General features: G+C 35.0%; 1 protein-coding gene across 1 annotated transcript; it reads left to right on the top strand.

Moving 5' to 3' along the window:
* The first annotated feature begins 27,399 nt into the window (after window positions 1-27,399).
* Window positions 27,400-50,709, top strand: RGS21 (regulator of G protein signaling 21). The gene is made up of 4 exons (XM_007072829.1): window positions 27,400-27,410; window positions 31,822-31,898; window positions 36,121-36,287; window positions 50,506-50,709. Exons 1-4 carry the CDS (start codon window positions 27,400-27,402, stop codon window positions 50,707-50,709), a joined length of 459 nt encoding a protein of 152 aa, XP_007072891.1.
* Window positions 50,710-72,089: the final 21,380 nt, after the last annotated feature.

Below are 72,089 nucleotides of genomic sequence, written 5' to 3'. Positions count from 1 at the left end.
CAGAATCTCACCCCATCAGCCTGCCTCTAACTCTCCCCCTTCCTGGGGCTAGACTCTAACCTTCCCAGAACAGCAAAATTTGTCAGAGCTTTTGTGCTGAGCTCGTCTCTCCTCTGGCCCTTCTGCAACATTGTCCTCTCCCAAAATTCATCTTCTAGCAGAAATAAGGGGAGAAAAGTATTTCTAAAAGAAGAGACACTCCTGTGCCAAACATAATTTACTTCCTAGTTTTGGCTAAGTTAGTTCTGTCTATATTGGTGGGTTTTATCATTCAGGAGACATCCTAGAACCAAACTAATAGTGATTCATTACTATCTTAGCTGCTCAAGCTTCAAAGAAAAAATATATATTGAAAGAATAAGAATTTTTTTGTTCAACAATTTTTTTGAAAAAGGAATTTTGAAAATGTTCCTTCCAAGAGCTAACATAGACCCTTAAATAATTCTTTGTCATAATCACCATAAAGACATGCAGGTCATTTTCACTTAAAGGTAAATGGAAGACAGAAACAATGTTTGAACGTAGTCATGGTGTCCATTGGTACACAAATAGACAAAGGGGAGGGCAGAGTTCAAACTATCTTAAGAATACAACAAACTTTTTAACATGAAAACTCATTTCCAATATTTTTTATCAATTTAGTTTCAAAATGTTTGTTTTCTAAGAAAATTAATCTCAATTTCATATATAAAACATATATTTTCTATTTTTGCTGCCTCCTATAGATTATTTAAAAACAAGAAAATACAGGGATGCTTGGGTGGCTCAGTCAGTTGAGTGTCCGACTTTGGCTCAGGTCATGATCCCACGATTCGTGGGTTCGGCCCCATGTCGGGCTCTGGGCTGAGAGCTCAGAGCCTGGAGCCTGCTTCGGATTCTGTGTCTCCTTCCCTCTGCTCCTGCCCTGCTCGCACTCTTTCTCTCTCTCTCTCCCAAAAATAAATAAACATTAAAAAAAATTTTTTTAAACAAGAAAATACAAGTATAAGAATTTGGTATCCGGGAAGAATTTTACATGAACCTTTGCTAAGGCTGATGCATACAATTTTCCAAAATGAGATGAACACCTGGGTATTTAGCAAATTTGCCTCAATCTTTTTATCTTTATTTTTATTTAAGAATGGAACCATTAAAATGAGACATTGTGTTTTGGTAAGAAAAGCAAGAGATTTGGTGGCTGATCAATATTGAATAAACTTCTCACTCTGCTAATGATCGCTTATAAGAATTGAGGCTGTTTTTCTGATTTGTTGGAAAGGAGTCATTTTAGTTTCAGAGGGCACTTGTGTGGATAAAGCTGATTACTGAACATAAAATTTCTGCTACAATGCCTGACACATAGTAGACATTTAACAATTGGCAGTTACCTTTCCATTTCAATTTTTGCTAGAGCTTTATAAAGTAGTATTTTTAACTCTTCATTACAAACCATATGTCTTATAATGCTAATAGAGTTTATATTCTTGTATCAGTCGCTGAATTATCCTGCTTAAGCTATGTACTGAGGTCAAAGTTGAGGCCAGTATGGCTAGTATGAAGACCGCCATCCTGATTATACTGTACAAGAGTAGTCCATTGTTCTGATGACTACTAAATCAAAGCAGTGCTAAGCGTGCTAGGGAATCGGATAGCAGGCTTTGAGAGTTCTAATCCCTGCTATGCAATCCTGGTAAGATTATTCAACTCTCCATGTCTCAGTTTCCTTACCTAAAAAAAAAAAAAATGGTGGTAAGGGGAAACTGTTGGAGGATATTCAACCTGCGGTTGCTGGGAGGCGGAAGCATTTGAGTAGAGAGAAGGTAGGGTGGACAAACGCAAGAAAGCGCATCACAGCAGTTAGAAGCAAAAGACACATAGCAACATGGATGTATCTTTTTAATTGTTTTTTTTTTTTTACTGGTTATTTATTCTTGAGATAGAGAGAGAGGGAGCACGAGTGGGGGAAGGGCAAAGAGAGAGGGAGACAAAATCCAAAGCATGCTCCAGGCGTCAGCACAGAGCCGGATGTGGGGTTCAAACTCACAAACCCTTGAGATCATGACCTGAGCCAAAGTCATATGCTTAACGGACTGAACCACCCAGGTGCCCCGGATGTATCTTTCTAAAAAGTACAGTGCTGGATGAATGGCATTGAGAAACAGATTAATTATTCAAATTAAAATATTTGCATGCAAAATAGCAATCTACATTTTGCAAGAATATATGCACGTGAAATGTTTCACATTACAATGGTTGTATGGGATGTTGAGCATCACAGGACAGTGTAGCAGAAACTCACTAAGCGCTAACTTTCCAGCCCAAATCATAAAAAAATGTAAAGAAAAGCATGTGTGTAAGAGAGTGTGTTGTAATAAAGGCTCTTTCTGGTAAGAAAAACATTTGCAATCTAAAACAAGAGCTACAAGGAGAGGACTAAAAACTTCATCAGAACATATTTATGATTTACTATATTGTTAATTTAATTTCCTATTGCCACATTAGCAGTTTCAGGAAAAAAAATGAGAACAGGAAATAGCAGGAGAAGAAACAAAGCAAATTTAGAATTAGCTAATTGACTAAAATGATTGAAAAAATCTTTTTCAGCTTGGCTGATTTTAAATTAATTATTTGTATGCTTTTAAATCTGGCTAGCAAAAAAAATCATAAAGGCTAATTACAACGCTCAAGGATTTGCAAAGATTTTAATCTCTATGTCATTTATAAAGCCTGCAATTAGCATATTTTCAAAGAATAGACTGCATAGAAGGTAATATTATCATGACTCTCTGTCTTTAATTCATTTGATTAAATATCTAGTTTTAAATTGAAGTCTCACATAATGAAAAATCCTAATATTTAAGTTTTAAGCTAAGGATTCATAGCTTTAAAATAAGTATACTAAAGTTGATTAATAAAATCAAGTCAATATTCATAACAAAATTATTGTATTCTGTTAGATTTAGATTTCTATTGAACTCCTTTTTCTACTAAGCACTTATTCAGAAGAAAGAACAATACACCTTGATTTTCCAAAAGAAACTCTTGAAAAATGTCTGTTTTGAAGAATGAGAAACCACCAACTTAATTACTTTTCTCCTCCTCAAGAATATAAAATGATCTAATTTATAATTAGCGTTGTTATGACAAGTACCTAATAAACTTATAATGATTTGACATAAGGGCTGAATTTTCATTGGAACTAGTGGAAAGTTTTATGAGTTGGGGCTTTTCTAATCCCCAAGCATATTGATGAAATCAACTCTAATAAAAAATCATCCTGATCTTTGCAGTTTTCTAATTATAACTTTAGTGCTAAACACTAAAAGTATAAATAAATAATGAAATTATTGACTTTTTATCAAAAGGAGCAAATTCTTATTGATTTTATTTTTATGCCGTATTACCACTTTTTTATGATTTATTTACATATTCATGTATAATATCAACATAATGATAAATGGAAAGATTTACTATATGGCTGTACAATTAGTATAAATCAAACTGTTTTCTCATTAACCTCACCTACACATGCTGATCTAATAACAGGAACCCCAATCTGTGGATACTAATATGCTTTTTAATGTAAATTCCTCATTTTTAATGCTTGAAACATATCCTTCATTTTGAGTAGCGCATTATATTACCCTAGGATGGAAAATTTGATCCCAAAAAGCAACCAAAACACAAACCCACACCCACACTTACAGATTATAGCAAGCAAATCTTTTGCAATGTCTCATTTTTAAAAAGGAATTCAAAGCCGATTTTTCTTACAATGTCCTTGTAATTGCACAGTATGTTCCCAGGAAATTAAAAGTGGAACAGCTAATCCAATATCCTGCCCCTTGCAGGGGTCTACAGCTGACACTTCCAGGGAAGTTGACAATCACAAAGACATTCCCCTCTGATTCCTATGTAGGAAACTTAGCCAGAAAGTTCTATTTGCTTCTTTTGGAACTTGAGGTGATTCATTTGAATATAGAAACATGACATTCAAATACCTAAAATCAATCATCAATTTTTTATCAACTGAAGAAAACCATCTCATGGCAAAAGAGTAATCAAATTAGCTCCTCCAAACTTTAGAATATCTTTTCCCATCCCTAAACCAACAGTTTCTTCAAATGACACACAGAAGAACTCTTAAAAAGAAATTGATAAATTTGCATTTCTAGTCAATAGTACATATGGTTTTAATTCATTTCTCCAAATATTTTCCTATCCTGGGTTTGAATTCATAATGATTCAACCACTGTTTAGATAAACAATAAATACTATTTTCAAACTTGCAATTGAAATGTTTGTAATGATTTTTTTCGGCTCCTTTATTCATTGTCCCTTGCATTTTACATCTCCTAAAAGCTTTTTTTTTTAAATGCTTATTTATTTTTGAGAGAAAGAGAGACAGAGCGCAAGTGGGGGAGGGGCAGAGAGAGAGGGAGACACAGAATCCAAAGCAAGCTCCGGGTTCTGAGCTGTCAGCACAAAGCCTGGGGCTTTGTGGGGCTCAAACTCTGGGGCTCAAACTCAGGACTTGTGAGATCATGACCTGAATCAAAGTCAGATACTTAATTTAGTGAGCCAGGCACCCGTTTTGCATCTCCTAAATCAAGTGTCCTCAGGGTGCCCCCTGGTGTCCCAGGGTCTCCCACCAGTGCCATACTGTTCCCATCCCAGGCTCCCACACCAGAGCACAGCACTCAAATACCCAGCACGCTCTCCAAATTTTGCTGCCTACTGTGCTACTTGTCTTCTTTTCTAGACCTACTGTCCCTCCATTTCTTTAGAGCATAAAGAGTGATTGGCTAAGTAATAAGTTGTCTTAAACTAAGTTTGCAATAGCTGCAATTAATTTTCTTTTTTTTTTTTTTATTTTTTTTTCAACGTTTTTTATTTATTTTTGGGACAGAGAGAGACAGAGCATGAACGGGGGAGGGGCAGAGAGAGAGGGAGACACAGAATCGGAAACAGGCTCCAGGCTCCGAGCCATCAGCCCAGAGCCTGACGCGGGGCTCGAACTCACCGACCGCGAGATCGTGACCTGGCTGAAGTCAGACGCTTAACCGACTGCGCCACCCAGGCGCCCCAATTTTCTTTATCAAAATAAGTGTTGTCTAAATGCACTGTGACATTGTGGATTGTATCCTGGATCAGAAAAAGGCAAGCAGCGGGAAACCAGATGAAGTCTAAATACATTTTGGAGTAGTTAGCAGTAACATACTAATGTTGCTTCTTTAGTTTTGATAAACATACCATGATAATTTAGTATGTTAAAGGAGAAAGAACAGAATGGTTGAGGAGTCTCTATGAACTCTATTATCTTTGCAACTTCTCTGTAAAACTAAAATTAGTCCAAAATAAATAGTTTCTTTAAAAAACAAATGTTGCTTTTTAAAATAAGGCTTCAGTTTATGAACGAACATAAAGAATAAAGAAGATGGAAATTTCAGGTATAATGACGGTGCTGCAAACAGAAATGAAGAAAGTCACTCCCTGCTCACTTCACCTCACACAGGCAGCTGCCTCTTTTTGACTTTGCATAAGGGTTGGCTGTGGAGGAAATTGCCTTCATTTGCATGACATCTGGTCAAGCCATGGCTTAATCTCAGATTTACTTTTCAGAGAGATGAATCTTGTTGCATATAGAATGTAGCCTTTAGGAAAGCAAAAGAGGGCACAGGTAAACAGTTAAGGAGTTGTTGCAGAAATGTCAGGCAAAAACTCTCCTAGACTAGAGCAAGAATAGAAATGGTGAATCAGCAGATACTAAGAAACTATACTGGATGTGGTGAGAGAGAGGAAAGAGGCAAAAATGATTCCTAGGTTTTTTTGGGTTTTGTTTTTTGTGTTGTTTTTTTTTTTTCCTCAGGTCACTGAACAGATGACAAAAAATAACTGACTGAAAAAGAAATTACAGGAGAAGGAGCCATTTTCATAGAAGGAAACAAAGACAATGTGCACATATTATAAATTTGTGGACACTGTAACTAGAGATGACAGGATAAGCTCAGGAGAAGAGTCTGAGATGAGATGAACATTTGGAAATCATCAGCCTTAAGGTGATATGCATGAATTTATTGAAGATTACCCAAATAGTTATGAGATAACCCAAATAGGATATATATTTAGAAGAGAAAAAAGTCAAATGCCATGTGATGGAAATACATAGCCCAGAGATTATTAACCAAGAGATTCACAACCTTATGCTAAGGAGTTTATACCAAAAAAAAAATAACTTGTAAGGAAAACACTGACTTTTAAAAACTGATTTTGCCTCATGTATTTATACCATGTTTCATTATTTATGCCTAAGAAACACCATAACTCATAAAAATATTCAAATAAAGATATAAATACAGATACAAATGATACACATGTAATACTTATTAACCGTTTCTACAGATACACATATATTTCTGTTTAGTCATAATGTTAAAAAATCAGCATTGAGGTTTTCTTTAATATTAAAAGATCAATAAGTCTTATGACCAACAATATACATAGTTACATTTGATTAAAATCAAATTGGCAAAAGCTAGGATGATGACAAATTCTACAAGAATATTCTATAATTATTCTACTTAAATAATATTCTTATGAGGAAAGTTATCACTGCAGTGTAATTATTTGGCTACATTTGGTATTATTCCCTCCTTGTTTAGGTTTCTCTGTAAAAGAGATCTATTTCACTGAAGGATAAGACATTGGTAGTTGCACTTAACAGAGATTTCATGTTACCCTGGTTGCGAAATTGAACTAAAAGTAAGAAACATGATTTGCTGTTCCCTTTGGAATAGCATTTCATTTTAATGCGAATTTCACATTGGGAAAATGGAACTAATGATTACCTGGCATGTGGAAATCTGCACATAAAAAACACAAACTTATTCACAGATTGTATACATATATATATATATATATATATATGTATATATATATATATATATATATGTATATTAGACCTCCACTTACAGAAAAAAATATATTGGCTTTATCATATTTAATAAACACTGCTTATCTCTTCTAATTTCAATGTTGAAAAATAAGTTATATTGAATCTCACCAAAAGTAGGCTACAAAGTTTATCCTATACCAACAAATGTATTAGTCACAATGTAATCATTTAGAAGCTGAAGTGAAATAACAGAAAACTGATGTTTCCAAGAGTAGACTGGAAAAGTGAGACTTCTTAAGCTGTGAAAAACCATTTCTTAAGAGAAGAAAAAAATAAGTCACAAAGTGGGAGAAAATACTTGCAAAAGACACATCTGGTAAAGGATTGTTATCCAAAATATATAAGGAACTCTTAAATGTTAATAAGTAGTGCCTGGGTGGGTCAGTCAGTTAAGTATCTGACTCATGATTTCAGCTCAGATCATGATCTCATGGTTCATGAGATTGAGCCCCACATTGGACTCTGCACTGACAGAGAAGAGCCTCCCTGGGATTTTCTCTCCTCTCTCTTTCTGCCCCTCCCCTGCTCATGCTCTCTCTCTTAAAAAAGAAAAAAAAAAGTCAATAATAAGAAAACGAACTAATATATAAGTCAAAGGTCTTGACAGATATTTCACCAAAGAAGATATAAACATGGCAAATGAGCATATGAAAAGATTCCTCACATCATACGTCACCAGGGAAATACAAATTCAAACAATGACATATTACTACACACCTCTTAGAATGGCCAAAACCCAGAATGCTGACAATATCAAATGCTGAGAAGGATGCGGAACAGAAGGAACTCTCTTTCATTGCTGGTAGGAATGCAAAGTGGTACAGCTACTTTGGAAGACAGTTTGGTAGTTTCTTACAAAACTGAACATATGCTAACCATATAATCCAAAAGTTGAACTCTTTGATATTTACCCAAAGGAGTTTAAAACTTATCTGCACACAAAAATCTGCACCAAATATTTATATTAGCTTTCTTCAAAATTACCAATACTTGGACACAACCATGAAATCCTTCAGTAGGTAAATGGATAAACTGTGGTAAATGGATATTGTCAGCGCTGGAAAAGAACCAAGCTATTAAGTCATGAAAAGAAATATAGGAAACTTAAATACATATTAACTAAGTGGAAGAAGCCAATTTGAAAAGTCTACCTACTATATGATTCCAAATATGTACATTCTGGAAAAGACAAAACTGTGGAAATAATGAAAAAATTAGTGGCTGCCAGGGGTTGAGGAGGTTGATGGTGAGGAATGAATAGTCAGAGTGCAGATTTTCAGGGCACTGAAAATACTGTTTGCTACTATAATGATGGATACATGTCATTCATTATACATTTGTCCAAACCCATGGAATACACAGAGTACACCACCAGGAGTGAACCCCAAGATAAACTGCGAACTTTGAATGAGTATGATGTGTCAGTGTAGATTCCTCAATTATCATTTGTAACTAATGTAGTACTATGCTGAATATGTTAATAAAGGGGGAGGCTATGCATATGTGGGGACAGGAAGAATATGGGAAAATCTCTTCCTTCTCAATTTTACTGGAAATCTATAACAGCTCTTAAAAAAATGAAGTTTAAAAAAAGTTTGTGATAATAAGGACACATTTTGCCTCTTCTCTCTTTCTTTAACTTGCTCTGTCCCTGAGAATGAACGTATTCTGGCTTGAATATCTTGCTATTTTAGTTTTAAATTGCCTTATAATACCAAGAGGAATTCTGCTTTGATTAACTGAAGACAGATCTTGCAGGAAGAATATTGATCTTTTTAGGTTATTTTGTGAAAAAGAAGTAATGTGTCATATGGAAGATTGTAATGAAATTATTGTGTCATAGAGATAAAATATGGTTCTTCCATGGCTAATAATTAATACTCAAAGATAGGAACCCTGTAACTATTGCAATTTAAGTACAGTGAATATGCAAAGGCTGTTGTCTACATGGACTGACAAATTTGGATAGGACTTTAGGGGACTGGATTTAGAAAAATGCTAGGCATGACTTGAAAATAATGATATTCCTCTTTATATTATACCATCTGATAGAACAAAAGCTATTTTAAAATCCACTAACACAGTTATGAGATAAACAGTGGTGTTGTACCCAGGACAACTGAACTGGATATGGAAAGGAAGAGGCCATATTAGATTTCCCAAAAGTGTTTAGGTGAACTTGAAGGATTTTAACTCTATAGCTTCCAATTTCAACTCTATAGCTTACTAGTTTTATGACCTAAGTGAGTCAATTTCCATACCTAAAAATGCATAAATAACATTTACCTAAAGTTATTGTTAATAACATTGAAATTATATGAGAGAAAGAATTCTATAAATACTGTGTGTGTGCTTATTAGTTTTAAGTTGTGTTGCCTAATCAAACATAATCAACCAGAAATGTCATCTTTACATTAATGAGTAAAATCCAGTAATTGGCAATGTGAACTATATCCCATGTGCAAAATGAAATACAACTTTCCCAACTTTAGAAAGTAAAGGTAGGGGCGCCTGGGTGGCTCAGTCGGTTGAGCGTCTGACTTCGGCTCAGGTCATGATCTCACGGTTCGTGAGTTCGAGCCCCACGTCAGACTCTGTGCTGACAGCTCAGAGCCTGGAGCCTCCTTCGGATTCTGTGTTTCCTTCTCTCTCTGCCCCCACCCCTCTACTCTCTGTCTCTGTCTCTGTTTCTCTCTCAAAAATAAATAAGCATTAAAAAAAAAGAAAATGAAAGTATACACAATGATATACCCCTGTTGAAATTAGCTCTAATATCATATGCAAGTTATATTTATACTATACATAACAGCTGCATTTTCAAATACAGTTTCCTCCTAAGGCTTAGGAGTGGCATCTGGATATGCCTATGCATCATTTAAGTCAAGAAGAACATCAAATGTGCTAACCACTTGTTCATGGCAGATGAATGATGCCAATAAATTGATATACATATCTGCATAATGATAGGCTGTGATACAAAGACAGTATGAGCTCTCCAAAAAGTTCTAGCAGACACAACTCTAGTGCCCTTTGGTTCTGTTTAGAGTATTGTCAAGGATGGGAGAAGAACCAAAACTTGGTTTGTCTTCTGAGGAAATTGTTTTTACAATAACTCTTTCCAGAAATGTTTTACAATGACTCTTTTCAACAATGATTCTTTCAACCATTTCCTACAAAAATAATAAGGGAATCTCTGGAAACATAAACTGCCCTTTTTCAATCTTCATCAAATCATAGAGGTGTTAACATTTTTAAATAACTGGTCTAAGAAGCTGTTAAGAGTCAGCCAAAAGGCCGGCAGCCTTCATAAGGAGGTGGGTGGACATTACCAAATGGTAAAGGGCAGTGTGTAAAAAGAAACTAAGTGCAATCTAAAATAAGCCAAGCTCTGGAAAATGACAGCAGTATCACACAAAAGGTTAGGAGAATAACACTCTAGCAATAAGCAGATCATATAAATTCTATAAAGCAGGAAATTTTAAAATAAATAAAAATCCTGAGTCCCAAAAATGTATGAAATGAGGAATATTGTATTTTTTTAAGGGTAAGTGAAAGCATCTTAAAAGGATTTGCTATCTGGAAAACCAAGTCCTATAAAAGTTTTCTGGTGGGTTTGTTTTGTTTTATTTTTCATTTTGAGAGAGATAGTGAGAGCAGGGGAGGGGCAGAGAGAGGAGGGGAGAGAGAAAGAATTCCAAGTAGACTCCACACTGTCAGTGAGGAGCCCAATGCAGGGCTCGAACTCACAAACAAACCATGAGATCATGACCTAGGCTGAAATCAAGAGTCAGAGGCTTAACCTACTGAGCCACCAAGACACCTCAGCAAAGTCCTATTATATAATTAACTAAGAATTTGTTGAATATAGAAAATCAGTGATATCCTTAAGATGATTACATGAAGAAAAATTATCATGGCAAAAAAATTGAGATTGGCTTCAGCATCTGTAGCAACAGAGTATTTACAATTTCTTATAAAATGCCTATGATTTTTAAGTCATATTGCCCAATCAAATGAAAACTATGAAGATTGTCTTTAATTAGCAAAATCCAAGTAATTGTAATTTGTGACTATATCTCACTTGCAGAATAAAAATGCAATATTTTCAATTTTTTTAATGTTTATTTTTGACAGAGAGAGAGACAGAGCATGAGTGGGTTAGGGGCAGAGAGAGAGGGAGACACAGAATCCAAAGCAGGCTCCAGGCTCTGAGCTGTCAGCACAGAACCTGACACGGGTCTCGAACTCACTGACAGTGAGATCATGACCTGAGCCGAAGTCAGACGCTCAACCGACTGAACCACCCAGGCACCCCACAATATTCTCAATTTTCTTTTTTTTTTATTTTTTAAATGTTTATTTATTTATTTTTGAGAGAGACAGAGACAGAATGCAAGTGGGTTGGGACAGAGAGAAAGGGAGACAAATCTGAAACAGGCTCCAGGCTCTGAGCTGTCAGCACAGAGCCCGACGCGGGGCTCAAACTCACGAGCTGCGAGATGGTGACCTGAGCTGAAGTCGGACGCTCAACCGACTGAGCCACCCAGGCACCCCTCAATTTTCAAAAATAAAGGTGTACACAATGATACAGACCTGCTAAAATTAACACTGATTGTATTATATTAACACTAATGTATTATCTACATGTTATATAATTTTATATTATTTATTAACTTAATTTATCAGATTGGAGATATAGAAATTAAAGATAAAAATTAAACATGGATAGTTAACCTTTACCTGAAATCAGTTGGTTTTATTGTTAGTAATGTGCTTAGTAAATTCCATTAATAATTTTTCTCTTTTTTTTTCTAAATCAAATATATTTACAAGTTCCAAATAAGAGTTTCAACAGTTTCATTACCTATGCTATGGCATTTTATCACTTTCTTCCATCAAAAATAGCAAATACTTTTTTAAAAATAAGAAAAACTCATTGTTGAAACGTGTGTGTAAATGCAACTGTTAAAAAGCTTCTTATGGGTAGTTTGACAGTAAGTATCAAAATATAAATTGCACATAAAATTTGACCTAGCAATCTTATTTCTAGGAATTTACACTGAAATAACTACATGGTAAAACATGTAACCACAGAATGTCCACCACAGTATTATTTACAATAGGGAAACAACCCAAACTTTAGTAGAGGATTGACTAAATACATCATGACATAATTCGTAGACACTAGTCATTATGCTCAGGATGTATATTTACTGACACAGAAAGATTAAAGGTTGATACTAATGGGATCTCATACTTATACATTATAAATATGATTAAATTTAATTATTTGTAAAGCATTATATAATTTAGAATGATTTCAAACAGATCAAGTCTCGAAACAATTCCATGAGTCATTTTTTTTCCTTTTAAATGACAAAAAGAGGTTCAGAGACATTAATCTGAATCAGAGTGACATAGGTAATAAGTTATTTGATCCAATAAGCCACAAATTTAATATTAACAAGTTTTGGATGTGAATTTAGTGGTTTAGTACTGTTAGGTTTAAATGGAAACAAATTTACAGTACTGCACTAAATTCAGTGGAAAAAATTCAGTGAAAAAATACTTATTCTTTTTTCTTCCTTTGAATATATGTTAGCATCATGATGAGCATCAACTGTACATCCCATCATTAATTTTGTTTCTCAAAGCCATTACCCTAAGATTAACCAGATCTCCTGCTTATCATAGTAACATTTTAAATGTTTCTGACTCTGTGCACCTATTTTTGAAAAGAGTGGAATGTGGAAAGGTTTTTTAATTTATCTGCTTGTTTTTATTAAAGGAAACAAGGTATCTATGCAAACTGCAGCTTACATAGGGAAAACAGAATGATATGACCACCTGTTACTCTTACTTAAATATTTGTAACTGAGGAATTAAAGTATTAAGCCAATTTCATAGACTATAAAGGAGAGAGATGTTTCTCAAATGAGGTGTGTCATGCAATTAATGTAAAACTGTAGCCAAATCTTTGTGCCATAATCTTGCTGCCTGAGGCAATAATACAAATGAGGATTGGAGGTCAGCATAGACAGGAAAGAGTAAAAAATTGAGTCATGATCCAAACCCAAAATATCAACATGTACAGAATAGACATTCGTTGCCTTTCCCACATTATGAATAAGATTAGGTATGGGAATTTATTTATTTATACAGCAATATTCTAACTCAAAGATAAATTCCATCTTGCAGATATGCTCATGGCAAGTTACAGCCATGTTGCCATGAAAAGCTCCCTAGCTATTGAAGGAGGATATAAAATATTCAAGTCATTTTAATTGATATTTAATTATTTTTATACCTAATGCTATTAATATTATATGCCAGTCAATTTTGTTGTTACATATGAAGTAATGTGCTAAGTATTGATAAGGAATTCAAAGCTTAATAAAAACATTTCTTCATGGAAAATAAATCTATAAGGGGAAAGAAGACAAGATCATACACCAGCAGTACACAAGTTAGAAAGTGATGAAGCATCCAATAGATGTTATGGAAGTTCAGGGGAATACAAAATCATTCCCAGTTCTGTGAATCAGAAATGTGAAAACACACAAGCCAAATTTTAATTTATGGGCAGAATTTAGAAAATTTAACATAGTGAGGTTAAAGGAATTCCAGAGGAGCTTTGGAGTATGGACAACAATACAGAGTCAATCAATTAAAGTTAAGTGTGAGCAAAAATAGTTTTCCTAGATTACAACCTATTTTGAGACAATAACTTTGGGAGAAAAATCTAGAAAACTGGGTTGGAACCAGATTATGGAAGATGTTGAAAACCACCTTAAGAGGTTCACACATAATTTAGCAAGTAACACAGGGATACATAAGGTCGTAGGACAGAAAATAATAAGATCATATGTTTTCAGTAAAACTCTTCTATGATATATAGGATGAATTGGAGAGAGAACAATCTGGAGACAGCACAATCAGTTAAAACAACTATGGACTAGGGTAATCTTGGCAGACCCGAGGAACTATAGATAAATGTGAGAACTAGCTAAATGAGACATGGCAATGTATTATCTTTGCCTGAGGTAATATTAATGATAACTGTGAGGTTTACATCCCAGTGGCTGAGAGTATAGTTTAGTAATAAGTGAAATATGACCAATGAATGATAGAGGATGGAAAATGAGGAAATCAGTTTTGACACACTGAATATGATTAGCTGAAGGATGACCAGTTTGAGGTGTTTAACAACTGGTAAAGTGGCACTGAGGCTTATAGGGTAATTACCATACAGTAGATGGTGGTGTTAATGCCGATGTATGTATCATAATAGCCCATACTTATGGTTGATGTATATTGTTTGGCCGTGCTATCTAGATTGCTTTAAGAAAGATTCAGTGATAAAGCACATGCAGCTCTGGGTAAATAAGAGCTCTGCATTATTGTTTAGATCTAGTTCCATACGGCAGTGCAAATTTTGCACAACTTACTTCTTTCTTCCTTTTTACTGGATCAAAAGCTATAGGTGACCTGATGTAAACAACAACAAAAAAGAATATATATATGTATATGTAATGTGGATGTGTATAGTTTAAGCTGATTTTCAGCTTTCTTGAGTTATAATTGACAAATAGGAATTATATACATTTAAGATATATAATTGATGTTTTGATATATGTATATATTGTGAAATAATCACTATAATCAAGCTCATTAGCATAACCACCACCTCACATAATTACCATTTTCTTTCTTAGTGGGTGTGTGCAGTAGGAATCTTTAAGTTCCACCCTCTTTGTAAATTTCAAATACAAAATACAGACTATAGTCACCATGCTGTACATTAGATCTCCAAACTAATTCATCTTGCATAACTGAAACTTTGTATCTCTTACCTAACAACTCTCCATTTCCCCCTTGCGTCCATCCCTGGTGGAGTAACCATCTAACCATGATGAGCAACCACCATTCTACTCTGTTTTTATAAATTTCACTATTTTAGATTCCACATATAAATTAGATCATGCAGTATTTGTCTGTGTCTGCCTTATTTCACTTAGCATAATGCCTTCGAGGTTCACTCATGTTATCATAAACGGTAGGATTTTCTTGTTTTTTAAGACTAAATAGTGTTCCAAGGATGGATATATATATACACACACACACCCACACACACACCTATACATACATATATATGTACGTATATACATACATACATACACGTATATATGTGTATATATATATGTATATATGCGTGCGTGTGTGTGTGTGCATGTGGCGCATGTGTGTGTATATTTTCTTTCTCCATTCATCCACCAGTGGACACTTAGGGTGTTTCTACATCTTGACTATTATGAATAATGCTGCAATTACATGAGAGTGCAGATATCTCTTCAAGATCAAAATTTCATGCCCTTTGCACATATATCCAGTTACATAATAGTTCTATTTTTTGATATTTTGAGAAACTTCCATACTGTTTCCCATTATGGCTGTACCAGTGTACATTCCTGTCAACAGTGCACAAGTGTTCCCTTTCCTCCACATTCTCATTAACACTTATTATTTTTCCTTCTTTTTTTGTTTATAAGAGTCATCCTAACAGGTATAAGTTGATAGCTCACTGTGGTTTTGATTTGCATTCTCTGATGATTTGTATTTCTGAGCACCATTTCATGTACCTGTTGGCCCAAATATGTAAAACAATTGATAACAAACATAAATGAATAATAATAAAATAATAGCAGGTGACCTTAATACCCCTCTTATTATCAATTGACAGATGATCTAAACAGAAAATAAACACAGAAACAGCAGAATACACATTCTTTTCAAGTGCACATGGAACATTCTCCAGAATGGATCACATATTAAGTCACAAAACAATCCTCAACTAAAACAAAAAAAATAGACTGAAATCTTACTATGCACCGTTTCTGACCACAATGCTATGAAAGTTGAAGTCAACCACAAGAAAAAATTTAGAAAGACATGAAGGTTAAACAACATGCTACCAAACAATGAATGGGTCAACTAGGAAATAATATTAAAAGAATAAATATTGCATATATCACAACAGCAAAGATATTTGGATAAGGGTCTTGAGTTAAAAAGAATTTTTTTTTAATTTGGAAAACTTCTTTGATGCAAAAAAATTATTAGATGAAACAGAATCTTAGACTAAAGCTTCACAATGAAGAAAAAAACCCCAAATATAAAAGTGAAATTCAGGATGTTCATACTCTAATTGATAAATTGAAGGTCCAGAAAAAGAAGGCAGAATTGAAAAGAAAATATTAAAAAAATAAAGAAAAAATGTATGAAGAATACAAACCTCCATATTGAAAGGATAAGTTGTGTGTCTAGTTCAGTGAGTTTAAATACACAGACACACATTATGGAACAGCATCAAACTACTTAATAATGCCAGCAACAAAAAATATAAAGAATTGTGAATTACATAGGATCACTCATCAGCATCATTGGATGAAATCAGACATTGGAGCAAAACTATCAAAATTATAGGAGAAAATAGTTTTCAACCTAAAGTTCTATCTCAGACAACTATCAATTGTATATCCATAGGCAAAAATAAATAAAACTAGATCTAAACTTCACACTTCATATAAAAATTAACTGTAAATGGATCATATTTTTTAATGTAAAGTATAAAACTCAACTTTTAGAATATAAAGGAGAGAATGAGGATTTGAGAGAGTTCTTAGAAATAATGTAAAAGGTACTCCATAAAACAACAAAAAAACCAGCAATACATTGAACTTTATCAAAATTAAAAACTTTTGCTCTGTGAAAGACCCTTGCAAGATAACAAAATATTATTAGGAAATAATATTTATAAGCTGCATATCTGACAAAACACTCATATCTACTATATAGAAAGAATTCTCAAAACTCAACAGTTTAAAAAAATAAATAATGGTCCAGTTAGAAAATGAGCAAAACTTATGAAAAGGCACTTCACCAAGAGGATATATATGACAAAATAAACACATGAAAACATGTTTCCCATCACTAGCCTTAAGGGAATTAAAATAAGACCATGATGAGTTATCACTATATACCTATTAGAACATATAGAATAAAATTTAAAAAAAAAACAGTGACAAAACTAAAAGCTGTTGAGAATGTACAAATTAATACTGGATCTCTCATACACTGCAAGTGGGAATATAACATGGTAGACTCTCTGGAAATATTTCATCAGTTTCTTAAAATATATATATATATATCTGTGTATGTATATACATATATATACTTGAACATATATATGCACTTACCAAATGACCCAGAAATTACAATCCTCACTATATATTCTAGATAAATGAAAACATGTCGACATAAATAATCTGCACACAGTTGTACATGGCAGCTCCTTTTGTAATAGACCAGCAACTCTAAACAACCAAAATGTTCCTCAATAGGTGAACAGTTGAACAAACAGTGGTACATCCATACTATGGAATACTACTCAGCATCAAGAAGGAACAGGCTATTGAAACACACAACCTGGGTAGATCTCAAAGACATCACGCTACGTGAAAATAGCCCATCTCTAAAGGTCACATACTGCATGACTTCATTTACATGACACTATCAAAAGACAAAAAATAGAGATCTGAGAACAGGTTAGTAGTTTCCAGGGGTTAGAGGTGATGCAGAGGGGTAGACCATAAAGAAGATGGATCACTGGACATGATGGAATAGTCCTGCATCTTGGTTGAAATGGTGGTTACATCAATCTGCACATGAGGTAAAATAACAGAACTATGTATGATGTGTAAAAATGTCAATTTTCTCATTTTCATATTTTGCTATAATTTTTTAAGATGCAACCACTGAGAAAGACTTTGTGATCTTTTGTTATAAAGATATGATGGAGAGGTACTATATATTTATAATTTCCTGTGAATCTATATGTCAAAATAGAAAGCTTTAAAAGGTAAATAAAATATGTTATGTGACTTAAAATATAAGTCAAAATTATATCATTAATCCTGTGATAAAAATGAACTACTTTAACATAAGGCTCTTTAAAAAAACATTTTGGTTATAAAAAGATGGACTTCCTGTATATATTACATTGTTTTTGGGTCTGCATGTCCTTTGCTAAGCTAGGCTATATTTTAAGACTCATCAGAAGTGTAGTACAAAGTATATTTGGATTTAGAGAGATCTCAGCTTCAGTCCAAGGTCTCCAAGTTGTTAATTTAAGAAGTTTACTAGCTATGTAATCATAAGGAAAAATCTTAATGCATTTTCTGAGCTTCAGTTTATCATCTTTAAAGTGAAGATAATAAATAGTGATTGTATAGTTTTGTGGCCAAGATAAAATATAATTTATAAAGTGATTTCTACCAACATTCTCCCATTTTAGTTTTAGAATTGAATTTGTCTATGTTGGAAAGAACTTACATCCCTTCATAGAAAATGAGTGTAACCTACTTTTATAGTTATATCATGACAGGCCACCCAACATATGTTTACCTTTAATTTAGAAACTTTATAAAATAAAGAGAACAAGTGGTGCCTAAATTCTGCTAAAATATATGTAGGAAACTGAGGACTCCCCCCAAAAAATTAGGGAAAAACATGCTGAAGAGGAGATGGAATAAAAACTGAGATGCAAACAGACACTAGGGAATGATATGTGGTCACTATGTGTGTGTATTTTGCTTACTAAGAGATCCCATGCAATAAGGAGCATAATGTATGTGAAGTCATACTGTAAAAATTGCAAAAGAAAAACAATTGCAAAAGAATATGTGTTCTATATCTACCCACCCCCCTTCACTTCCTTTCCTTTCTCCCACCAAGTTTGGGTTGATGCTATGGTAGCCCTTCTTTTATAAAAAGTCATATGCCTATTCCACTTATGTCATTACAAAGCTTGGAAGCCTGCCTAATGAGCTTGCACAAAACTTATTTTTAAGTTGCATTTCATATACTCTTACGAATAAATATTTAAGACCATATTAGGACCTATAAATAACAATATTAAGATAGGATCCTGGGCCACCTGGGTGGCTCAGATGATTAAGCCTAAACTCTTGATTTTGGCTCAGGTTATGATCTTACAGTTCATGAGTTTGAGCCCCGTGTCAGGCTCTGTGCTTATAGCCGGATCCTACTTGGGATTTCTCTTTCCTTCTCTATAAGCCTCACTGGCTTGCACGTGAGTATGCTCTCTCTCTCTCTCACTCTCTCTCTTTCTCTCTCAAAATAAATAAATAAACATTTTTCAAAGAATCTATTACTTAGATCCTGAATAATTCTATTTATTATATTATTCTCACAGACATGTCTGCTTTAAAAAACTAATTCCATAGGTCATCAGAATAATGCTTGATGCATTTGTTTTTTTAAAATTATAGCAAATAAGGATGCTGGGGTGGCTCAGTTGGTTAAGCATCTAACTCTTGATTTCAGTTCATGACATGGTCTCAAGGTTCATGAGTTCAAGTCCCACACTAGGTTCTACACTGATAGTGTGGAGCCTGCTTGGGATTCCCTCTCCCTCTCTGCCCCTCCTGCACTCTTGCTCTCTCTCTCTCTCAAAATACATAAATGATAAAATAAACTTAAAAAAAAAGAAAGCATCAGTTTCAAAAACTAAATTAATTAATTAAATAAATTATAGCAAACACAGTAAAACCTTGATTTGTGAGCATAATTTATTCTGGAAACAGACTTGTAATCCAAATCACTTGTATATCAAAGTGAATTTCAAGAACCATTGGCTTACTTGTGATCATGTGATGTTTGGTGCCATGTACTACCCATATTGTGAGACATCACTCATTTATCAAGTTAAAATTTATTAGAAATGCTTGCTCGTCTTGCAGAACACTTGCAGAACAAGTTACTCACAATCCACTTACCTTCACACTTACCTTCACACTGAAGGATGTACATAATTTAAAATTTTAAATTATATGTAAGGAAAGAACATAGGTTTCGGAATCAGTTAAGCCTATATTTGAGTCCTTGCTTTATCACTTAAACCAAGTGACTTTGGGGAAGAAGGAACCTGATTTTTTCAACTGTTTTCCTCACATGTATAAAAAGAACCTTAGAATTTGTAGAAGAATGAGTTCAAATACTGTATGTAAGCTATATAAAATGTATGGCATACAATAGAGGCTTGCTAATGGTAATCACTTTCATTCATCACTTTACCTATTAGCTTCCTCTCCAAGTTTTTTTTTTAATACTTCCAGTATGTCTCTTACTTTTACCTATGTTTGTTTGTTTTTTTACCATACCCATCTTATTTTAACTGTTCTGCAAATATTAACTGGTAATTCTTATAGTGCAAGGTACTATGCCATGTGCTGTGAGATGTACAAGACTCTACCTCTGTCCTAGACAAGAAAATAAGACCGGGAAACAGTACTGCAGTAGGAAACAAGTGATTAGTAGCACTGCAGTGCTACCCACTAAAGGTTATTGGTAAGATGGTCCTTTGGAGAATACCAAAGACTCCTAAGGAGAAGCAACTTTTAAGCTATGCTTTGGAGGTATTTCAGGAGAAAAAAAACCCAGCAAAATACAGGTAGAAAAGAAAACCAATGAACAAGAGAGTTAGAATAGTTTATACACTGTCATGCTAATGATTTTGGACTCACCAAGTAAACAATGGGAAAGCAGTGAAGATTTTTGTTGTTCAAGGAAAGTATACTCATTGCAATAGTATCTAGATTAATAATTCCGTATAATATCCTTCTGTGTAAAGCATACTGTCTAAAAATCAATTGATTGAAAATTAATGTATATGTGACATTTCTGAATTTCCTGTAGCCAGTCTATAAGTCAAGCCTAAGCACCACTGAGCAGAAGATTAAAGGCTCATGGAGTCAAAGAATGATAAATTCAATGGAAGACATCGCTTCTGTCTGATTCCCGGCAGTACACATATTTGATGACTTCCTGCCTTCTTTTTAATGTTGAAAAGAGTTCTTACAGCAATAATCTACAAATTAAGAGAAACTCATTCAGCCTGTCAAAAAATTAAATGGTTGAGTATCCCTAAGTATCTAGCCAGATATTTTACTAATACTTGCTATAAAGAGTGAACAGTTTTTCATCACCTTTTTTCCTTCTTCATTCTAGAAAAATAACTTCACAAGTTTAAAAGATACATATGTATATTCATATATGTATATATGTATATGCATGTATATGAAAACAAAATTATTATGCAAGGGTATATGCCTTGTTATGAATAAAAGAAATGAAAATAATCTTGTCATGTGTTGAGGGAGAAAGGTAATTGGCTTAGTGGGAATTTTATTTGACTTTTTCCTTTTCCATTCTGAATAACTAGTAAGTAGGGAGGGCCAAGTTTTTCCTAGTTGGAACCTGGATCTGGTTGAAATAATATAATTAAATATATTTTAATTTATATCATGGCTTAGATCATTGGTTTTAGTAATACCTAATAAAATAAATAGAGCCATTGCTTTATAAAATAGTAAAGAATACTGTATGCTATTCTTAAAATGTATTTGGCTATAACAGATAATTTCAACTTAGATACATATAGTGTGAATTGTGTTTCATCCTTTCTTTTTAGGGATTAGTGTTCTCAAATACCAGGAGCAATTTAGCATCTTCTCTTTATTGTATGTTTTAAAAAGCTACAATGTACAGAGAGCTAACCAACTCAATATTTCAAAATTCCACTACTCAGACTGTAGTATTTATTCCTTATCAAAATGTGTTGAATATTCTCTTGGGCCACAAAAAGTGAACAAAATATTTTGAGCCAAAGATGTACATAGATTCCAGTTCAAATTGTGTTTTATAAATTATATCACTTAGCTTTATTAATATCTCTCATGACAAGCTACCTTTCCTTAAATATTTTTGCATTGAATGGTGAGCTCTACCAGACAGGTGAGAAAGAAATTTAGCTCAGGAGAAAAGTGAAATAGCTGCTGTGTGTATAAGATGGGAACACAGAAATTTGAAAGTTGGGGGAGAAAAGTGAGTTAAATGGTTATTTATCTCTATGTTGTCAAAAATCTCAATTAAAGGAAAGAAAAACTTCAAAGAATCAATTAACAAGATATTATGAAGACTATGAGATTATAATGTGGTGTTAAATATTCTTCACTGAAAAAGAAAAAGAGAGAGCAAAGCTGATCTTTTGATTTGGATACTTTTAGCTTTACTCATTTCTATCAAACTGTCCAAACTTAATTCTTTTTTTATTTACAATTTTTTAAGGTTTATTCATGTTTTAGAAACAGAGAGAGATAGAGCCTGAGGGAGGGAGGGACAGAGAGAGAGGGAGACACAGAATCCAAAGCAGACTCCAGGCTCTGAGCTGTCAGCACAGAGCCCTACACGGGGCTTGAACTCACAGACTGTGAGATAATGACCTGAGCTGAAATCAGCCGTTCAACCGACTGAGTCACTCAGGAGCCCCTGTCCAAATTTAATTCTAATTAATTAATTTAAGTATATGAAACCATTAAAATGTAGAATGGTATTTAACTTTTAAAACATTTTAAGGCATTTTTGCTTGCATCAGAAAGCTTGTTAAACTTCTAAACTATTTCACTTTACTGAAGCAGATGTTTCTTTGACTATCAGTGCCTTCGTATTCTAAGATAACACAAAGAAAGTACATTCAGGACATACAACATGAGATGTGACTAGCAAGTAATGTGACTGATTTGCCAACAAGCATACTAAGGACTAAACATCCAAATGAACATTATATTTCTAAGCAGCCACTTTGGGAGATCAGACACATTTCAGTGGGGTTGCCATTGCTCAAAACATTTCAAACTTCTCCTTTAGAATGCTCTCAGAAATAATTTATGAACCATACAAAACTCAGGCTCATTGATTTATAAATTGCACCTCATATAGCAGTAACTTGAAGCAGAGCAGAATTGAAAACTATAATTTTTTCTTCTCCTTTGTTTATAAAAAGAAACTTACATTTTAAATTAGTCCCCAAAGAAAGTGTTTTTATACAAATCTAGAAAAACAATCAGAAAAGTAATAATAATAGTAATAATTCTTCCTTTTTCCTTATAATTTGAATAAGAAGCATAATATGCACTAAGAATCAGTGGAACTTTGTTGGGAAGTGTCATCCACTTAATCTCAACATTGTTGGTCCTGTTTATTTTTTCAATGACCACCTTGGCAAATTTGCTCTCTTCCTCCTCCTTAACCCCTCTTAGACATCTGACATTCCTGATCATCCTTTCTGTTTCCAAAAATGCTATGAACAGTGTTCTTAAAAAACTTAAAGGAACCACTCTGTATCCTTAGCCTTTCCTGAACTTACTGTGCTATGTTCTTCCCACATCCATGGAAGCATTACTCTACATATAGAAGTTACTAAAGTATTTAAATATTTATTGAATAAATAAATAGACGAGCCTTTGGTTCTTGGCTCTATTTCCTGTGCTATTTCTCTTGTTAAAATAAATCTCATAGGTGTTAACTATCACCACTGCTAAAATAACAAGTCCCACCACACAGCCCCCCTGTATCCCTACCACTCTCAACTGTGCCAACTTCAGCAAGTTACTTAACTTCTCTGAGTCTTAATTTCCTCCTTTGTAAAATGGGGATAAAAATATAGTCGATCTCATAACATAATGCCCAGCTAGATAATGCTTAAGAAGTTTCTGATACTTTTTAAGTGTTCAATTATTGTTATTTTATTATTATTTTTTATTTATTGAGGGAGAGACAGGGAGAGAGAGAGAGAGAGAGAGAGAGAGAGAGAGAGAGAGAGCACAGGTGGGGAAGGGGCAGGGGGAGAGAGAGAATCCCAAGCAGGCTCCACACTGTCAGAGCAGAGCCCAATGTGGGGCATGACCCCATGAACCATGAGATCATGACCTTAGCTGAAATCAAGAGTCAGCTGCTTAACCAACTGAGCCACCCAGGTGCCCCTCAATTATTATTTTTTTTAAGTAAGCTCTACACCCAACATGGGACTTGAACTCACAACTCCAAGATCAAGAATTGAGTGCTCTACCAACTGAGCCAGCCAGGCACATCTAAATGTTGAATTATTTTAACTATTATTGTTTTACCCTAAAATCCTTCACAACATCCTCACAATCAATTCAACATCTTTTTTAAAATATGAATGTTGTCTGAAACTTGCACCAAGATAAAATGGTATGTTTTCACCTAGATTAAATTATGCAACTACCATAATTAAATTCCTATTTAATTATCTTTCTCCAACCTTTAGTAGTGTAGATAGCAATGGCTTTCATAGGCTAAAAAAGAACCTCCATATAGATTCTTTTATTGTCTTTGAGTAGGCTGTCAAAATGCTATGACCTCTGTCTGACAGGAAAAGTTAATCAAACTATATCTAATAATCATTCTGCATGTCTCTAAACTTTCATTTACCTATCAACTTCCCCAAACCTGCTTTTCTTTTGTTATTACTGTGATCACTTGTGGGAAATCCATTCTTTCAGGCTATGAGGTTTGAAATCTGTTCCTCTCACCCTCCCTATTCTATCCATTCTAGCCAGGCCCCACAGCCCTGATGTTCACTTTTCCATCCCTCTCCAATTGCCCTTGACATCTCACGCACGGACCCCCACACTATACTTCTACTCTCCTGCCTGTCTTTATTCTCACATTCTTCCAATTCATTGCACACACAACCTTATCATTCTAATGTTCCAAAATTATCAACTTTATACTGTCTGATTGAAATTTTGCAGGAGCACCTGGGTGACTCAGTTGGTTGGGCGTCCAACTTCAGCTCAGGTCGTGATCTCGCGGTTCGTGAGTTCCAGCCCCACATTGGCTCTGTGCTGACAGCTCAGAGCCTGGAGACTGCTTTGGATTCTGTTTCCTTCTCTCTCTGCCCCTCCCCCACTCACACTCCATCTCTCTCTCAAAAATAAATAAATGGTATTTTATATATATATACATATATATGTATATATATGTGTATATATATATATATATTTAATAATGAAATTTTGCATCCTTATACCACTTACCATAATTTTTTTACAGAATGTAAAAACAAAAAATTTGTGAATAAATTTCATATCCCTATGATATGATATGGTATGATATCATACCTTGTATGATGGTAGTATTGTCCATAGAGTCACATGTTATATCTTAATAATGGTTCTGTGAATGTCAAATGAGATGAGAAGAAAATCTTAAAACATATATAAATAGCACTATGTAAGATGTTTTGGCTTAGTATATTACCATTTAGTCTCACACTAAATGTGAGTTCATACTACATATGAACTCACCGCTCAAGTGTCAGCATGTATGCTCATTTTATTTCATTCTACCTTCTTTTAAGCAGGGTTTTAAGACTGGAGTTCCTTGGATGTATTAGTTTTCTTTTGCTGCTGTAACAAAATATTACAAACTTAGTGGTTTAGGATAATACAAATTTGTTATCTTAGAGTCTAGGAGCTCCAAAGTCCAAAATCAGTCTCACTGGGTTAAAATGAAGATATTGGCAGGGCTGGTTGCTTCTGGAAGCTCTGAGGGGAGAATGTGCTTCCTGGCCTTTTCCCCTCCTAGATGACACCTGCACTGCTTGGTTCTTGCACCTTTTTCATACATCACTCCAACCCTTTGCTTCTGGCTTCCCATATCCTACTACAGGCTTCACCCCTCCTACCCCCTCTTGTAAGGATCTTGTAATTATACAAGACCCATCTGGATAATCTAGGCTAACAAACAAACCCTTGCCATGAAGGGTAATATATTCACAGGTTCCAGGCACTAAGACATGGACATCTTTGGGGCCATTTTTTTGCCTGCATCACTAAGCATGAGCTCTGACTATGGAGCCTGAATCCCCTGGGACTAAGAGGTGGTGATCATTAGCTGTTTCAACAATACTATCTATGCATTATGATCTTTGGTCAAGATGTATTGAACACCATAGGGAATCATTCAGCCTAAGAAGACAGTTCATTTGCTCACCTGTTCATTTATTATGACCTTTCGTTTTGATAAATAACATCCAATTCTTAGTTTTTCCTGAAAAATTAAAAGAAGATTGTAAGAAATGAGCAGTGTATATTAGACAAATAATAAGTGTGAGTTGGGGAAGGATGTACGAGAAAGAGCATTCTTGCAACTACACTGAAATCAAAATAGAAATTTCCATTTTTTTTTCAATACAAAATAAGCCTACTCCTGCTTGTGTGTCTTACAGGCTTAGCATGGCTTTTACCAAGAGGGTCTTTACATTTTGACAGTTTATTTTTTCCAAAGTCTGCATGTTCGAGTATATATTATAAAGTTAGTACTTCATTATACCCCTTCAGCAAAACAAAAAGTCTAAATATGTTTAATGATTTAGTTTTTGCATAAGAACATTACTTAATGGTGCTTGAATTAACAAAATGAATTGAGCTAATTGATGACAACCCTTCTTAATGATACACTGACTTTCTGGGTCATCTCTCCTACTTCTGTCAATCTCATTAGCCCAGGGCCACTTGCATACTGGGCGCCCTCAGGCATTTCTATAGATCAACTAAATGGGGATGCTTCAATGCTAAGTCAGGGAGAAGCAGATTTTCTGCTGTCTTCTGACTCCTTTCTTTCTCCCACCCTGAAAATCATCAATCTTTCAGGAGTGTTAAATTTACTTTGAAGGTCATAAATATAGACTGGTGCAATTTTTTACTGAAGAACTTTGTTATATTGAGATAAAGGCTTGATGAAGCACCAGGTTACATGTAAAGAACTTTGACTACAAACAAAAATACAATATATGGTCTGTATTTTAATAAATATATTCAAACATTATGAACTTAAATATCAGCGTTACATAAAGAAACATTGGCAGAACATACCAAGAGATTCATGGTTAAAAGAAATAGAGATACATGTGTTTAGGTAAAAAAAAAAAAAAAAAAAAAAAGTGAAAGTGAATACATTTTGAAAAAAACATAATGCCTCGTACTAGAATATTTTAGTCCATGAGTAAAATTGTAAAAATACTTAAACCTACGTAGCTGTTGAAGATAAGCGTATTAAAAGTACAGTCTTCCTAAGACTCTCTGAAAATCAAAGAACAGAGGGAAAAAATGATCGATGAAATACCTAAAGACAAATATTAAATTTTATATACTTTTTTTCTGAGTTGATTTAACCTCCTATGAACAATAGTTGTCTTGTAAATGGATGTATATGAATTTTAGGAACCAAACTTTCAAATGGAATTTATTTCAGTTATGCCACAGACTCAGAGAAATGTCACATTTATTCAATGAGTTATTTGTTACTTAGAAGTTTAAGTGTTTTGACCAGTGAAAAGTTAACAACAAAATGAAAAGAGCTGAGCATAGCATGATTTAAAGAATGCCAATTTGTAACCCAGGGGATAGGTATTTGCATACTAATTGTAATGTTCCTGCTGTCACATTACCTTCAGCTTGAAGATCAGTCAGAAAGAGAAATTCGACATCATCTGTGACAGTCAGACAGTGGAACGAAAAATGCCAGTGAAGTGAGTTGCCTTTTAAAGCTATTTTTATCTCAGAAGAGGTACAAATGAAACACTTGAGCCTTCATTAGTCTCGATGTTTTGTTTCCTTCATTTCTGATAAATATGCTAATTGTTGTCTTTCTTACTGATTGATTTTCTTCCCCTTTCTCTATTGATTTCTTCTTCTTTTCTAAAATATGTCAACAGCTCATGACTTGCTTTTGCAGTTAGTTCTTTATATTTGCTAATATAAAGCAAGGTTATAAAGGGAGAAAAACCGGTGAGCTTTCTTTATGTGAAGCTTTTCAAAATAATGAAATGTTAAGAGTTCGAGACATAGATATGTCTGATCCTTGCAAAAATTATTCATTATTGCAATATTTATTGAGAAATTTGAAAACAGATATTAAGTGCTGGGTAAGGAAGCAGCTGTCACTTCCTAGAGCACATGGACCCCTTGCTTGAATTTCCCATTCTCCAGCACACTGCTAATTGAGTGTGAACAGCTAAGTTGTTGGATTCCACATTTTTTAATGCAATACAACTGGTTCTAGCTGGCACAATTAGCAAGATAACTGGTAGCTTTCACGCAGTTCCCATCTGGCCTGGCTCTTCTCCGGACACATAATATGGGGACTGCTGGCCTTGATGGTGTTCGCTTAATGAAGGAAACAGAAAGGAAATCAGCCAAAACCCCATGAAACACTAAGTGCAATTTTGGCTCCAGATACATGGTGAATTTTCATGGCAAATCATACACATACAAAAAGTTACTCTGATTATGCATCACAGTTATTCAGGAAATGCACACACTCAGACAGTCAGACAAAAGCTCTGTTCGAGTTAAAACTAAAATCAAAACAAAATTTAAAAACAGAGAGAAATAGCAGAGAGGCACATTGTCCATTTTTTCAAGGTAACACGTGTCAAGTAAAATTTAACCAAGTTAGTACATTTTTAAATTAGCCACCTTCTTTTTTTCACCAATTTGAATTCGCTAGTTTCTTTCTTAACATTTATATAGTTGCATTTTTTAAAACATAAAACATAATTCTCACGTCTAACATGAGAAATGTCCTATTTTCATTTGATAACGTGTGACATTTAAGAATCTGTCTTCTGAAAAGTTTCTATTGAGTCCGCAATTACTGCAATTCAGCTATTATTTAGAGGAAATATTTGTGTGAAATGCAATAAACTCTATCAGAGAAAATGCAATTTCAAATTATTTATTATAAATGTTCCAAAACATGAACAAAGTACACGCATATGCATATTGACCTATTCATTCAAGGAAGAAGTGTAAAAAGAGTTTGGGTCATAAGGAGATATACCTGTGCTTGAATTCTAACTGCCTATTAGTATATGCAAGGTATTGCGCCAGTCATTAGCATCTCTGAGGCTCTTTATTCATTTGTAACATAGGATTAAAACACATTGTCATTTATAAGATTAAATAAGGTAAAGTATATGACATGCTGAACACCATGTGGTATAGATTGCAAACACTCAATACATTGTTGTACATTTTGATGCTACTAAAAATATTGTCTTTCAGCTTATTCATATATAACAATAACTTACTCTTCCACAGAATTATAAATATACAATCAACCCGGAAGTTAAAATTTTAAACAGAAAATTAAGAACATTATTTCTTTAAATAGTTGCATTTCACCTAGCTTCTGAAAAGTAAATACTGTGTTACCACCAACCCTCCCATCATATCAGGTAGTCAAAATTGAACCTTTCAAGTCAAACTTGAAATAGGTTAGAAAATTGTGAGCTGAGAGCATTCCAGGAATTATCACACACCTGCAGAGGTATTCTTTCAGAGAGCTGAAAGGCAAATTTACCTTTTATAATAATGCAGCATTTGGTGGACCATAAATAATACTAGAATATCCCAGTATCTCTAATTCTGTTACCTATAACATTCTCTATCTGTAGAAAATTATATTCTAGTATATCTCTTTAACTCAAAACATTACATTTTTTCTCTTGTCCTTGGTATCACACCATTTGCAGACTTTGTTTTCTTCTTTTGTTTTTACTGTTTTCCTACACTAATGAAGATAACTAGAATAGCTACCATTTACTTCAATACTTCCATTCCTAAAACTCCTTTACTTCTGATAAGGTCTTCACTGAACATTCCTTTTGCTTTCAGTGTATGCAAAATCTGGCTCTCCCTAAATGACATGACTTGCCTTGATGACTTCAGAATGGATTTTGTCCATTTTCTCCAATTTCACATCTCTTAGGGATGGGAGTGAGGTCTGTAGTCTGTCGCTTCCCAGTGATGCTTTCGCACCATGTCTCCTCTTCCTTCCACCATTACACGCTTTGATGCTAATGCCATTCAACTATAACTTTCAATAATCGTCTTATCACTGTCATCTACCAGCATCTTGAAAGCCATTGCGCTGCCCCCACTGAAGGTTTTAATACCCGCCACTATTTGGGGTTTGGTCATTCCTTCATTATTTGTTTCTATGTTCAACAAACATTTTTTTGACCAGACATACTGTTCTTGGTGGTGGAAAATAACAATATTTCATCAGAGAACCTACACAATGGGGGAAGTGTATTTTCATCCCTGAATGCTTTTTGCCTAGTGGTTTTTTCTCAGTGGTTTTTTTTCTCAGTGGTTTTTGTTTGTTTGTTTGTTTGTTTTTGTGTGTGTGTGTATGTGTGCTTTTTTTTTTTTTTTTTTGGTAGCTGTTCCTCATTCAAAGCGGGTGTACTGTGCAGCCAAGCTTTGTCTTAAAACTCCTCACTGCCCTGTTCACTTACATGTATTCCACTCATGGAAAGTAGGCTTTTTAAAAATAATCTGTTAACCACTAAATATCAGTCTTCAAATAGATATATTTTTAGACGTGTGCACATTAGGAGACCATGTGATGATTTTAGCACTATTTGGTAGAATTCTTACAAGATCTAATATGTGAGTCATATGAATTATCACATAAGCTTGTTAGAGTAACAGGTTTTATAGTGCACAAAAGCTCTTCAATGTAGATTTAAATCTAAGTTTCAGTCCCATTCTCCATTAATGAAAAATAGAAATTGAACAACTAAATTTTTTAAGTGTCCATTTAAATGAAAACCCACAATTTCAAAATGGTTTCACAGAAAATCTTGTGTCCCTAAGATTTAATAAATCAAGGGAGAAAGAAAAATCATCTGTCTACCACCAGCAAAGAAATCTCAGACAGGAAATGTAAGTAATGGAAGATAGTAAAATGAATTCCCAGTCACAGAGCCCTCTCTATGCACCCTCTAATGAGGACAGCCATTATTATCTGAAAATACAACCACATCTGCAACCACAGAAGAAAGCACACTCAATCCCAACACAAATAATAAAAATGGCAGCAAATTATAGGAAGTAATAGATATAAAAGCATAGAGATCACTTCACAAAGCGTATTCAAGATTAGTCACCTTAACATGCAAATGTAAAATTTATAAGAATTACTAGAAATGAGACTCTATTTTATTATCAATTGTTTTAATAAAAACTTTCAAAAATTAGCCCATGCATTTCCATAAGTAGGTCATTTGCACATCACAGCTACATGATCTAAGTTTTTTTTCTGGGTAGCAGATGCTTTCTATGGTTGGGAGCTTATCTCATCAGGATCTTAGTTTATTAAGGGGAATAATGCATGATATATTTGCATCTCAGAAAATTTATATCTTAAACCTGATTTACTATTTCTACATCATATCCCCAAAAGTATACCTTCTTCAGAAGACTTAAGTCTATAAATTTTTTGACTTCCTTGGAAAAGATATTACTCTGTCCTGACAGATACCTAGATTTAAATAAATCATCCCAGAATGGGAAGCATACCAGTCTTAGGAGAAATAAGGTCTGTCTCAGAGTGGGGTAAAATCTTCTCAAAATACTATAAATAAATACTTTCAAGATCATCACATGTTAGAAATTCTTAACTGAAATTTTCTTTTACTTTTTTGATATACACAATTATGACATGGATAATTTTATATATTGTGAAAACTCAGAAAATAGTTCACTTATCACTACTGCTATCATGAAAACTTTTCAGAAATAGACTAGAGTAATGCCATGTAAATTAACAATTAATATATTTATAGTTGAGAAAAACTCAATATACTTCATAGAACCATGAGCAATATCTCCTTTGCACCTTTATTAGAATATAAGAATTTACAAATATTAATAACATTTAAGCATTAATAAGTAATTTGCTGATATCAAATTATATACCACTTTATGTTGCTATTGCTGTCCACTATGAAAAACATTAAATAATTTTTGCTTACCTTTTGCAGTTTGATTAATGGTGCTTTTAAATTACATAACTCAACAAATACACATATCTCACATATTACTGTAGGTTATAGAAGAAAAAGATCACAATGCTATTGTCAAGGGTAGATGTTGTTTCTACAGGTCACCAACAACAGAAACAATGGCGTGGTCTGAAAATATGGACACACTTTTAACCAATCAAGGTAAGATACAGCTAAGTTTAAAAATATAATGATTAAAAGTAAATCATTAAATTCTGAACATTGTAGTCATCATAAAATATGAGTTTGATCAATATTTGAAGTATAAGATTTCCAACAGTCTCACAAATTTAGGTCTCAAACCTAAATGGAATTAGGTTGGACTTAAAATAAGACAAGATTATAGAAACTCAAAACGTTAACACAAAAAGAAAATCCCAAATAGGAAGTGAGAAATTTGTCATTTTTTTGTACTCATTATCATTTGATGTATGTATAATGACTGTTCTTGCTACAAGTTGAAAAAAATACACAAACTATTGAAAAGTTGAAAATTGAAATAAATGACTTGCTTTTTCATGTCTTGGAAGCTAAAAAAACTTTTTAAAGTATTTATTCCAACTGATATTCTAATTTCTAGTGAAAACAAAAACATATTTAAATGTATTAATATGTACCTGTGTGGATGTTTATATTTATATTTAATACGGCTCAATAAGGCAATTTGGGCCAATTATAAATAAAATACCCTAGAATTTGATTCAAAGTAATCATTTGGAACTTCTGTTTCTCTTATAGATAATTTTGCTTTGCAGCAGTTCTATTGCATACAGGAAAAAGAAATGGCACTACAGAGACATATATTTTAAAATATTTAAAATTTAGTATTGTTGGTACTAATCAGATGGAATTTCCACTTTAAATTTGTTAAGTAAATATCAGAATATTAGAAAAGTTTTTTTTTAACGTTTATTCGTTTTTGAGAGACAGAGAGAGACAGACCATGAATGGGGGAAGGGCAGAAACAGAGGGAGACAGAATCCGAAGCAGGATCCAGGCTCTGAGCTGTCAGCACAGAGCCCCGACAGTGGACTCGAACTCACCAGTTGTGAGATCATGACCTGAGCCGAAGTCAGATGCTTAACCGACTGAGCCACCCAGCCGTCCCTAGAAAAGTTTAAAACATAATAAAGTTCGCTGAATTTTTCATAGTTGCTTATTCATATATAAAATTGGATTGGATTAAACAAAATTATTCTGATTTTATGATTCTTAAATAACTAATTCCTAAAGCATAGACATAAAAGAATCCACGTTGCTCCTAGAATCCAATTAAGAACATATACCAAAGACATCAAAGATATGGAATTACATTTTTATAAGTTTTGAACGGCGTGTTTCTTTTCTACTTAAGTGTATAACCAGTGGGACAGATCAGGTTTACAAAAAGCCTTAAGAAAGTATCTCTGCAGGTGGTGATCCGGCTGGCTCCAGAGAAGGGGAGATTCAGGGGCCAACACCACAGAACAGAGGCATAGAAGATGTTGAGCTGAAGGCAAATGCTTTCCTCAACATATCTCCTGATCTTTTTTATTTCGTGCCCACATAGAGTAGAAGACACACAGATTCATTTGAGTAGCTGTTGGTTTTTGCTTTTTGTAATCCCAAAAACAGCTTACAAAAAGAAAATGCTTCTTAATGCTTTAAACAGCTAAATGATTTCACCAAATTATCTAGTTATTTTGTCATCTTGGGGATATGTCTTACAGGTACCACACATAGGCTCTCAGATAGGTTTCAACACCTATTGTTTATTCCATTTGTCTAACCAGTAGCCATTCCAATTTGTAGAGAGTGCTCTCAGATGATATCATTTTAATCATATGTAGCATATTATTCCAAAGTCACATGACATTTTTTGATCGTTCATATTGTATACATAGAATAGAAGCAGAGTTCAGTAAAATAGTGTGTTCAAGACAAGGATAGCTAACTCGTTTTAGCTGTTTATTCTGTTCCATTGTGCCCTAAACCTAGTGATGGCAGGGGGAGAGAAGCCGATAATTGCTCTCAGAGTGGTCCTTCGTTAAAATGGTAGGATGTGAGAAAATAGTAAGTTTCTTGATCTCTAACTTCCCATCTCTCTAAGATGCATTTAGATAATTCTCACTGGGAGGAAGCCTCATATACCTTAACGACACACATATAAAATATTGCCAGACAGGAATCTACATTCTTCCCGTATCCTTAAAGTATACTTCATTCTCTATATAAAATAGATTTTAGCATCAATTCTGTTTTGACCCCTCAAATTCATCATTGTTTGGACAAAACTCATGGAAATTTTAATTGACTGTTACTAAGAGGATTTTTATAACCTAAATTTGTGTCACAGAAGCTTCTTGGATGTATTTTTAAATGCAATAAATGTGCAGTTAATTGAATTTTTTATAGTGATCACATATTAACGACATCCACACTCTCCAATATTTCTACTGAGAATTTTAATTGGTACCTGATAACCTTTTGCCATGACTTGTTATTTCAACGCTATTTCAAATAATAAAAAAATGGTTAAATCTATTTTTAATCCAGTGTTTTTAGACATTTTAATCTTGCTCCCTTGAAGCCTTTCCCATTTTCTTTCACTAAACCATTTTGCTTCGTACCTGCAGCAACCTACAAACAACTGACTTTGGCTTCTTTTTCATAAACTATCTCTAACATTTTCTTTTTCACTAGTTAATTTTCCCTTTCCCCTGATTCTCCACAAGCTTATTAGTCCCAGCTTTGGAACTTGAAGGATCAGGTCTCTAAGCACACAGTCAGGGAAGAGCTGCTTTGAGGACAAGCTTGGGGACCCTCGTGGCACATGGAAGAGAAAGCCACCAACGTACCCTCCCAGAGACAAGATCCCTCCCAGAGGCAAAAGCACTGATGTATATTTTCCTCCTCAGAGAGATCCATAGTCTCATTTATAAACAACTACCAACCTCAGAAGGGTACACTCTATGAAACCGCATAATGTGAACTCAAGGTACTGGCTTAGTCCACCCACTGCGGGAATCTGATAATGACTTTTCTTACCTGCTAACAAAAAGCACACTCCTAACCATTCTCATCACTAAACAATTTAGCAAGAATTACCTTCTTGAATGAGCTCTATATATGCCAAAGAAGAATATTTCAGGGCATATTTTGATGAAAAAATAAAGAAAAGAACAGTTTAAACAGGTGGTCATAAACTCAAATATCTATGAGAACAAGGAATAACACATGTGTAAATTTGACTGAAAGTAAAATGATGGGGAGAGACAAGGCATATGGGAATCATAGGCTGCAAGCTCTAGCTGTTGTTATTAAATTCAAAGGAAATAGCATATACTAATCAAGGCAAAGTAAACAGCCTGCAAGTATGTGGGCCTATTTGCAGCCCCTGGTCTAAAGTTTCTGAACAAATCCATGCTCAGGAGAATACATGGGAGCAGGAGAAAAACACCATGAACAGGCTATGTTACAGTAGGTGCCATGAGGGAGATTGGAGGGACATCAGTGTTTTGTTTAAGGTAACATTGGGGAAAAGCCCATTTATTTGCCTCATTGACTTATAATTGCCTATCGCCACATCAAGAGGAAAAGCATTCACTCCAAGTATTTTGCCCATTATTTTCCTGGGTTAGAGATTAGAATTGGCCAATATATTCATCCAAAATTAATAAATGCCAGTCCTTCCTTCTTTGCTTTGAGCCCAAACCCACACAATCTAATCCCTTAGCATCAAATTGTGCTTCCTCACCAACTCAAGGTAACAAAGATATTCTTACTTGAAATTGCTTTTAACATCATTAGCTTCATTTGGGCTTAGTGCATTGGGTGTAGAAAGCTAAAGCCTATGCAGTTTCCCATAAAGTAACTGCTATCAAGACTTTACCCTACGGGTGCCCGGGTGGCTCTCTCAGTTGAGCGTCCAACTTTGGTTCAGGTTATGATCTCATGGTTTGTGAGTCAAGCCCCGTGTTGGGTTCTGTGCTGACAGCTCGGAGCCTGAAGCCTGCTTTGGATTCTGTGTCTCCCTCTCTATCTGTCCTCCCCTGCTCTCTCTCTCTCTCTCAAAAATAAATAAACATTAAAAAAAAAGACTTTCCCCTAAACGCAACTCCTAGACATTTCAGATCTAGAAAGAAAAGTACAGGTTTTCTTTGTTAGTGGAGCTAATTGTTAGTGGAGCTAATTGGATACATAAAGACAAGACTATTTTATGTTTATGATTACTGATCAAAAATAAGGTTTCTACACTTAAAGACAAAAACATAAGTATATATAGAAGGATGATAAACATTTGCCACTGAATACTAAGTAAATGCTCATATCATACAACGTATTCATATTGGTTATGTATACTGCACTGAATGTTTCTTAAATTTTTCTCTTTTGTATTTTACAGCTGGTCTAGATGCTTTTCGAACATTTCTAAAATCAGAGTTTAGTGAAGAAAATGTTGAGTTCTGGCTTGCCTGTGAAGACTTCAAAAAAACAGAAAGTGCAGAAAAGATGGCTTCTAAAGCCAAGATGATTTATTCTGAATTCATTGAAGCTGATGCCCCTAAAGAGGTGAGTAGAATATTCTAGAATAGTGAATATTCATCTCCTAGCAAATCTGCTCCCAATTATAAGACACTAAATCTATCTAAAGGGAAATCAAATTGTCGCTATGTATTCAAATTGAAAATGTCTGTAAACTCCAATAGAAGTGTCTTAAGATGATCCTATCTTTCACTGATTCAGCAAATATTTTTCAACACCTGTTATGTGCCAGGTTTTGTTTCTTTGACCAAAACTTTGACCAGAAGTTTTGTTTCTTTAGCACGACATTCATACTCTTGAAAAATAGTATTTATTGTCTTAAGTTAAATTGCTCTAAAGTTAATCCTACAGAAATGCTATTTAAATGTGTTGTTGCATTTCAAGCTCACTTTGGTTTTTCCTGTTGTAAATCATGGTAGTCAACATGGAATAGAATTCTAGAGTAGAATAATTTATTTAACAAATTAAGAATAATATGTGGGGGGAATACAGCTACTAACCAACATTATGAATCTTCATTTTTAGTAGTTTGGATGTCCACATTATGGCATGTAATGTCTTATTTTTCAAAAGAAGTGTTTGCTTACCTTTATTTCTTTAATGGCAAAAATGAGCCAAAGGTGTGAGGCATTGTTTTATGTGATCAGGACCCACCTGCGCTGCTTTAAGGTCAGGAAAGTAGAAAACGCCTTAGAAAGAAACCTGGAAAGACTGATAATAGCTCCCCAAAAAGTGTTCAATGTGTGTAACACCTCATTTATATTTGATTTCATTTTCAGAACCAAAACTGTGATCATCTTCACATACCCCTTTAACATTTTACTTTAAAGTTTAAGCAATTTATAATTTAAAACCACTTCCGTTCCCCGCTGATGATATCCTGTAAGCAAAGAGTTTTAATGCATAAATAGCAAACAGAAAGCTACACTGCATTACTAGTACCAAATAGAAACTTCTGGTACAAGTCATTTTTCTAATAGAGGTAAAATATCAGTTTCCTCCAAAGGGACAGTTATCATATTTTCTGATCCAAAATTAGGATTCATGGTGTGAGAAGGGTTATTGTACTTATGGGGACAAAGAACAAAATAGGTGAAATGAAAACACTTTTGGAAAGTCCAGGACATAAAGTTGCTGTAGCAGTAGTTCAAGTTTTAATTGGACATTAATTACTGCAGCATACATTGGCTAGTATAACTTTACAGGCATATATATGAGCCACTAAAGCACAGCCTTGAATTCATGGGGTGGTGAAGGCAGGGGGTGGATTTTTAACTGCTGTGGAGCTATTTTAACATTCATTTCCCAGTCACCATCTAAGAATCAATAAATAATTCTGGAAAATTGAAAATATAGTGTATGAGATTTGTCAAGTTGATTAATGTGTCATTCCCTAAAAGGCTTTGAAATCAGCTCTAAAGATATCCTATTTATTGTGATATTGATTTGAAAGCCAGATTTTTTTCTTCTTTATGAATTCATCTAATTAACAGTGATTGTTTTAGAATAACATTCTCAAACATTTGCATGAAAAGTCTTCTAATAAGAAATGCCACCTTTTCATTCAATCTTACAATATATAATAAATTATCAATTTTGACAAAACAGTTTTGTTTTCCTAGTCTTGTCTTCTAAAATAAATTTACACAGTAATAATTTAAACAAACAGCACAGTCATTATTTTAGGATATAAGAATTTTACAGCTTTTTATAATTTGTCCATCTAATTAAATTGGCTAAATAAATATAACTAAATTTATGACTGCTTTTCAAGTAGTAGATTATGTTTTCTCCTTGAAGTGTCTAAAAATGTTTTTATTGAATATGACAAAATTCACTGAAAACAAAGAAATATATATATATATTTGAAATAGTCATTATCTTTCCTATTATTTGCCATTAGTTGTTTCTATTTCAACAAATTATTAAATTTCAATTCCCAAATTACTAAAGGGCATTTGCCTCTTATATTATATACCAATCACAGTCTTCAAGATATTTCCCTGTAGTCCATCAGCTTTAGTTTAATTTTATTACAACTGCGAGTATGTTGAGTCATTAAATCTATTTTTTGAATACCTGTCCACACAGTGAAGTGATGAAACAGAAGATAGTGACTTGTAATAAAACCAGCCAAATATACAAAAAGCAATATAATAATAAAGCCACATTTAAAATTCATTTTAGCACACTGGAAAAGTGATCAAATCTGGAGAGTTAGGGGATGTTTTTTCAGGGTAATTTACACATGAAAAATGTATGTCATGAAAAGAGTAATATCAAGTCAGCATTTGAAGAAAGAATATTTCAGACTGAGGACATGGTGATACAACATGGAGGTACAAAGCTTCCCGGTGTTTTCTAGAAACTGCAAACATTTTGATATTGCTAATGAGAAGTGGGGGGTGAAGTTGGATAGGCAGCAGTAAAGATAAAGAAAAGATGGGAAGTATTCTAGATTTATCTAGTAGGCAGACTTAACAAGATGAGGTGATATATTTGATATGGAAGCTGGAAGACATGATTTTCATAAGTAAAAACAGTTACTTAAGAATGAGATTTATATGAAAATATTCTCCATTTTGTTATACGGTTGTAGTTGTACAAGTGACTCTTACAAAGAATCAAAATTATAACCAATTTCCTTGGTAGCAAACCCTAAAGTAAAGGACAATGGCAAAGTCATCTTATCCGAATGTCTATTAATTCCTGTTTATTTTCTTTTCCACTTCTTGTGTCTTTATTTCCTCATCTATAAAGTTGCTATCATAACTTAACAATTTTTAATTTATGCACTTAGACAATTTACAATTAGATTATACTAAATTTACAATAAACAATCCCTGTCTATAAATTGACATTACTAATGGTTCTCAGTTTCCCAGGCAAAGACAGCACGTTGAACAAAACAGCAAAAAAAATGAACTTCTTGGTCTCTAAGAGAAATGATAATAATTGTAACTGGCCTTTATGCCCTCTCACTTACAGTGTTACAGTTCCTTTGGTTTCTACACTAAAAGAGAGTTAGTGTGATGTAATGGAAAATTGGAAATTTAGAGATACCTAGATCTAATTCAAATCCTGTAATTTTGTGGTAAGCTGCTTTATCTCTCTGAGCCTCAGTTTCCTCATCTAAGAAAGCATTTATAAAACAAGCATGTAACAACCACAGAACACACATGAGAATGATGAATGGGACCACATGTCAATGGTTTACATTATGCAGAACAGCTTTTAAGAAATTGTAATCCCTTTCTTTTTGAAAAAAAAAACAAGTCACATTATAGCCTTATGGGCTATAGTTTCAACCTGAAAACAACCATTATACAAACATGTTAGCAAATCACTAGTTTCAAATAAAAAGTACTACTTATTGAATGGACTATACCTGAATAATTTTAGAAGAAAATGCTGAGGAAAAAAAAAGTATGACCCAAGTATTTTAAGTAAGTGATTTGAAAATGAGAAAATTATTAGACAAGCAATATTTTTAAATTATTTTTAATAATGTTAAAATATTTTCAAGCAATATTTTCTACTTAACACACATTACGTACCTTTAGGTGGTAACGGAAAAGTTCTTAAACTTGTATTCATTCTTCCTTTAATTTGGAAAGAATTTCATAATATTTCATAATATTTGGAAATTTTAAGAAAATAATACTTCGTCTCAAAAGAATGGAAATCTCCAAAAAAAATTCAAATAATATTTTTGTATTAGCTAAGACACTGACATATTTTAAATATTCATGTTATGTCTATATCACTTATATATATTATGTTTATATCATTCCTTTATATTGAAAAGAAAATTGGTCAGGATGGAAAAATATGTGATTAAAGAGAGAAATGTTTATGTCATCATTCTGTGATATTAGAAAATGTTCTAAATCATACAACAGTGGGATGTTTAAAATTATATAAATTCAAAATCCAACTGCATATTATCCTGGATTATTCAATCCAGGAACAAATACATTGGCAGTTTTTTAAGTCAAAGGATATTGGTGTGAGGTACTTAATTGTTAAATGTATTTATTAAATGTGAAGACACCATAATTCATAAGACAAAGCAGGAACTATAGTCATAAAGAAGAAGGTATCTTAATGAGTAGTGTGCAGGACACTTTTTAAAATATCTGTGTCTGGTTTTTGCTTTTATTTTTAAGGCAGTATAATGTTATTTATTGGCATATTTTATTTCACAACAGTAAATGCTTATTCTGTGCCTACTATTCACCCTCATATATGATAAAGTACCTCCATGGAAGAGAAGCTCAGTCTAGGCTGGAGAACAGAATTAACACACACACACACACACACACACACACACACACACATAAGTATAAAGCAATATGTTATGTGAAGCAGGCGGCTTGATAAGGAAATGCAAGAAAATAAAATAGGTTGAAACTATGGTTTGACTCAAAAAAACTTTGAATCTAGTTGGGTTTTTAAAAATGAAATTTATAGAACTAGGAAAAAATAGCAAGGCAACAAATGATTAAGTGCAAAACCAAAAAAAGTCACAGAGGAAACTCTTTGCATTAAACCTAGAAGGATATAATAATTGAATAGTAGTGAGACAAGATATTGAGATAAGGCCTTTATTTTAAGATTAGATTTAAATGGAGTCATGAGCTAAGGAAACAGATACATGAATTATTGGTAGAGAGAAGCCCATGAAAATGGGCATTTAGAAGCACTTCTGGATATAACTGTCTTGCCAATTTTGTATTCTCCATCTTACATTCAAAACTTTTCTTTGCATTTTTAAGTGCCATTTCCCCAGTGTGTTGATGTTTTTGTCCTACCCCACAAGTTGCTGCTTATCAACAGTGCCCCCCCCAACTCTAGAATCATCTCCAGATATAATGAGTTTGCTTATTTATTAATTTCCTAACTTTGGTGCACTAATCACTAAGTGTCTAATACATGTCAGGAATCATGCTGGTGCAGATAAGAAAAAGGAAAGAATCCTTGAACAGGTAAAGCTAACCATTTTGATGGGAGGACTCCAGTTAAAAAATAATTACAATAAGCTTCCATGAGAGTTGCAGTAGGGAAATACAGGTAATGTGGTAGCATGCGTCAGGAAAATCCGATTCTAGGGGGTGATAAAATATATCTCAAAAGAAGTAATTCATGAGCTTTGACCAGTGATGGGAGTATAGAGGGAAATAAAACACAATAGGAGGGAAGAAAGGAAAGGAAGAACAGCGGAGAAAAGGATCAGCCAGTGCCTAGAAGCTAGTCCAGTAGGGAAGGAAGCCTAGTACTGTATGTCGCAGTGCAAACTGGGGTAATTCACCTCCTGGAGCCCAATAATTTCTGCTTCTGAAAATAAAGGGTCTATGAAAAAGAAAGAGAGAGACAGGAGAAAAAGGAGCAAATTGAGGAGGAGGTGGGGTAGGAGGAAGGGAGGAAAACACAGCTAAAGAAACCCATGAGTAACATGTGCACAGTGCTTCTACGTGGACTCTCATCCGATCGTCGTTGTCACTATCTTACGGAGGTATCACAATCATCCACATTGTACGGATGAAAATGAACTGAGCCCTAGAGAAAAAGTAATGAGCCCTGCATCATTAAGATACAACAGACCACGAGGCGAGAGGTCTACAGCCCATGCTTTTAGGTTTCAAATTCCTTTCTTCAGATCTATTTATCTTATATGTTTGCAAAATAGCCCAGAAACCTTGATGTTTATGCTAAAGGCAAAAGTATAAAATTATCTTGGCACATAGAGTCTATCTTCCTTTCTAACAAAAGCTTTATTTCTCTTTAATTTGTATAACTTCTTAAGCTATGAAGCTTAGATTCAAATATGGCATTAAGAGAAAAAAGAGTTGTGGGAGTATTTCTTCCAAATAATTTGCAGTATCATTTCGGGCCTCTGAAAAATTGGTTGCTACATTTCAACTCAAAAAGAAAACAGTCAGGAGTGCCTGGGTGACTCAGTAGGTTAAGGATCCAATTCTTGATTTCGGCTCAGGTCATGATCTCACGGTTTGTGGGATCGAGCCACACATGTGGCTGTGCACTAGGTGTGGAGCCTGCTTAAGATTCTCTCTCTCCCTCTCCCTCTGCTCCTCCCCTACTCACACATGCACGCAAAAGCTCTCTCACTCTCGCTCTCTCTTACAAAAAAAAAGGAAAACAGAAATACTCAGGTGTTTTTTGAACTTCCATGGATCCCTGTGCTACTGAAATTAATCTTGGATTAGTATGTTTGTGCTGTTGAATGAAGCCAGTCAATCTGACTCCCCTGCAGCTGTTCCAGATAGCTTTGCTTATGTATGTCTATTTTTAGCAATCCTTATACATTGTCCATACATATTAAGTACATTATTTTTAGCAATTTGTGCGATTTCATATGTTATGATTTCTTTTGTTTCTTTGCCCAGTTTGAGATGTTAGCATTACCTCCCGATTCGTGTCACTTATTTCTGTCTCTAAAGCCAATAAGAACAAAAGGATAAAGTCTTGTGCAGGGATGAATTCCTTCTAGATGTTACAGGCTTGGCTATTTTCAACTTTAATAGCCCCTTGAGAATATATTTCAGAATATTCGTGTGCCTTTAATGATGCCAAAAATGAAGTAATAGAAGAGGTGTTAGTGGTGATTAAATAGAATTATGTAACCAAAAACATGATTATAGGCGGCTTTAATTTGAATAGTAATTTTTAAGCTCTGTTGTGAATGAGGTCTGAGATGCTGCCTGCTCCGTTTTAGTAAGGTGTTTTACATATGCATGCACACACCCTTTGCATAAGGACAGTCTCCTGCTACACTATACTTTCTAAATGAGGACAAGGCTATCTAATTTGAATGTGAGAACACAATTGAAAACTTTTCATTCAAATTATGTAAAATTATATAAAGCACAGTTTAGGGTCACAGGAAAGCCAAATGGTACACTTTAAAATGTATTCTTCCTGATAAAATAATTTGTTGAAAACCAAAAGAATTTAAAAACCACTGGTGTAGCAAAGAGGAATTTGGCTGGCATGCCTTGTAGTTAACAAAATCACATGGGTACTAAAATATTCTGGATCTTAAGAATAAAATTGTTTTTAAACAACTACCACAAACATCATTCAGAAGGCAGTCATTTTAATGCAATGGATTGCTGTCAATGTCACCAGTGTCAAGGCCTTTTCAAAACTGACAGAATTTAAAAGCCTCTAAATGGTTGTGATGACATCTCAGCTGTCATTCTGGAAGAACCACAATTCTTGTTTTCTGAGATTGACAGTGCAGTGGTCTCAGATATCTAAGATAATTTATAATCTTTTGAAAAATAAGCATATTAAATATTGTATTTCAAGGAGTCCTTGAAACTAAAGAGTATCTTTACAAACACAATGCAAGTAACTATCATATTAGGAAATAATAGATCTCTGTTTATTTCCTCAACTGACACACTGTTCAGCCCAGGCTCTGGACCTACTAGTTTGACTGCTCAGCGAAGTCTAAGCTGCCCTGTAACTCCCAAGCAATTCAGGAGTCCCTCAATACCATACAATTGGAAAGTGTGCATCTTTAGAAGGCCACTTCCTGATGGATCTCACTTTTGGTCTACTCTGAGCTCAACACCTTTTCTGTCTTACTTTTTGATATAGAAATCCATCCATGTATTTTCTGGTAGAACTCAGCCAAAAATCATAGTTGAAATGAATGCAAAGTTGAGGGTATGGTTGACAGACATGCCCCAGAAGTGATTCTTTTAAAGAAATTTATGTCAGAATATATATATTAGGCCCAACATTTTTCACTTCTTCCACCGGTTACTGAAAATTCAAGGCATTTTGAGAAGAAAAGACGTGACAATTTTGATAGCTTAATTCTCACATCTCACCCAAATTGACTTTTCAGGGGGCATTTAACAAAATTAATCACTCTCTCTCTTTTTTTTTTTTTAATTTTTTTAACTTTTATTTATTTTTGAGACAGAGAGAGACAGAGCATGAACTGGGGAGGAGCAGAGAGAGAGGGAGACACAGAATCCGAAACAGGCTCCAGGCTCTGAGCTGTCAGCACAGAGCCCGACGCGGGGCTCGAACTCACAGACCGTGAGATTGTGACCTGAGCCGAAGTCGGACGCCCAACCGACCAAGCCACCCAGGCGCCCCGATCACTCTCTCTTAATTGAAATACTATCTTTAATTGACTTCTAAGACTTGATCTCTTCCCTCCTTACTGACTGCTCTTTAACAATTGCTTTTGCTGTGCAGACCCATAACCCAACATACACTATAATGAGGGAAGGCAATCCTCATTTCTTTTCTTTTTTTAATATAATTTATTGTCAAGTTAACTAACATACAGTTTATACAGTGTGCTCTTGGCTTCAGAGGTAGATTCCCATGTTTCACTGCTTATATACCACACCCAGTGCTCATCCCAACAAGTGCCCACCTCAATGCCCATCAGCCATTTCCCCTTCTGCCCGCCCCCCCGCACCTCCATCAACACTCAGTTTGTTCTTTGTATTTAAGTCTCTTATGGTTGCCTCCCTCTTTGTCTGAAACTACTTTTTTCCAATTCCCTTCCCCCATGGTCTTCTGTTAACTTTCTCAGATTCCACATATGAGTGAAAACATATAATATCTGTCTTTCTCTGACTGACTTACTTTCTGCTTACATTCACTCTGCCAGGAATTTCCTCTAGTTCTATTTCTTTAAAAGAGCAGCTCAAGGGGGCACCTGGGTGGTTCAGTCAGTTAAGGGTCCGACTGGGGCTCAGGTCATGATCCCATGGTTCATGAGTTCAAGCCATACGTCGGGCTCTGTGCTGACAGCTCAGAGCCTGGAGTCTTTTTCATATTCTGCGTCTCCCTCTCACTCGGTGCCCCTCCCCCCACCTCATGTTCTGTCTCTCTCCCTCCCAAAAATAAAAAAATAAATAAAATAAACATTAAAAAAATGTTTAAAGGGCAGCTCAAACTTAACAAATTCAAGTCTGAGTCCTGATTTTGTGTTCAAAACTATCTTCTACTTGAGTCTCCCAATCTTAGTTAATAGCAACTCTGTTCTTCTGTTTGCTCTGGTGAAATAATTGGTAGTCATCCTTGATTCTTCTCTTCCACTCACACCCCATGTCCAATCCATCAACACTTTCTGTCACCTCATTCTTCAGAATATTGTTAAAATCCAGCCATTCTTAAAGATTTTGTCCCTCATCCCAGCTCACTATTCAATCACAAGCTCCACCCATTTACCTTCTAGATATCTTTAAAATATGTGCATGTCCCACTAATTACACAGTTGAATTCACCATCACCGACCACCTGAACTTCTGATATTTTTTTTTCATTTTTCTTCCTTTTAAACACACCCAGCTATCACACCACATGGCAACCAGTGGCATGTTTTTTTGTTGTTGTTGTTGTTTTTCCAAACATGTTTGTACATCACCCCTTTACTTAAAATTCTCCTCCTTGCTCTCAGGTTAAGTAAGAATTCTTTAAAATTTTTTTTTTTTTAACGTTTATTTATTTTTGAGACAGAGAGAGACAGAGCATGAACAGGGGAGGGTCAGAGAGAGGGAGACACAGAATCTGAAACAGGCTCCAGGTTCTGAGCTGTCAGCACAGAGCCCGACGCGGGGCTCAAACTCACGGACCGCGAGATCATGACCTGAGCCGAAGTCGGCCGCTCAACCGACTGAGCCACCCAGGCGCCCCAAGTAAGAATTCTTTAATGAGAACTACAAGGTCCCACATAATCTGGTGCCTTCATGCCTCTCCAGGTTCTTGTCTTTCCTCCTCTCAAACCCCACCAGGCTTCTTCTGGCTTACCCACCCATCTACAATTACCTTTCTTAATCTCTATTCATGACAGTACTTCAAAGATTTGCTTAAAATCTCATTTCCTTTGAACTGCCTTTTCAAAATCTGTCTTCTTGATGGACTTTTCACTTTAATCACCTCTTCAGATCCTTCACACAACTTCTAAGCACCCACTCAATAAAATATTTCAAATAAATAAGTTCTAGGAAAGATTACAAATGAAATGCCTACTTTTTCAAATATTTATTAGTTTTTACCCTCAGAAAAATGGGGATAATAATACTGTATATCTTATAGTAGTGTGCACGTGACATAAGACAGCCATATAAAGACTTAGTATATCGGTACTAATATTTAATAAATAGCAACAATTATTATTTACAGTTAAAATAATCATATTTAAATATCATTATGATTATTTTAGAGATAATGTCAGTGTCCAAATATTTTGCCAGGGATGAAAACAGAGTAATCAAGGAAAACATCTAGGGAGAGAAGACTTCGTATAGATGAAAGAATGCATATTTTGGGAGGCATGCAAACAAAAAGGGAATTAGCAAAATAAATAAGGAAAAGACAACAGATACAAAAAGAGTTAGTTCCATGTCATGAACTATTGAATTCTCTTTGTAGTGACAAATCTGTTTTCTCTGATAATCAGATTGGATACTTAATATTAACAGAAGCCTTTGTACCTAAATCTGTTTAATCAAGAAATCAAATATCTTAAAAACTTTAAATCAAAATAGTGTGTAATGATAAGGAAATTATAGTGACTTTCCTTCTGTGGGTAAGGAAGGCTTCCCAGAGGACATTCAACTTAAGCTAAATCATAAAAGGTAAGGAAAATCTATACAGAATAAAATCGTGGGGGTGAAAGGGATCTTAGATGCTGAAAACAGCACAAATAAGAGCTTTAGGTACAAGAGTTCCTTCAGGAACAGAAAGTAGACCAGTTTTATAGATATTGCTAAGGACAAGTAGGAGATTTTGAAACAGCGCATCGGACTCTGGGTGTGAGGAAGTTCAAATGCCAAGGTAAGATATGTAAAGCTTATGTTACTAAAAATAATGGGTTTTCAGCTGAATATTCATACAATGAAAGTGATATTTTGGTGAAACTGGTGTAGTTATGCTTTCACATGTTCAGGAGGGAAAGAAAAGACATTATAAGAAGAGGTATCAGACTAGAGGTAAATTTCATAATTTAGGAAAGAAATTCCATTATAAAAGACTAAACTGGAGAAATATGAGTGAAAAGGACCATTACAAAATTACAAAAGAAAAGGCAAATGAGGGGGAAAAATAGAGAGAGATGAGAGAAAGAAGAAATGTCAGAGATGACTCCTATGTTTTGAGCTTGAAGCACTTGGAGGAAAATAATGACATTTATACAAACATGTGGGTGTGATGTTTTGTCACTGACATTAAGCTGAATTGCCAAGACAGAGTCTCTTAAGACTACTAATTATCTCCTGGGATTAGTATATCTGCTCATCACTCAGCTATCATAGCTGATGTTGGCAGCTCCTTGGTAGGAAAACAGACAAGTCAGAAAAATAAGAGAGGTAAGTCAGAAGAACAATTTTAACCTATTTTAATAAATAACATTAATTATTGGTATTATGCTGAAGTGGAATAGTTTTCTTCAAAATTTAAACACGATTTTTAACAGATATAGAAACTTTTTTTTTTACTTTATTTATTCAGTACATATTTATTGAGTCCTTACATGGCTCAAGGCATAGAGAGGGATGCACAAAATGTAAATATAGCCTAAGTGACATAGGGTGGATAGTACTTGAATGTAGCCTTACAGACATAGAAGATGGTGAAAGGAGTGACTCTCAGCTAGACTAGGATGGTACGAAATAAAGTGTTCGTAGGCAGGAAAATATAAGGAATTTGAAAGGAAGTGTCCAGCTTGGTAGAAACACAGGGCACACCTAGAGGAGAAAACATTGCATCAGGTAGGACTATGTTGTAAAGTCCATGAATGCCAAAATCAAGGCTTTGGAGTTTTCAAATAGGAAATGGGGAGTTACTGCAAGTGTTCAGGTCTGATGAAAATAAGAATAAGCCAGCACTGTGTACCAGGCACGCGCCAGCCCTGCCGTCAGTGAAAACTCACCCAATGAATGAATGCCTCAGTGAGCCGAATTGCTATATTTACTATTATGGGGGATACAAAGTTAAACAAATTGCAGATGATGCCATTAAACGATTAACAGCATGGCTAAGGGAGGGAACAGGCAATATTTATCCTCATATCCCCACAACACAAGATAGGATTGATGAAACAGAATACCCTAGATGTTTAAAAACCACTGCAAGAGCTTGACGTCGGCCACTATTTACTGATCCCCACTATGAGGCAGGCGGTACACTAGGTTCATGACATGGCATCATGCCACTTCCCTCCTCAGAACTCTTCAGGGTCTTCCTAGTGCTTCTAGCAGAAAAATAAGAACTCTTTACACTTCACATAAGCCCTACAAGACTCCTGGGCAACTCTCATTACAGGAACTTCCTTTGTCACACTCTATACTCCAGCCATCCAGGCATAGCAGCTTTTCAGAACATAACAAATTCTTGCATCAGGGACTTTGCTTTCATTGTTTTTTTTTTCTGCCAGAAATGTTTTGCCCCAGATCCTTAGAAGACTCGCTTCTTCTCATCATTCAAGTTTAAATCTAAAATAATGCTATTTATTTAGTTGTTGGTTATCTTTTCCCAAGTATAGAAAGCATTTTTACATAATAGATACTCATAAATATTTGTGAAATCAGTGAATATATGGATCATTTCGTTTCATTCCTTGTAACAACTCAGTTAAGAACTATCTAGCTTAAACATGAGGAAGTAGAGCTCAGAAATACTAAAATAACTCCCCTCTGGTCACCAAGGTTCTAAGTGTTAGAACACAGATGAGAAAATTATCCCAAAGTCTTTCCACTGTCCTGTACCATCTTCCTGTATAACGAAGAAGAAATTGATTCCAGGTTTTGAGGTCTTCAGCAAGTTGCAGCATTGAACCTGAGACTTTGATGGATGATGGCAAAGGATGATCAGAGAAATAAAAGTGCAGATGTGGGATCACTGAGTAGCTGACGTCTCTCAACAAAGAACATCTGTGAACAAATAGTGGCCTTTTCATGATTCTTTTCAAATTAAAAGTTTTTCTTCTTTTTTTCTTCCTGGAACAACAATATTAAAATATTTTGATATTACTTATCTCATTTAGTCCTTGAAACAGTTTAAGATAGATGCTATTCCTATTCCCTTTTATACCATGGAAATCGAAGATTAAAAGAAATGATAGAACTTACTTCATTCATATGAATAGCAAGTAAGTAGCTGAGGAAAGGTTTGATTATAGGTATGTCCTCCTCTTTTAACCTCCATTTAATAAGCAAAAATTATCATTTATAGTCTTTCTTTTACCAGACCCCCAAATTATGGCATTTTTGTAATCTCTTCCATTTTGCCAAGAGATACTTTAACTCTATTCAACTAATATTTATTGATTTCTTATTATATGGTAGATATTCTGCTAAAGACCAGAAAATAGAAAGATGAATAAGACAGATACAGCACCTGCCTTTCATGTTTTTAAATCTATGATTCAAATCTCTTTTGCACTTCATGAATATTTTCCATTTAAATTAGAAAACTTGGATATGAAATTTTCTGCTTCACAGAATATACCCTGGAATTTGTGTAGAGTTGGACAACTATCTTGACAAGAAGGTTTGGGGCATTTTACAAATTTTCAGATGAATGGTGTGCCTACTATAATAGATCTCTATTAGATCTTGCTGGGAATACTCATGTATAGTAATGTTATGGGGACAGGGATACACACACACACACACACACACACACACACGCATACACATACAGATCTATTCTGTGGAAGGCATGGGAGTCAATGAAGAGGGGGATATTATTTGCTTTATTTTGGTAAACAAAAAGAAACACAAATCAGAATGAAAAGCAATGATGTGTGGGAAAACAACAAGGGGAAGTATGAAAATGAGGATGGGTTGGTAGAAGCCAATCTAGTAAGTTCTATTTATTGTTCTGTCTATGGAGAGTACATTGTAAGTATTAGGGTCAAAGTACTAAGGGAAAAGGATTTGCAGGAAAAGAAATTTAAAAACATGAAATATCTTGTTTGATTTTTCACCGTCCCATTTTTGTTTATAATCTCAAAATAAGGCTTTATCTGTGTTCTCTGTCAATGCCAACCCTCTCAACCTAGGAAATATAATTAAACCAAACATGTGTTCTACACTACAGAAAATAAATGTATGACCTTTCTGCTGTTTTGCATCAGATTAACTTTGTGTTTAGAAAAGAAATTATATAATATGTGCATCTACCATCTGTATAAACCATGTATTCCTTGATTAAACTAATGTAATGATATGCAAACTTATTTCCACAGATCAACATTGACTTCAGTACCAGGGACCTCATCTCAAAGAATATTGCAGAACCAACTCTCAAATGTTTTGATGAGGCTCAGAAGTTAATCTATAGTCTTATGGCCAAGGATTCTTTTCCTCGATTTCTAAAGTCAGAGATTTATAAGAAACTGGTAAATGGCAAGCAAGTTGGAAATCATAAAAAATGGTTTCCTTTTTTGTAAAAAAAGTTAATGATAAATCAGTAATGAAGTTAAAATTTGGGGAGAAACAAATGACAGGAGAGATCAACCTTTAATCGCTATACTCAAGGCTAAAATGTTTTAAATACACAAAAACAATATAAGTTTCTTTTAGGGTTTAGAAAACATTTTTTTTACTCCAGAAGAATACTTTTTTTAATATGTAAAGCTTGAATTTTTAAGTCATTTGTTTAGAATTATTCATTTTATCAGGTACTTAAAAATCTCCTACCGGGAGAATAAAAAGGAGTTAATAGAGATGTAATATACTCTTAAATCATAAGTGAATATTCTCATGACATTATGAATTCAAGAACTATATATCTTTGTGTTGCTGAGTGTAAGCTTGTTTAGCAATGTAATAAATTCCATTTACATTATTCAAAACCTTCTGTAAAAAGAGAAATTCTGAACCAAAACACAACCCTCCATTTAGTGCATTCAACTATTTCCTTTCAATCAAGATTTGCCACATAACAATGTGGTGATTACCTAAACTACTATGGCTGTTAGATTAATTAAAAAGAAAACTGCAAGAATGTGTGCATATATAGATAATAACACCATGGATCTAACTTTGTCAAAATATATCAATTGGTTCAATTCAATGGCAGCATATAGGCATATGTGTAGAAAAGGTCTTCAGGGCACAAAGGACTGATTTTCTTAGATTTATAAGGACATAAGGAAAGAGGATGAATAAAATGGATGAATGGACAGATAAGTCCTTATAGAATGAACTGCATAGTAGTAACTGTGCCACAAAATAAAAAAAAAAAATATATATATATATGTATATTAGGGACTTAAGCATCTATTCACTCATTCAGTGCTGGAACTTGTTTATGGAACTCAAAGAAATTTTCAAAATGCATTTTTTGAGATATTCCTAAAACTGTTTCTTTCTACACATGAATATGAATAAGTATGAATAATTTTATGTCAAGACAAGAAGCTATAAAGATTCAAGAAAAATCTTCTGTTTCCATTTTATTTGCAAAGATTTATTTATTTTTGTTAATAACTCCAATTTGGAGATTATTTGAACATTTAAAAATGGAGGGCAAATAGCATGACTAACTTCGTGTTTCCACAAAGTATTCATTTGACAGACAAAATTTTGTCTTCTATTTGTCATGAAAAGTAAACATTTAAGCACATGCGAATGGAATATTGCCTGTACATTTGCAAATTCTTTAAAGGAAAGCATAATAAAAACTGATTGTAAAGTATTCAGTGCATCTTAAAGGTGCACTTAGTGGAACATAGTTACACACTTTTCATCATTTATTCTGAAAGTTCCAACCTTAATCTATTCTCTATTTAAATAGGAAACTTAAAATTATTTCCAGGGAGAAAAAAAAATTATTCCCAGAGATGAAAAACATTTTAAAAATTAGAAGGAAACTTAGAAACTAAAATCACATCCTTCCTCTTAGACACACAAAAAAACACGAGATCTCAGTTATTTCCTCTAATAACACAGCTGTTAAGTGGCAGAGCCCGTGAGAACAGTGCTTCTCTCCCACAGCGCCATATTGGCTCTTGTCCCTGCAGAAGCAGTGTAGACTCCTTCCCTGTTAGAACTGTGCTGAGGCCAGGGAATCTAAATTACTACAAATCCTCAAATACCCAGGCACTCTTCCTTCCACTGAATATTCAAATTGCTTTTTTATACTGTCTGCAACTTTTCTTGTTATCACAGAGTAAGATTTCATGTTGAATGACTGCCTCTTAGGTTTTCTCTAACAATGCATAGGAAGCCACAAATCAAACTTATAGAACTAGAGAAGTAGAAGATGATTGGTAATGAGCAAAAATACACTAGGTGTCAAAACAATTTGTTGAAAAATTGGGAGCTGCAGGACCAGTATTAGATCTCAACCAAAGGCCTTAAGTAGCCATGCTTTCCTCTCATTTCCCCCACTCATTCTCCATCCCAAGCTATAATTGTAGGTTTTCTGATTTAATAGGACAGAAAAAGGAACAATTGCATATGTTTGGAATAAAAAAATCAGGTTGTTGGAACTCTCGGTAGTGACAATTTTCAGTAAAATATCAGATGTATAACTTCCACATGTGGCTCTATTTATGTCTCTTTCACTCCATATGTTATTTGATTTCATCAGTTACCATCGATGAGTGATTTTATGACTGGAATTTTTAAATAAAAAAGATTAACTTGCAAAAAATGATAACAACATTCACATTCCTGGTAAAATATTTAAATATTCAATGATTGTGTAATGTCATTTTCTAAAAATATGTCATTGGCTTTAAGAAATGAAGTGCTTCTATTAAAAACTAAGCTGAGCAGTAGAATAGTAATAAAATTACAAGATATTGATATAGATGTAACCTTCAAATTTAAGAGTTTTCTCAGGCACAATGTTTTCTATTTTCTGACAGTTCCTACAGAATATATTTTAAAACAATTATGTTTGAACTCCATTAGATCAGATGTAAACAAATTAAATTATATACTCCTAAAAAAATCCTAGCTCCTTTAACAACCCATTGTGGATCTAAAACCCATGAATTTATTCAAAATCCTTTCGAATTTATTTGAATATCAAATAGCAAGAATTCGTTAATAACGATTACTTAATCTTATAATTTTATGCAAATATGGTTTCTTGTATTTGCCTAAAAAGGATCTATTTCAGCCTAAAAATAAAATCAACAGATTTTTTAAATTAATACTATACTGTAAAAATCTAAAACCTTTAGGGCATTGCAAAAATGAGCTAGTGTCAAACTTTATCTTCCCAAGCCTTTTTTTTAGTTTATCTATATACAGAATTCACTCTACTCACCTTCATTGCTTTACTTTTCTCTAGAGTCTTCCTAATTTTTTGTGGTGCAGTAACTAGTGTGTGTGTCTGTAGTATTTCCGATGAGACTACTCTTGGTATAATAAAGGCAGAGAAAAAAAATCTGTTTCCTTTTATGATATCCTTTCTTATAAACTTAGTATCATCTCGGCTTTTAAACAATAGTAGCACTCTGGCTCATAAATCTGGAAAAAAGACTAGATTTCTTACTTGAAAATTCAAGAAACTTTCAAGTCTATTTCTTTGGACTTGAAATTTAGATTGATTTGACTTCCTTTTGTTTAAGTGGATGCTGGTCAGCTAATCTTCCCAATTATGTATGTCCTAACATAAGCAATCAATATGAATCATTGTTGAAAAACTGAAACTGAACTAAACCAAACCAAAAAACCTCTGCATTGTAAACAAAAGAAAGAAGAAGGAGAAGAGAAGAAGGAGAAGGAGAAAGAGAAGGAGAAGGAGAAGGAGAAGGAGAAGGAGAAGGAGAAGGAGAAGGAAATTCTGTTTAAAAATAAAAACAATTTGGTCTCAGTATCATTAGCCTTTCTCACATTTTTTTTCCTATGGAAAAACTCGATCTCCAGCCTTCACCCACACAATTCCTATATAACAGTTTCACCTCAATTATATCTAATGTGGGCCTGATTTGCTTCCCAACGACACAGTCAAGTAATTTATTTCACGGTGATGCCAATTAATTTAAAGTGAAACCTTTTCACAACCATGTGAAAAAGGTGGGATGTTGTCACAATAGTAATCAATTATTACATGAATAAAGAGTCGCTCATTCTATGTTCCTCTTATTGTTTTGTCAGATTTGCCATTTCATTTTAATGAGAAATCATCAGGAATGAATATCAAATGACAACTATTTACTTCAGCTTTGCCATTTCAGAAGAATTTTTATAGTTTCATACAATTACTACTTATAGTGTGTGTTTGAACATAAAATGTATACGTGTAATTCACTCTAACAATAAATGAATAGACATTTGAGTGTTTCCAAGTATAACAGGAAAATAACACTTTTTAAATGACCTCATTTCTTTAAGAAACCACATTGTTTTTTCTCCTTATTTTATTTAAGATGCAAAAACAGGATTGAATGTCTGGTAGAGGAAGAAAAAAAACCAACAAAGTTTAATCAGGTTATTGTTTAGTCATTAAATATTTATGCCTTGTGTTATGTGTTATATCTAGATTAAAACCAGCTATGAATATTTCTGAGAAAAGAAAACTGTCTTATTCAATTCACATTCTTTTCTTGAGTAATGATTGTATAATTATCTACTCCTGGATATCTCACATAAAACATCATTGTGCTGACATGTTTTTACAGATAACGAATTTTAAAGCAGTTAGTTTCTTAAAAATATGATGTATTTTTTGTTCTAATACTTTTAACTTTTTGTGCATTTAGGAAATAAATTGTAATATTTGGATTGTTAATTTTGTGAATAATGATGGCTCAGATATAGAATATAATAAATATCTGGCTCTTTTTAAAACTGATTTTAAAAAGTCAAACTTTTCATAATGTAGATATTAAATATTATTGCATTTATTTCATATAGATTTTAATTTTTTAATGTTTATTTTTGAGATAGAGACAGAGTGTGAGTGGGAGAGGGGCAGAGAGAGGGGGAGACACAGAACCTGAAGCAGGCTTCAGGCTCTAAGCTGTCAGCACAGAGCCCAATGTGAGGTTCGAACTCAAAAACCATGAGGTCATGACCTGAGCCGAAGTCAGACTCTTAACCGACAGAGCTACCCGGATGCCCCCAGATTTTAAATAAAATATCTTATTTTTAAAGTGGTCTTTTAGGCCTCTAAAAAGTAAATATTTTTGTGCGTGATGCCTTTGGAGTATTGTCTTTGTCCTACTTTCCAAATATGCCATGTTTACCACAAAGACATAATCATGAATTCAAAATCATAAGACTGGTTCTCCTTACTTCTTACAAACAGAAAACACAGGGGGAATTCCTATTATTTAGCAGGAAAACTAGATTTTAAAATTAATCGTTCAAAGCAGTGTTTGTTTCATATCTGGACATAAATCTTTCATGGGATCATACCAAAAATCCATTATTAAAAACCAGGAGCACTTCAAGGGAGATTTTAAATGTTGAATTTATGATTGATCTATTACAAGTTTTTTTTTTAGTATTATTTACTGCCCAACAATTCTATAGATTCTTTTGTAGGATCTTCTTTTTGCTAGAAGTGGTCTTAAAATGAGTAAATAAACCCTAACACTAGAAGGTTAAAGATTGATTGGAAACTTCAAATCATGAGCTCTGTTTTAAATCAGATAAAAAGTCATTTTCCCAAATGTTGTTTTTATGTTAAGTGGTAGACCAATGGAGAGTAAAAAGTATCATTAGGTAGTGATTTTAAGTATATTTAGAACTTCATTGAAAATCTAAGGTTATCTGTATATGTGAATGGACGCACACATCCACTGCAGGAACTCTGTTTCTGCTTAAGTTTCTGTCTTTTGAAATGAATTGCTTATTTCAATTGGTTATTTTTAAGTCCATACAAATTGTGTTTCATAATACCTCCATTTCAGATAGGAGTAAAGACTCAGAAAAAAAAGAACATGAAAGCAAGTGTTAATCAATTTAGAAGATTTATTTTTGAAATCAATAACCTTGAAAAAAGTCTAAATATAAGCAAAAAACACTCTCTCATTCTGTAATTAAGTAAAATGAAATCATTAGCTCTGAAACATGAAGGAACATTTAAGTCCATGTGGAAACACTATAATTGTATATTCATAAGTGTTGAATAACTATCATCTGATCAGTTGAGTTTTAAGAATTTCTCACTGAGTTAACAATCCTGAAGTAAGCAGTGTAGAAAACACAAAAAAATTTAAGTCTTCAGAAAGTGTGCCATAAACTGGAAAGACAGCAGTTTTCTACAGCAGCTCATAAAGTATTTTCACAGAGAAAATAATTTTTACCTTGTGTAAACTATGCAATTAAAAGAACTATAGCATATAAATTGCTGATAATTAATATTACTGCATACTATATATAATATAAAATACAAAATAAAATACATATAAAATATCACTATATGTAAAATAGACAAGACTTGCTAAAATGGGGCCAGCTGAAACTTAGAAACTGAGAACCAATGTGTGAGAAACGCAGTGGCCAGGTCCCAGGGAAGAGAGCTGGAGAAATCATGCAGCAGCAGGTGAGAGCCATAGGTAGAGAGGTGCCTGGGTGGCTCAGTCGGTTAAACACCCGACTTCAGCTCAGGTCATGATCTCATGGTTCTGTGTTGACAGCTCAGAGCCTGGAACCTGCTTTGGATTTTGTGTTTCCCTCTCTCTCTCTGCCCCTCCCTCACTCACGCTCTGTGTCTCTCCCTCTCTCTCAAAAATAAACATAATAAAATAAAAGAAAATAAAATAAAGTAAAATAAAATAAAAACAGGTAAAGGGCACAGTCTGACAGGGAAAGAAAAGTGCCAAAGGACACCTTGTAGTGGTTCTTTGGGCCTCGGAAGAAAGGAAGAACAGTGCTAAAACTAACAGAAATATCTTGTTAAAAATCAGAAAGACTGAAGCAAGGTCATGACTTAGGTTTATGTTAAAGTTATTCAATGTAACAAGTAAAGTTGTAGGGCTGCCTATGTCTGTCCTGGAGTTCATGCTCCTCCTGAGGTAAGTAAAGCCCCTTCCTGTCAGCTTTCATGGACAGTTACAAATGCTCACGTCCTCCACTTCTGAATGAAGAGGCTGTCTCCACACTTAGTCCTGCTCCATTTCTACCCTGTGGTATCCTCCTCACAACCACACATCGGGAAAATTTTGTCTGCACTTTATCTTCACCCATCCGAAATCCATTATTTAACTTAGTGCAAGTGGGGCTTTTCTCTTTGGCCCTCACTTTTCACTGCAACGGCCAGGGCTGTTTGAGATTAAACCTCGTGACCAATTGTCAGTACTCCCATTATGGCCATGCTGTGGCACTGAACACTGTTAGCCACTTCCTTCGTAAAACTTGACTCATGTGGTCTCTGTGATACCCTGTTTCACTACGGTCTTCATTCCCCAGCTGCTCCTTCTCCATCAGCTTCATGGGCTCCTCTTCCTCCGCCTGCTCCTTAGTTTCCCAAAATTAGATTTCTGTTCTTGTTCTCATTCTCCTGTCCCTCAGTACACTCTCCTGAGGGTATCCACACCCCCAGTCTCCACCACCATGTATATTTTGACTCCCGGAGTGATTCAGGTCCTGTGGAATCTGAAACTTAAAAGGAATACAGAAATCTAAATACAAAATTATGTTTAAAAAAGTGAACACAGGGGCGCCTGGGTGGCTCGGTCGGTTAAGCGTCCGACTTCGGCTCAGGTCACGATCTCACGGTCCGTGGGTTCGAGCCCCGCGTCGGGCTCTGTGCTGACCGCTCAGAGCCTGGAGCCTGCTTCTGATTCTGTGTCTCCCTCTCTCTGTGACCCTCCCCTGTTCATGCTCTGTCTCTCTCTGTCTCAAAAATAAATAAACGTTAAAAAAATTAAAAAAAAAATAAAAAAATAAAATAAAATAAAAAAGTGAACACATACTTAAAACAAACAAAAAATCATACTCTTTGAGAAGCTGAAAAATAGCACACCATTATAGAAACCAAAAAAGTTACCACAGTGTCATTAATCGTCTGGCACAACTCTATAATTTACTCCATTTCTACTATTCTATTTTGTAATATTATAGACAGAATGGAAAAATAAATCAGGCTTTCATCTAACATGGTTCATCAGATATAACTTTTATTACTGATATACGGAACACAAAAAACATGAGACTTCTTACACAGATAAACTTGCTGTACGTAGTATTGCTATAAATTTGTGTCTGAAAAAGGAATTCAGACAAAATTTACCTGTTACAATTCCCTTCAAAAAAATGAGACATTTGTAATTCTGTATTTCATTATTAAACACAACCGTGAAAGAAGAGAACTTGTGTCTGACCAAGCACTAGTAAAAGCAAAATTATCCACGGGAAGTTTTACACATCTGAATGATTAGGAGAATTTCCCACAGAGCAACTTGCAATTCCACATATTCAGACTTTGTTCCTCCTCCATGACCCATATTTTTCTCTACAAGTACCTTGGGACACTTGGCCTTGTCTCTTCGTGTTGTTATGTCAGGTGAGTCAGCACATGGGGAGTAGACATGTTCTTAAAAGCCTTTCCTGAATCAGGATGGCTAGCAACTGCTCAACTGTGCGGGGACATCCTAAGTACTTCATCCTCAACCTTTATCTTTAATCCTAAAATTCTGGATCATCATCACGTCTCTGTTGGATCCCCAAAACTCACCCAACTATTGTCGAGAGGGAGAGTGTGGCGGAGGGAAGTCAGAGTGGAAAGGGATATCAGTCTTAGAAAATTGTGGTTAAAATACCTTATTTCTGCAAATTTTACAAAAACATACAGCCATGTGAGCACGGTGTTAAGGTCCCTCCCAGAGTCACGCTAGTGAGGTGGCCGAAAGTTGACCTAATCCAGATGGACGTGCCCACCTAGCTGTTACACAAACATCTCAAGTTGTACGCACTCAAAAACGATTTGGCAATCTTACCTCCATATAGCACCTCTGATATCCTCTAGTCCTCCTTCAGTTATCAGTCACCTATCCCCGAGTTGCCTAAGTCTAAATGAAGGAGAATGTCTAATTCTCCTTCAATCTCAAATCTCAGTAATCGCTACCTGATATTGATTTCACTTATTTCCATAAACACTGCCACAACCATAGTGGAGAGCCTCATCCTTTCTTCCATCCTTCTATCAGTCACCTAATTGGCACCCTCTGTGCCAGTCTTACCACGATGCAATTCATTTTTACATTTTGCCAGAGAGAGAAAGCTTTCTGAGCTGAAAATTATATTAAGTCATCCTCTTAAGGACTTAAGACAAAGAGAAAGCATGAGTGGGGGTGGAGCAGAGAGAGAGAGGGAGAGAGAATCCTAAGCAGGCTTTGAACTTGCAGTGCAGAGCCCAACGTGGGGCTCGAACCCATGAACTGTGAGATCATGACCTGAGCCAAAGCTGGATGACTAACCGACCGAGCCACCCAGGCGCCCCAGTTTCTGCTTTTTTGTTGAGCCACGCCTCTCATCTATTCAGTGTTCCTCATCTCTATACCATCCTACATTCCAATAATATTAAAATATTATAGCTGGCCACACCATTGCCAAGCATTTATACCCATTGCTCCTTCCGCCCAAAACATCACCAACTGAATAACTGGCTCCAATTCCTCTGGTGTTTTGGAACTCTTTCCAGCATGACTGCTTGGACCACTGCCACTACCCTTTATCCCTCTAACCTGGCTCAAGGCTTCCCAGATAAACCCATTCTGTGCCCTTATTAGAGTATGAATCATGTATTACAACTGGTCTCGTGTTCATATTAAAAAAATTGCATGAATTTGGTGAACAAAGCTCTGACACCTGGAGGGTACTGCAGTGGTTTTAGGTTTGCCGTATTTGTATATGATGGCCTGTTGAGATCCTGTTAAATGTTCCATGAGAGTTGATAATAATGTAAATTTCCCACTAAGGCAGAAGCTATAACTGACAGGAAAGCTGAGACTTTTTTACTCTCAAAATCATGAAAATATCTACTCTGTCTTTACAGGCTTTAAATATCATGCTTCTTATTTGATCACAAATCATCTTGTTCAACACGATTAAGACCGGTTAGAGTGAAGAATCATAAAAATAAGTAAATATATACATAAATAAGTATGACCTAAAATATCTTTTCTCTGACAATGAGTCAGAGAAGCAAATTATTTTGCTTACAGCTTTTTCACCTTTATCTTTTGATTTCATACAGACAATCAAAATTCTTCAATTTATAGTTCCGGTTTCTTTAAAGTGAATGAGAACCTAAGGACATAATCTGAATGCAGAAATTCTTCCAGATTTTTATTTTCCAAATGTGGGAGCCCAGTCCAGTTGTGGAGTCAGCAGTCAGACTATTTATGGAAGTTGCCCACATTTTCATAACTTGGGTTAAGGGGAAGAGTTCAACTATTTAGAACAAAAGCTATACCTGGTCCCCCGTGCTTTCCAAATGCCTCACCAAGTGCACTCTGGGTTATAAGAGAAGAGAGACTCTCAGAGACAGGGTTTTTAAACCCAGTCAGCCCCAATCCACACCTAAGAAGGAAATGTAACTACACTGCTATTACCATATCATATAAAAGGTAACAAACTTGCTAGTTGTGACTGTGCCACAAGGCATAAAGATAATATAGAGGGACTTTACATATAGCATAGATACTTTCAAAACTAGGCCCTTCCAGAGGCCTGATTATAGTCTAGCACACCAAACTTTTGCTGCTGTTTTACTCACACTTAACTGAATAACAAAATTTAGCAATTCACCTTTGTTGAGTCTTTTCAAAGCGTTGGTCTGCATTGAATAAACTCTCTCTTCCTGCACTAATTTTATTTGTGTATTATTTAATTGAATCATGTATTAACAATAATAAGTAAAGTTTACATAAAGAAATGAGGGGGGGAAACTTCCCTTTCAATAAACATTCAATTCTACTGGTATGAGGAAATGAGCACTGGCTATAAGAATTCAATATTGCAGAAAGCAAAGAGTATATTTAAAAAATGGAGAGTGGAACAACTCTATGAGGCCCTTCATTGGAGTTCTGTTAAGAGAATATCTAGACTGACTTTTAAGGTTAGCAATGTAGGAAAATCCATACTTAGTTGTCCAACTAAGTTGTCCGCCTAAGTTGTTGATGGTGTATTAAGAAAACCAAACCTTGAGGCATCACAATCCTGGACTTTAGCTTCTACCACAAAGCTTCAATCATCAAGATAGTATGGTATTGGCACAAAAACAGATACCTAGGCCAATGGAATAGAATAGAGAACCCAGAAATGGACCCACAAATGTATGACTAATTAATCTTTGACAAGGCAGGAAAGAGTATCCAATGGAAAAAAGACAGTCTCTATAGCAAATGGTGTTGGGAGAGCTGGACAGCAACATGCAGAAGAATGAAACTGGACCACTTTCTTGTACCATATACAAAAATACACTCAAAATGGATGAAAGACCTAAATGTGAGACAGGAAGCCATCAAAACCCTAGAGGAGAAAACAGGCAACAACCTTTTGACCTCAGACTCAGCCATGTCTTACTCGACATGTCTCCGGAAGCAAGGGAAATAAAAGCAAAAATGAGCTATTGGGACCTCATCAAGATAAAAAGTTTCTGCACTGCAAAGGAAACAATCAACAAAACTAAAAGGCAACCGACAGAATGGGAGAAGATGTTTGCAAATGATATATCAGACAAAGGGTTAGTAGCCAAAATCTGTAAAGCACTGATCAAACTCAACACCTGAAAAATAAATAATCCAGTGAAGAAACGGGCAGAAGACATGAATAGACACTTTTCCAAAGACATACAGATGGCCAACAGACACATGAAAAGATGCTCAACATTGCTCATCATCAGGGAAATACAAATCAAAACCACACTGAGATACCACCTCATACCAATCAGAGTGGCTAAAATTAACAACTCAGGAAACAACAGATGTGGAGAAACAGGAACCCTCTTGCACTATTGGTGGGAATGAAAACTGGTGTAGCTGCTCTGGAAAACTGTGGAGGTTCCTTAAAAAATTAAAAATAGATCTACCCTACAACCCAGTAATAGCATCACTAGGAATTTATTCAAAGGATACAGGAGTGCTGATTCATAGGGGCACATGTACCCCAATGTTTATAGCAGCACTTTCAACAATAGCCAAATTATGGAAAGAGCCGAAATGCCCATCAACTGATGAATGGATAAAGAAGATGTGGTTTATATATACAATGGAATACTACTTGGCAACGAGAAATGAAATCTTGTCATTTGCAACAATGTGGATGGAACTGGAGAGTATTATGCTAAGTGAAATAAGTCAGAGAAAGACAGATGTATGTTTTCACTTATATGTCGAATTTGAGACACTTAACAGAAGACCACAGGGGAAGGAAATAGGAAAAAAATAGTTTCAAACAGAGAAGGAGGCAAACCATAAGAGACTTTTAAATACGGAGAACAAACTGAAGGTTGATGGTGGTGGGGAGAGAGGAAAATGGGTGATGGGCACTGAGGAGGGCACTTGTTGGGATAAGCACTGGGTGTTGTATGTAAGTGATGAATCATGGGAATCTACTCCCAAAACCAAGAGAACACTGTATACACTGTATGTTAGCTAACTTGACAATAAATTATATTCTGAAGAAAAAAAAAGAAAAACGAATAAGGAAGAGAAAATTGGTCCATTTATTGTGAGAGCTTAAATTTCTGTGAGTTAAAAATATGATTCAAATGCAATATAAAAATAAATACACACTGACAAAACTATTTTACTTAATATAAAAGAAGCAGCAAGATAGTAAGGTTGTTTCAAAGCAGATGAGTGAGATTGAACTACTTATAGCCAATTGAAGATACTAAAATATAATTACAAAGCTGTATATGAAACCAGCTAATATCCTAGAGAGTAATACAGCCATGATCTTAGGATATCTTTTCTACCAGACACAAATCTATTGTTCCTCCAATGGGCAAAAGTCACTTGCAATTTATCAATCCAAAAGTTATCATCTACCTTCATGGAGTCTGAATCCTGATCAGTAGTAAATAGTAAATCAAACAATGGTTCATTCCCATAGAGCAGGAGTTGGCAAATATTTTCTGTAAAGCACCAGGTAGTAAATATTTTAGTATTTATGGGCCACATAGTCTCTGTCACATACTAATATTTGTTTCATTTTTTAATAACTCTTTAGAAATGTAAAATCCATACTTAGCTCAAGGGCTGAACAAACACAGGCCCTGTGCCAGATGTCACCTGTGGGCCATAATTTGTCAAACCACTGCCCTAGGCAATAAAATAATCCTTGGAGGAACCTGTTGCACAAGGCTCTAGCATGACACTGAAAAAACTGTGGTCTTCACTTGCCTTTTCCCCAGATTTTGGGTAATTTTTTAACCATACAAATAAGGAAGCAGAAGCAGAGAGTAAATTGGCTCAAAATTCTAAAGGAAGATGCATAACTGGGACTTGAGTTTGACTTCAATGCCTTGTTCTCTCATCTCTTTTAATCACATATATGCATACAGACACACACACACGCAGTTGTTACACAATTTTCGTGAATTTTTTAAAAAGATTTTATTTTACTTATTCCTTTTATATTGTGATACATAAGATATGTCACAAGAAATCCAGTCAACACTGTTTTCCATATTGCTATGTTGGGTAATTGTAATCATAGCCCGTTCTACCTGCAAAAAAGTCAGCGTCAGTTGAGAAGTAAAAGAGAGATAAGAACCTAGAAGGAAGGAGTGAAAGAAAATGAGGGAACTCTGACTAGTAAGGGCAATAAAGGTGTTTATCACTTCAAGAGAGTTGTCAGGGTCCAGTAGGGAAAATAAAAACCATTCTGGGTATGTTAAAGAGAGGACATTTAATACATGGAATTAATTATAGAAGTTATGGATGAGGGCACCTGAGCGGCTCAGTTAAGCATCCAACTTTGGCTCAGGTCATGGTCTCGCAGTTCATGAGTTCGAGCCCCATGTTGGGTGAGATCAAGCCCACTTCAGGTGGGCTCAAGTCTTGCTTCGGAGTTCTCTCTCTCCCTCTCTCTCTGCCCTCGGTTTGTTCTCTCTCTCTCTCTCTGTTTTAAAAATAATAAAAAAACAGAAGTTATGGGTGAGGTGAATAGCTAAAAAAAACGGGGAGGGGGGGGGCTGGTGATGAAATGCAGAGATTAACACCAGCAGAAAGCCACTGTCACTTTTAGGGCTAACAGTACACCAAGAGGAAGGGGGTGTTAACGGACCTCAAAAGCCAGAAGTGTCTGTTGTGGCCAGAAGACCATGGTGAGAGTTGACTGGCAGAAGTTGGCAACACAGAAGGAAGGCTATGTTTAGAGGCATGGAGAAGACACAGTCCCTGTTGGGGATAACACCCAGGACAGAGAGGAGGGAAAAACACCATGGATTCTCTCTTCCCAACTCCATTCATCAATTCTTGTCTACGGTTCCCATGAATCAACCCACTAAGCTTAAAAAAAAAAAATGTAAGGAAAAGAGGAAAGGAAAAGTAAATATGGAAATAGAAGTAGAGAAGAAACAAGAACCAAAGAGAAATCAAGAGAGAAGGAAGTACAGTGCACAATACAGCATATTGATTATCAAGACTAAGCTTTCATTTCTGCACAATGATAGTCGTCATTCCCTGATAAAGCACCCAAGTTAATCTATCAAAGGGAATGTTTAAAAAGTGGGAACAACTATGAAATATACATAACTCCCTAATCTCAAGCATATTTATCACTATTAACATTATAATTGTCAGACACCAACTATTTTAAAAATCTGTTAAATTTACATAATGAAAAAGAACACTCTTACCTCACTGAATTTGCATTTTTCTGATAATTTTAAATCCTAAATATAATAACATATTATTATGCTGAATTACTTTTATTAAATCTGCATTATGAAATAAAAAATATTTAAATCTTTAAGTGCTTAATGAAAATTTCTATTTTATGAAATATATGTATTATTTGAAACTCTATTTGATTTATTTAAACCTGCTGTTTCAGGGTGCCCAGATGGTTCAATCGGTTTAGCATCTGATTCTTGATTTCAGCTCAGGTCATGATCTCAAGGTTCATGGGAATGAGTCCTGTGCCAGGCCCTGTGCTGACAGCTCAGAGCCTGGAGCCAGCTTGGGATTGTCTCTCCCCCTCTCTCTCTGCCCCTGCCCCATTCATGCTTCATGCTCATTCTCTCTCTCTCTCTCTCTCTCTCTCTCTTTCTCTTTCTCCCCCCCCTTCAAAATAAATATCTATAAAAATAAATAAAACTTGTTTAAATTAGGCTGCTTACAATTTTTTAGAATGCTACCAAAATTATAAACAATTGTAATATTCCATGAATTTAAAATAGTATTTAGTAGCAATTAGACATTTACAGGTTTTAAAATACAACCATATTTAAATATGAACAAGTTGTAAACATTTGTATTAAGCCTGAATATTTCAGAAACTTGTCTTGAGAAAAATACGATTTCCTGGGGACACGAAATATCAGAAAATAATTCAGGAACATTATGAAAAAAGTTTTTCTTCTAAATTTCAACAGTTCTTATTTTTTAATGTGGTTACTTTGAAATGTCAATTACATTATATATCTGTTGGTCAGCGACCGTATTTCTCAGAAAGCTGGCAATTTTCCAGCCTTGCTAATTCTTCAGTGTTCCATGGCAGCTAGTTCAGATCTGTCTTGTTCTTACCAAATATCATCTCCTGTCACTTCCCACATTAGTCTTTCATGGCTGAGGCACCTGAATGGCTCAGTTTAAATGTCTGACTTCAGCTCAGGTAATGATCTCTCGGCTCATGGGTTCAAGCCCTGCATCTGGCTCTGTGCTGGCAAGGCAGAGCCTGCTTGGAATTCTCTCTCTCCCCAGCTCTCTCTGCCCTTCCCGCACTTGTGCTTTCTCTCTCTCAAAATGAATAAATAAAACTTTAAAAAAAAAAAGAGTCTCTTTTATGGTTTGCTTCCCTCTCTCTCTTTTTTTTTTTTCTTTCTCCTATGTTCATCTGATTTGTTTCTTAAATTCCACATATGAGTGAAATCATAGGGTATTTGTCTTTCTCTGACTGACTTATGTCACTTAACGTAATACTCTCTGGCTCCATCCACTTCATTGCGAATGGCTGAAAAAATTTAATGTGAAACTTTTAAGATTACTTTTCTTCCAAGAATAAAATGTTAAGCTTAGAAAAGTTGTAACTTTTCCACAAAACATGCAGTGCACTGGCTGTCAAGAGCGACACAATACATTATGCAAATGTGATTTTACCCTCACCGTAACACTGAATAAATGCACATACCATATCATAATGAAACATGTCTTCTTAGTATTATTCTAAACTTACCATACAACAACTCAGCTATCAGTAAAGGGTTAGTCAGTATATGCTACAAGTATTTGTCAAAACTGAATCTATAATTAATTCTATATCATAAATCTTAAAATAATATCTTACCTTACTCTTCTCACTTTGTTATTTTTTATTATGATTTTTTAATGTCTATTTTTGAGAGAGAGAGACAGACAGAGACAGAAACAGAGCTTGAGCAGGAGAGGAGCAGAGAGAGACAGACACAGAATCTGAAGGAGGCTCCAGGCTCTGAGCTGTCAGCACAGAGCTGGACGTGGGGCTCAAACCCACAAGCCACAAGATCATGATCTGAGCCAAAGTCAGATGCTTAACTGACTGAGCCACCAAGAGGTGCCCCTGTTATTTTTTTTAAAGCTTATTTGTTTATTTTGAGAAAGGGAGAGAATATGAGATACCATCTCCTATCTTCCCAAGTAAGCGAGAATAGGGGCACCTGGGTGGCTCAATCAGTTAAGCGTCTACTCTTGATTTCTGCTCAAGTTCATGGCATCGAGCCCCACATTGGGCTCTGTGCTGACAGCGAGGAGCCTGCTTGGAATTCTCTTTCTCCCTCTCTCTCTCTGCCCCTCCCTGGCTCATGCTCACCTGTTCTCTCTCTCTCTCAAAATAAATACATAAAAATTTTTAAAAAGATATGAGATGTTATATTACTTTTAATTAACAAGTCAGCCTACTAAAATTTCATAGATGCTAGCAGAAGACACAAGACTCATGAATCTGAGACCGTAAATGTTATTATTCATAGCCATAGCAGTAAGCCAGATTATCAGCATTCTTGTGTCCCACCTCCCACAGGGCAATGTGCAAAGGGACATGTGACACCTGCCTGCTCAATGGTTTGTTACAATAGAGAAATCCTGAGTATAGGGAATCTGAATCTTTTATAGAAGGCGGTAACTATGCCTATCCTTTGTTTTGAAGAGACACTATTTTCCAAGGCTGTTTGCTGCACAAACATCTTTGAAAAACTATACCAGAGCAGAAGTCTTGGTCAATGCCTCGACTTTTAACTTGGGCAGAAATGTGAGAAGATCATGGAGAACTGTCTCCCAACAACCACCCAAAGACCAGAAAATAATGAGTCTTGTTATAAGGAATATGGGGGAAATGCTCAGACATTTTTGTTCTATTGACTGTGAGGATAGAGATGCATTTGAACTTTCAGGAAGCCATTCCCTGAGGGCAGGAGATAATAATCAACAGAGAAAAGGTAACAGTCATCTTTTGCTAGAGAAAAAAATACATCAAAGTACATTACTTTGTATGAGATGAGATTTTTCTCTCCTTGGAAACTCTTCAACAAGCTGCCTACAAATGGATAAGAGATATGCCTAGAAAAAGAGGCCTATATTTTTTAAAGATGGTAATACTTTGAGTTAACAGATTGCATTTAAAATAAGTGTCACAAGTGAGATGACTCAACTGAAACTTCACTGCTCCCAGATCTGCTGTTTGCTGTCTTCTAAAAAGAAGTCGTCATTTCAAATCCTAAATTAACCATATATAGATTTAGTTGTGTCACACCTTGTGGCTCCATATTGTGGTTATGCAATATTGCAGCTGAGCAATGTTGCCCGCTCGGAAGTCAGCTTCGTTTACTGTGTCGCTTTAGTCCTGAAAGCCCTGTGCAGTAGACACCAATCCATTTCCATTTCTGTTGAAATCAATTTGTGTGAATTGGGAGTCATACTGAATTCTGGTGTTACACACATTTTAAAAATAATTAAACACGGTTCCCACCATGAGTGGCACAGGACAGCTCCTTACCAATTCACTTTTTGTCAAATACAAAGATATAACTTAGGCATGCATTAAATCAACTACAGTAAAACATTTTAAGGAAAAACGGCATTAAAACAATGAGTGAAAATCATCGAGTTTTCTTTTTTTGAGGGCTGGTGATCTAATTTTTAAAATTTATGATCTATTTATGCCAATTCCGACAAAAAATCTCTACAAAATAGGGAAATGTCTTAAGTAACTTGACATCTTGTGTTACACAGTATAGGTGTCTAAGACTGTGTGCCATATTGCTCACAATACTTTTTTTAATCTATTTAATTTTGCCTATTATTTTGCTCTTAATTTCTTCCTGCAGAGTTTTTACTTTCACCTACCTAATCCGTTGTTGGAAGTGAGAATAATCCAAGTTGACCAGATAATGGAAAAAGCAGTTACTGTTCCAATCCCTCATTGCCTCACCCATCCAATCTATCCATCTGTCCATCTACCCTTTTATCCAGTCATCTATGTAATCCTTTAATTAGTACAGCAAATAATTAACTGTTGAGTTGCTTCATAACTGTGGCTGATAGAAAAATGAATGAGAAGCAAAGTCTTCTCCCAATGGGTTAAATAATATGTTACTTTCACTGATCAAGTTATAGGACAATTACAACAAGAACACAATGATAGAAGGTCCTGTATATGAGTCAGACGAGATGAAGCAGAGACTTTAAGGAAGAAAAAGAGTGTATGTGTATGAATGTGTGTCTGTTTGCCAGTTTGGAACAGAGCCTCAGAAGAAATCTAAGGAATAAGTTAGGTTTAAACCAATCCTCAAATCTTACCAGAGAGGGTGATAACATATGTAATGTCATTGGAGAAAAAGAGAGAGAGAGAGAGAGAGGGGTAGAGAGAGAGAGAGACAGAGACAGAGAGAGAGAGAGAGAGAGAGAGAGAGAGAGAACTACAACTTTAGAAAACTTCAATGCCCACCCAGCTTCATTCTGGTCCTGTATCTATTAGAATTCATTGGTCTCCTCATTTCTGTAGCCGATTGTGAAAGTCGATATATACAGCGTCCCTAGAAATTCTACCACTCCTCTCCCCAGTCAACACCTAAAAAGCTAAGATTGTAGGTGTCCACACAAAAGAGGAATAGAACTTTTCCTCTTGGCTTGGCTTTGTTGCCTGATGATGTGCCACAAGTTAAAGGCGTTGATTCTCTCATTACAGTAATCTTTGTTGAACACTTACCATGAGGTATGTAATGCACCAGTTTCTAGAGATACAAAAATGAATAGATTAGATACCTCCCTCTTTGGAAAATACAATTTAGCAGCAAAGAGAAAACAAAGTAAATCAAATAATAGTTTTTGTTCAAGGGAAAGGACAGTGTTCATGAAAGAATATATCAAAGTCTGAATATATCAAAGAATATATCAAAGGGACAAAAGCTCAGATAAAGCTTTCCAAAAGGTGTCTTATATTCCGAACGTTGGAGTGAGAACTAAGCTATGGAAGAAGTTTAACGAAGTAACAAAATCAAAACTTTGTTTTAGAAAGATAAATGTCTGTAGTGTCGAAATGCCTTGGAAATGAACAAAATTTCTGCTTCTAAATGTTAAATGTTTATGTATAATCTTGTAAATTCAGGAATGTTTATCAAAATAGTCTATTTATTCCACCTCCTTTCCACATGCAAGTTATCAGCAACTTCAGGTCAAGAAGCTTTCTTTTCACAAAGCAGTGGGACAGTGCTTCATACACAGTAAACACTTTTTAAATACTCTTATAATGTCTAATTTAGAACCAGAAAATACAACGAACTGAAGCTGGAAGTGTCTGTGTGCTCCCTGTAAAGTATAGAGAAGCTGATCCAAACCCTGAAAGTGGTTACAAATATGGTAGGCCTGATTATAAACACCTCCACTGCATAAACCTTTCTTGCTCTGCATGCCACTGAACTAAAAAATTATATCAAAGTTTGATTAAAGCTCTGTAACCGGTTCTTTGAAAATAGCGACTAGCCTCTCTGTTGCCTAGTTCCTTGGTCTACACCCATGTAGTGGGTTCACGGGTCAGGAACAAAACTAACATTTTCCCTAAACTCTTCCTTGAATCTCTCCAGCTAATCTCCAGAGGAAATTCCCAGTGGGACCCACATAGGCATGTTGGAATGAGATCACCTTTCTACCTGATCATTTCACATCAAAATTCATTCCATTAGGGGGAAAAATTCACCACTAAACTTTCATCCAGTTCAAAGTCTAAATATGGGAGGAAGTGAAAGAGCACCGTGGTGGAAAATCAACTGCTTGCTGCTAATTAGGTGCTTCCGCAATCCCCCAAGGAAGGCCTGCTAGCCAATTAAGCTTAATTGCTCAGTGCCAGGGCCTAGGGGTCTGGCCCATCCGGAACTCACAACTGTAGCTGTAGGGACTTCTTCACCCAGAGCAGGGTTTCAACCCCTTGCTTCTCAAACTAATCTCGGTGACACTTTATCTTAATGCACTCAAGCCGAGGGAGAGGGCATATCCTACCTTTAGAATGTTGCCCATTATTTAAGATTGATTTCCAATTAGTTTTCTTTTTATGAACTTCAACATATTCCCTACTAAGTTTTTGCTACTTAACTTGGTTTATAATAATCAAGAGAGGTGCTGGAGAAAAATTCCCCTGTGGGGAAATAGGAGTGTAAAATTATCATTATGAAACACAAAACACACAATTTAATAAAAATGAGAACTCATTAAGTTATATATTTCTCTAATTTTACAAACAAAAAAATTAAACTTGCCTCTAATTTAGAAAATATTCCCAAAATTGTCAGTTATAGGAATGATGAACAGATTGCATATATCCTGCAGATGAACAGATTTCATATATCCACCTTTGTAAAGATATCATTTTCTGATATTATTCTTTCTCTAAAGCTTTTTTTTTCAGGATCTTGATAACTAAGATTTTTCAGGATATATTCTCCATCTAACATTGACAGGAGTAAAATCACAAACCTGTGCCTGACTCATTCTCTTTTCAGATTTATTTTTATAAATAAGTAAGTTGCTATGCCTCCTAGTCACCATGACAGCTTTCTGCAATGCCTGAAAACTCACCCTTTCACACTGACACTCCTGTCCTACTCAGATTCCACTATTTGCATTTAAAATGAACGAATGCTGAATTAAATTCTTATTCAAGGCCTTTCTGCAAATGGGTTTGTATGAGGTTGCTGTTGGAGTGTGAATAATTTCCATACAGCATTCATTAGTCATAGAAATAAGCAAAGGGGATTTATAGGAAATGATTGTTTGGAAGCTAATTTTTTTCTTTCTGGTGGCATTATCGATTTCTTGACTTCCTTCCATTTTTCTTTAGTTCTAAAAGCACAAATGATAGGCAAGAAATTTACTAAAAATACCATCTTCCAAGAAAAATTTGTGTATGGATTAGGACAAGAAGTGTGTATGTATATAAGAGAAATCTAGAAGAAAAAAAAAAAAGAAATAACAATGCCTACATAGGGAGGAAGGATGAAAAAAAGAAGAGACCAAAAAAGAGAAGGTCACATTACATAAGTCCTATGCCAATTATGATTATAAAGAGTATAATGGGTTTTATTTTGCAATATTTTGATGCAAGTGTCACTACAATCTAGTTACACATCATATTCATGCATGCTATATCTTGACAGTTTGCTCTGTCATGGCCAAGTGGTCCTAAGGTTTTTGATTTTCTAAAACTCTGTGGGAGAAGCTGA

The sequence above is a fragment of the Panthera tigris genome, chromosome F3 (assembly GCF_018350195.1).
Source record: "Panthera tigris isolate Pti1 chromosome F3, P.tigris_Pti1_mat1.1, whole genome shotgun sequence".
Taxonomy (NCBI): Eukaryota; Metazoa; Chordata; class Mammalia; order Carnivora; family Felidae; genus Panthera; species Panthera tigris.
Note: the sequence above shows the minus strand (reverse complement) of the source record. Positions and strands in the feature narration are given on the sequence as shown.

Excerpts from the sequence above, each read along its gene's own strand:
- RGS21 (XM_007072829.1), top strand. Across the intron at positions 31,899-36,120 it reads CACACTTTTAACCAATCAAG|CTGGTCTAGATGCTTTTCGA; the intron begins GTAAGATACAGC and ends TGTATTTTACAG. Across the intron at positions 36,288-50,505 it reads AAGCTGATGCCCCTAAAGAG|ATCAACATTGACTTCAGTAC; the intron begins GTGAGTAGAATA and ends TTATTTCCACAG.